At 45.1% G+C, this 68315-nt stretch overlaps 9 protein-coding genes, 2 non-coding genes and 1 pseudogene across 14 annotated transcripts; 9 read left to right on the forward strand and 3 right to left on the reverse strand.

The window, feature by feature from the left end:
- Window positions 1-392: 392 nt before the first annotated feature.
- On the forward strand, window positions 393-3189 carry LOC120657256 (shikimate kinase 1, chloroplastic-like). The gene is made up of 10 exons (XM_039935544.1): window positions 393-768; window positions 1321-1367; window positions 1472-1526; window positions 1621-1693; window positions 1799-1886; window positions 2005-2087; window positions 2174-2303; window positions 2527-2605; window positions 2725-2789; window positions 2911-3189. Exons 1-10 carry the CDS (start codon window positions 579-581, stop codon window positions 3010-3012), a joined length of 912 nt encoding a protein of 303 aa, XP_039791478.1. The 5' UTR covers window positions 393-578; the 3' UTR covers window positions 3013-3189.
- Window positions 3190-3578: 389 nt separating this feature from the next.
- On the reverse strand, window positions 3579-19787 carry LOC120657255 (exocyst complex component SEC6-like). Its single transcript, XM_039935542.1, has 25 exons — window positions 19301-19787; window positions 17942-17980; window positions 17719-17807; window positions 17500-17590; window positions 17258-17347; window positions 17069-17148; window positions 16403-16495; window positions 15765-15791; window positions 15319-15426; window positions 14486-14624; window positions 14359-14406; window positions 11017-11072; window positions 10443-10551; window positions 10162-10302; window positions 9904-10083; window positions 9708-9791; window positions 9523-9609; window positions 7502-7546; window positions 7332-7410; window positions 6349-6418; window positions 5730-5817; window positions 5314-5403; window positions 4343-4459; window positions 4188-4250; window positions 3579-3985 (listed from the first exon to the last, which is right to left on the reverse strand). Exons 1-25 carry the CDS (start codon window positions 19421-19423, stop codon window positions 3854-3856), a joined length of 2268 nt encoding a protein of 755 aa, XP_039791476.1. The 5' UTR covers window positions 19424-19787; the 3' UTR covers window positions 3579-3853.
- A 2135-nt stretch (window positions 19788-21922) lies between these two features.
- On the reverse strand, window positions 21923-24892 carry LOC120657257 (laccase-21-like). Its single transcript, XM_039935545.1, has 4 exons — window positions 24545-24892; window positions 23679-24075; window positions 22464-23558; window positions 21923-22354 (listed from the first exon to the last, which is right to left on the reverse strand). The coding sequence occupies exons 1-4, from the start codon at window positions 24665-24667 to the stop codon at window positions 22224-22226; spliced, it is 1746 nt and encodes a 581-aa protein (XP_039791479.1). The 5' UTR covers window positions 24668-24892; the 3' UTR covers window positions 21923-22223.
- Window positions 24893-31038: 6146 nt separating this feature from the next.
- On the forward strand, window positions 31039-31199 carry LOC120657862. The gene has a single exon (XR_005668396.1). It is a non-coding gene; the product is annotated as a U1 spliceosomal RNA (small nuclear RNA).
- On the forward strand, window positions 31048-32882 carry LOC120657261. The gene is made up of 2 exons (XM_039935548.1): window positions 31048-31559; window positions 31592-32882. Exons 1-2 carry the CDS (start codon window positions 31454-31456, stop codon window positions 32623-32625), a joined length of 1140 nt encoding a protein of 379 aa, XP_039791482.1. The 5' UTR covers window positions 31048-31453; the 3' UTR covers window positions 32626-32882.
- Window positions 32883-33375: 493 nt separating this feature from the next.
- On the forward strand, window positions 33376-35758 carry LOC120657259 (transcription termination factor MTEF1, chloroplastic-like). Its single transcript, XM_039935546.1, has 2 exons — window positions 33376-34709; window positions 35215-35758. The coding sequence occupies exon 1, from the start codon at window positions 33513-33515 to the stop codon at window positions 34683-34685; it is 1173 nt and encodes a 390-aa protein (XP_039791480.1). The 5' UTR covers window positions 33376-33512; the 3' UTR covers window positions 34686-34709; window positions 35215-35758.
- Window positions 35759-36862: 1104 nt separating this feature from the next.
- Window positions 36863-40300, forward strand: LOC120657260. The gene has a single exon (XM_039935547.1). It carries the CDS (start codon window positions 36927-36929, stop codon window positions 37635-37637), a length of 711 nt encoding a protein of 236 aa, XP_039791481.1. The 5' UTR covers window positions 36863-36926; the 3' UTR covers window positions 37638-40300.
- A 691-nt stretch (window positions 40301-40991) lies between these two features.
- Window positions 40992-42678, forward strand: LOC120657258 (annotated as a pseudogene).
- Window positions 42679-45809: 3131 nt separating this feature from the next.
- LOC120657265 (ATP synthase delta chain, chloroplastic-like) lies at window positions 45810-47442 on the forward strand. Its single transcript, XM_039935555.1, has 2 exons — window positions 45810-46668; window positions 47219-47442. Exon 1 carries the CDS (start codon window positions 45893-45895, stop codon window positions 46628-46630), a length of 738 nt encoding a protein of 245 aa, XP_039791489.1. The 5' UTR covers window positions 45810-45892; the 3' UTR covers window positions 46631-46668; window positions 47219-47442.
- A 502-nt stretch (window positions 47443-47944) lies between these two features.
- TRNAW-CCA lies at window positions 47945-48016 on the forward strand. Its single transcript has one exon. It is a non-coding gene; the product is annotated as a tRNA-Trp (tRNA).
- Window positions 48017-48143: 127 nt separating this feature from the next.
- LOC120657262 (pentatricopeptide repeat-containing protein PPR5, chloroplastic-like) lies at window positions 48144-50544 on the forward strand. The gene is made up of 2 exons (XM_039935549.1): window positions 48144-48625; window positions 49087-50544. Exons 1-2 carry the CDS (start codon window positions 48305-48307, stop codon window positions 50263-50265), a joined length of 1500 nt encoding a protein of 499 aa, XP_039791483.1. The 5' UTR covers window positions 48144-48304; the 3' UTR covers window positions 50266-50544.
- A 126-nt stretch (window positions 50545-50670) lies between these two features.
- Window positions 50671-53831, reverse strand: LOC120657264 (tRNA (carboxymethyluridine(34)-5-O)-methyltransferase-like). Of its 4 annotated transcripts, XM_039935552.1 has the most exons (4): window positions 53489-53831; window positions 52921-53156; window positions 51644-52710; window positions 50671-51084 (listed from the first exon to the last, which is right to left on the reverse strand). In XM_039935552.1, exons 3-4 carry the CDS (start codon window positions 52699-52701, stop codon window positions 51000-51002), a joined length of 1143 nt encoding a protein of 380 aa, XP_039791486.1. In that variant the 5' UTR covers window positions 52702-52710; window positions 52921-53156; window positions 53489-53831; the 3' UTR covers window positions 50671-50999. The 4 variants fall into 4 exon arrangements, with proteins under 4 accessions (XP_039791486.1, XP_039791484.1, XP_039791487.1 ...); XM_039935550.1 differs by having other exon boundaries at window positions 51644-53156; window positions 53489-53826; XM_039935553.1 differs by lacking the exon at window positions 52921-53156 and having other exon boundaries at window positions 53489-53822.
- Between the last annotated feature and the right edge of the window lie 14484 nt (window positions 53832-68315).

Raw genomic sequence — 68315 nt, forward strand, 5'->3', positions numbered from 1 at the left:
CGCAGGAGGGTGCGGCCCCCGCTGATGTTGATCGCTGCGGCAGCAACTTGAGCCAATAGCAGCGCGGCACAGCGCGGGAGAGCACGTCTCAGCCGGCTTGAGCGGGCGTCTGGCGAGACGCCCGTCTCTTTCTCTCTCTTCGTTTCTCTCTCCGCCACGGCGATTCCAGCCTTCTTACCGCCGACTATAATACTTGCTCTCAAAAAGACTCATTTTTAAAATAGTAAATTAGTCAGTAAAACAGAACCAAATGCTTTTCACCAAAGAGACGTGCGGCCCCCAGCACACCTACCGCAAGGTAAGCGTGCCAGGTCAAATGCCAAGGGCAAAACGGTAACTTCCCCTCGAATTTACGCAACTACTCGGCAGCGTCTGGGAGTCTGAGACTCTGGAGGCCGCCTGCTCGATGCACTATTTCAGCGTGCCCACATTTCCACCACTGCATCGCCGCCACCAGATGCCGCCTGCGCCCTCCCCTCCTCTTCATTAGAGCTCCGAATCGCAGCAGAGGTAGCTGACTGGTCGCCGCGTCCGCCCTCTCCCTGCGTAGCAGAAGAGCACCCCCGATCGAGCTAGCAATGGAGGCGGGGGGCGTGGGCCTGGCGCGGCAGACGCGGGCGGCGGGCTTCGGCACCGGCCGGCGCCGGGGCGGGCTGCAGTCGCCGATCGGGAGCTTGAGGGTCGCGGACCCGGCGGGAGCAGCGGTCGCCGTGCGGGCTCGCGGGTCCAAGCCCGTCGCCCCGCTCCGCGCGAAGAAATCGTCCGGAGGTACACGGTCTTCGCCTCTCTGTTTTTCTTTTCCCTTTATGTGTGGTCATATTGGCGTGATTCGACATTTTTCTTCTTCTATTCTGTCGATTTAAGCGCGCTTGTTTTGTTCCATTTTATGCGGATTCGCCCCGTTCTAATCCAATCAATTCGAATCGGTCATATCATGATTGTTCGAGTAATCAAGTTGCATGGAATTAGCGTATGATCTGGCTGTAGGATTTTCTGAACGAGTTTGTCTCCAAGGGTTCGAGTGCTTTCTGGGGGGATTTTAATTTGAGGGGTTCGCCGGAAAAGATCTATGCTCTTTGAGTGGTTTGCTTCGTCCTCGGGTGTTTGAAATGGATAAATCGGTTCGGTTTGGGATTATTGGAAAAATGGAAAATAGGATGATGGAGCTCCATGCTTATATCCCTATGGTTGGCCCATTTCTTAGGAATCTAGTTTTATCAGAAATTCATGACATGCGGTGTGATTATTCATACTCCAGATTCAATCAGAACTCAGAATATCAGACTGACATTTTCTCCATGACATGCGGTGCTTCTGCAGGTCATGAAAACTTGCATAACTCCGTCGACGAAGCACTTCTGTTGAAGGTATGCACCAATATCTTGGATTCCAAATATAATTAGACCAATAATTATTCTGGAGAGTGCACGTGCTATGGCATCAACCTAATACTGTTGTGTTGTGATTTCAGAGAAAATCAGAAGAAGTTTTGTTCTACTTGAACGGGAGGTGTATTTACTTAGTAGGTAAGTTTTCATTCACTGTTGCTAAAGAATGTCAACTTTTAGATGAAACTACCATATATGAATTTGTGATTGAGGAGTTATTGTCTATGTGCAGGAATGATGGGTTCTGGAAAAAGTACCGTGGGGAAGATTATGTCTGAAGTTTTGGGTTATTCATTCTTTGATAGGTTTGTCTTTTTTATGATCGTGAAGTGCTAGCAATTTATGAAGGTTTTCTTCAGATGCTCATGCTGATGTGGAGGTAGACTTACTGCTCTGGACTATGTTTTCAGTGACAAATTGGTGGAGCAAGCTGTGGGAATGCCTTCAGTTGCCCAAATATTCAAGGTTCATAGTGAAGCCTTCTTCAGGGACAATGAGGTAACGGTTGCTGAGCTTATCTGCTATTCTAATGCTCTCTTTGGTGTATAGTTTTTGTTTATCTGTGTTGGGTGCTTTGAGTATTGATTGCCCTTTCAATTTGCTTGATGCCTTGCAGAGTAGTGTCTTGAGGGATTTGTCCTCAATGCGGAGATTAGTTGTTGCCACTGGAGGTGGTGCTGTTATCCGACCAGTTAACTGGTATCTAGAGTTAATTCTTCCGCTTTAAATAGGATGCCTTCTTGGCTTCTAATTAATAATGTTGTGATCTGTTATTGCATTATCAGGAAATATATGAAGAAGGGCCTATCTGTTTGGTTAGATGTGCCCTTGGACGCTCTTGCTAGGCGTATTGCTAAAGTGGGAACTGCCTCTCGTCCTCTTCTGGATCAACCATCTGGCGATCCATACACAATGGTAGCTACTTGTTCCTTCAACTTCTTCCATGCTGGAATCTGACATGAAATTAGATATTCTGTTTCTTCCAATTGTCATGGGCAAAAACTGCTACATAGATCCACTTTAAGCCTTGAAGCCCTACCCTGGGATTCTGGGCCTTTATTTGTGGTATCTGTAGGCTTGCTCACACTTTTTTTGTTAATTCTAATATGAATGTCTCATTGAGTTCCTTTTGTGTTAGGCCTTTTCTAAGCTCAGCATGCTCGCGGAGCAAAGGGGTGATGCTTATGCAAATGCGGATGTAAGAGTTTCTCTAGAAGGTAAGGTTACCATCTGGATAATATGGCTAGCTATATGATCAAATGGTCGTTTTGGCACTTGATTAAAGTTTTTGTTCCATGTTCTCATGGATTAACACGTCTGTGTGTGGCATTTACAGAGATTGCGTCTAAACAGGGTCATGATGATGTCTGTAAGTTGACACCAACTGATATCGCTATTGAGGTATGCATAAATTCTTAATGCCTATCAGGCTATCACTTGGCACAACGTGAATTTCATTTGTACCTCCCACATCATCGGTAGACTCCTTTAGACCTAACATATCACTCTTGGTTACTTGCAGTCACTTCATAAGATCGAGAGCTTCGTCATTGAGCACACCGCTGACAACGCAGCTGGTGACTCTCAAGCTGAGTCGCAGGTCCAAAGGATACAGACCTTGTAGAATGTTGGCCCTTTTTTTGTACCCCGTAGTGTACCACCACCTAGAGCATCGTTGAGCTATTTGTTCATTGCAGTGCCATCAAGAGGCCAAGAAAGAGACCTGGAGCCTCTTTCTGTTGTAAGTTTGTAAAGGAATGGAATAAGGAAGCTAATCCGAAGTGTGCCGTTGGCCGAGACATCACTATCTTCACTCATGTGGTTGCTTTTGTTTGCCGAATGCGGTTTTCGCCTCAGTTCGGTGAACACCTGCGTTGGACGTCTCAACAAGCATCGTGGGACTTCATCTGTCGACCGTCGTGAATCAAATTTATGCGTTGGCGCCCAGTCAGCATTTGCTGTTTGCTACGCTGATGCTTCACGGGTGTCATTGTGTCAACGTTGTGGCCTTGTGGGGAAGTCACCGTCGGCGGGGTGGGCTCGGCTGACCGGAGGCAGGACCTCGACCACATGTCCGGACGGCTCGATGGACCGACCCACAATCGCGGCACGCAGCATGGCCCCCCGTTTTATAGGCGCCTCATTTCCAAAAACTGCACACCCTAGCAGCAATACATGACGAGGAACAACTTCTAGCGGTTAACGAACCATTTTATTGGATAAATATAATTAGGCTTTAGAAACGTTACGTGTTTGTTACACCAAAATTCTCTGTAGCTAGGCAAAGCGGAATATACATTTTTGCTTCTCATGCTGCTTACACAGTTACACACTGATACGGTATAAACGTGAAGCCAATAGTAGCCTTGGTAAAAGAACAAAAGAATGATCACAAAAAGAAGTAAAATATACAGTCTTTTGCCCTGATGGTGCGCGAATCCACTCTGCACCAAATCACCATGTCCTCATTGCCCAAGCTTGCTCCAAATGCCTTTCTTTGCTGCCAGGCACTTCAATTTGCCAAACACAAATCCGGACTTCTGAGGGTTGCCATCCACGAGCGAGTTCTCATATATCTCCTTGCATTCTTGTACAACCTAAGAAATGATTAGGAAGTAAGAATCTACGAGCAATTACTAGTACGTTTACAACCACTGGTTACAACTAACAACCATAATAATCAAATGTTCCCCTGACAATAAGCACGAGTTGGTAGTTTTGTTGGACCACCGTCCACAGGTTCATGAAAACAAAGCAGTACAACAGATGCATATGATGTGGTAAATCTTGTGTCCTTACCTCCTTGGCTTCCTTTCTTGGAATGCCTTCTCGCATCGCCACAAGCTTCTCAACGACATCAGGCTACAAAACACAGATTTCAAGTTGCAGAAAATAAAAGGAATGAACATGCCCGTTTGATATTTGAATATATTTTTTTAGGCAGAAAAAATTACCAGGCAATCAGGTTGATGTTCCAGTATGTTTGTGTAAATGAGAGTAAAGCTATCCAAACTCTCCGCTGAAGCTAGCTCCCTCATATCAGCCAGAATCCGCACTCTGCTTTCTACTTTCTGGAGCAGTAAAAAAAAAAGTTTTCAGCAAAACCTGGTTTAACTTAATATAGAAGCATCAAACCCTCATAAATGTCTTTTTAGGACAATGGATGGTGCGAAAGGGTCTCTAGCCTAGCAGTTAGAGCATCTAATATGCTTGAGTTTGACTCCCCATGGGAGCGAATTAAATGGGGCTGGATGAAAAAAGGTCCCTCATCGAATGTTCCGTGTTATACATGTAACCACTGTTGTTGCCTTCAGCGAAATGCACGTGGCCCGCGTGGCTTGTCCGGAAGCCAGCCTTTAGGGCCTTTTCTCGACTGACCCAGTAAGAACTTTTTAGTGCAAAGCTGTGGGGGCGGTCTTCCCCTCACCGGTCGAGTTTTTTTTGTTGGTCCAGTGATAAAGCCCCCTCTCTCCCCCACTCTAACACCTGGGTTTTAGGGTCGGAGTGGCTAGAGGGGGTGGTCTAAGTTGGTACCAGAGCCAGGTCCCGGGTTCGAAACCCACCGGCCACGCATTTCTTCCGCTGCGTGATTTCCCCTGCGCTGAGACCAGCAGCCAGCAACCAGCAGCCAGCGGCGCGGCGCGGCTCGCTCGCCGTAGGGGGAATCTTGGTCCAGTGATAAAGCCCCCTCTCCCCCCCCCCACTCTAACACCTAGGTTTTAGGGTCGGAGTGGCTAGAGGGGGTGGTCTAAGTTTTTTAATGACAAAAGGTTACAGCATCCAATTTGATTTCCTTGAAATGCATATACTCAAACTTTGACGATTCTGTAGTTATCCCCACAATAAAATGCATGCACTTAAACTTTGAATTAAGACAATTCTGTAGTTGTCACCACAACAAACTCCCAGCAGAAACTATACTTACTGTCACATTGATATGCTCCCTGAAGAAATCCATAAGCACCTCTTCATCTAACCTCATCCTCTCAATTGTTTCTTCTTTTATGTAGTTTTTCTACAGGAACAAAGGAAACACATTAGCTATTTTGTCAGGCAGCAGTTGTGAGAATAGTTCTGAAAGGTTTTCTCAGACAATTCTCGGAGATAATACGGCATATTGTATGAATTTTCTTTTTGGGCAGGCAAGTAATCTGGTAAGGAAAGACCAAACTGAACACAATGTTTGTGGAAACCCGTACAAATCTTCCTTTTAGGATTTCAATACACCTTATGTGTTCCTAAAGATCCCTCCAGATATCAATAGTCATTTAGGGTACAGTAAGACATGATTTAACTTACATGGACACTATTTCAGATAGTATTAAGGGTGGTTCTGCAAACCTGAGAGAGAAGATGATCAACATACACAACAATTGTTTCCTCTATGCAAGCCTCAACGAATCTTCGAAATGATCTTTCCTCAATATACCTAAAAGAATACATGAGTATATTAAATTAAAGCATATAAAGTTACACGACTAACTATTATCAGCAAAACTCTGAACTGTTAATGTTTAACTTCAATAAACTAAATTGATAGGAGCAGAAATTTGAAGTGTTACAATCAACCAACACTCCGTAGCTTATGAGGAATGCTACTGATGTGATGAAAATATAGAACATTAAATGTTGTAGATAAAATTCATTGCACTGGAGGTAACAATTCTAATGTTTGCAAATCCATACCAGCATTTAGAACTTATTAACTTGCACATGAGTTTCCATATTTGGCAACACATTTTTATTCTTGATATGTTGGGATCCAACGGTAAACTTAGCTTGATGCGCAGAATGGTGTGGTTCTTTTTTTTTTTCTCAAACTATGCCACAAAGCACTTCACAAACGCATGAAAGTGTAGGTAACCAAAATATGCATAAGAAACAGGATTTTCCAGGGAATATACATTCATACATAGTTTCATGCCACTTATTACGATTTTATTAGGAAAATAATACTTACATTTTGACATCCGCAAAATAATCAGCAAATGTTGCGACAAGATATTCCGTGACCATGCCCTCCATCCAGTCTAAACAGAAAGAATTGGTGAGAAAACAAATTGCAACTAGACATTCCATGGACAAGAAAAGACATTACAAGAAGTTTGCCACACAAAAAAAGGCAAAAAAGAGTTCATATGATTGTTAACACCTTCGTGTCAAACAATACATCAACTTACCTTGCTTACCGGGAGGGGTATTAACAGAATCATGTTGGACTCTACCGAATCATACATCATTGATATACCTATACTTGGGATCCAGCACATAGTTTAATACATTCAAACTAGTAGCAAATTCGAAGGAATTTGAGTGTGTGCTTGGAAGATTAGAATTGCTCGACAACTTTTCAGTGTTTAGTTTAATCTAAATCCTAAGGATATGGATCACAATGCTTCCTATCTACCCAGGCCTTGAATCCTCTTAGACTGATAAACAGACTCTGAATATGGCAAGTAGCTGTTGAAAATAATAGGCGACATCTATAGAAAATCCATCAATACCATTGAAATGTAGTAAGATGATTGAGAGAATCGTTGTGATAGCGTAAGCATGCAGCATTGTAAATCTCCAAGCGCATCTGGCCGATAAGCCACTTATGGAATACAAGGAGCCGCAGGTGGTATTAGTTCAAAATCGACCAAGAACTGACATAAATGAGTGTTTAGTTTGAGTAGTTGGATGGTGATGAATCACTTTATCCTAACTCAGAAGTCAAAACCTAACATTCTTGTTTTTGTTTGAGGAATTGAATGGGTAGATCCATCACCAACTTATCCCACATGAACACAATCTAGTGTAATCAAGAGGAATGAGGCCATCCTATCAAAGTTCATGGAATTATCCCATGATGGACCATTCCATCTAAGGATCAATTTGAGTTCTCAAACCACACACCCCAAAAAAAGAGAACGAAGGACAATGCTGCTATGAAAGAATTACCTTTCTGGTAAAGCTTCACAAGTAGATCCTGCACACCTGGGTCTTCAAAAATAACACTGACAGTTTGAAGAACAGCTTCCTGTGAAATAACAAATAACAAAACTTCAAATGACAGTTTGATGGACGATTTAAATAGATGAATAGCTATATCATATGCATGCAGCACAAACCTTGGCAACATCGAGAAATCCTTTGCATGTGTCTTCAAAATTAACCTACAACAGAATATTTTGCTTATAGTTCAAAAGGCTCAATGTGAGTGAAGAGAGATAGAAACATTGTACAACCCAAACAATTAGTATCAAGCTCCAGATATGGTTAATGTTTACAGTTTTACAAAGATTAAAAAAATACAGCCAAGCAAAAGAAGGAATCAACAGGGACCAGATTCCAGTTTATTCTCCCTGTTCGAATTTCAAACATCCAATTCGGAGGCAAAGATTAGCTTCTAGTGGAATTTCACTAACACAAACAACATTTACTTACACATAGCGGTCTATTCAGTTACAAATAAGTGATGTTGGACACCAACACGATTAACCAAATAAAACTTTGACTAGTACTTTTTGTTAAAAAATATTTATAGAACATAGCAAAAATACTTCAGTGGAACTACATTTTGAGAAAAAAAAATCTACTACTATCATTTGCAAAGGTCCAAAACGGGGCACATAGAAAGTAATTTGCAACTGAACTTCAAACAGTTGACTTAAGACAACCCCAAAACATCACATACTTGAGACTGGGTTGAGTATTTGTGAAGCATGCTCCGACCCAAAGCATATACATCTGATGCTTCGAGCTACTTAGACAAGTACAAGGTATGGTGATATTTAAGAATTTACTATTTAGACCACACACAAGAATGGTTCCATGTTGGCCATGTCAATGTTGAAAATTACACCTATATGACAACAACAACAACAACAACAACAAAGCCTTATAATCCCAAGCAAGTTGGGGTAGGCTAGAGTTGAAACCCAACAAAGACCATTATTCATGGTCCTGGCACGTGAATCGCGGTTTTCCAAGCACTCCTATCCAAGGACAAATCTCTAGGTATACTCCAGTCTTTCAAGTCTCTTCTAATTGTTTCTTCCCATGTCAACTTCGGCCGGCCCCTGCCTCTCCTCATATTACCGTCGTGCTTTAGGATACCACTATGCACTGGTGCCTCTGGCGGTCTTCGTTGGACATGTCCAAACCATCTCAGCCGGTGTTGGATAAGCTTTTCTTCAATTGGTGCTATCCCTAGCCTATCCCGTATATCATCATTTCGAACTCGATCCATCCTTGTATGCCCACAAATCCAACGCAACATGCGCATTTCTGCAACACTTAATTGTTGGACGTGCTGCCTTTTTGTAGGCCAACATTCCGCACCATACAACATTGCCGGTCTAATCGCCGTTCTATAAAACTTGCCTTTTAACTTCTGAGGTACCTTCTTGTCACAAAGGACGCCAGATGCTTGGCGCCACTTCATCCATCCCGCTTTGATTCTATGACTAACATCCTCATCAATATCTCCATCTCTCTGTAGCATCGATCCCAAATATCGAAAGGTATCCCTCTTGGGTAATACTTGGCCTTCCAAACTAACATCTCCCTCCTCATGAGTGGCGCCGAAGTCACACCTCATATACTCAGTTTTAGTCCTGCTAAGTCTAAAACCTTTGGACTCTAGCGTTTGCCGCCACAACTCTAGCTTCCTATTCACTCCCGCACGGCTTTCATCAACTAACACGACATCATCAGCGAAAATTCACCTATATGACTGATACATATATAAAGTATGCATCCTGATATTTGCCAGGAATCTCTATCTTCCCACCAGACAAAAGTAAGAAAATTGGCCACTACAGGAAACTTGAACCATATGGCTAATGCATATGGTCTAGTCGCTCTCTGTGCCCTTTTTTCAATTTGTATTTTTCCCTCTCTGGACCCTTGACAGAATGACGGGAGGCTTTATTCTTTTCTTCAGAAACAAGTCAGAAACTGACTCCTATTGGGAAATAGAACCCTAATTCTGATACAAGGAAGAGTATTTCAAGTTCAAAAAGAAGAAACTTCAAGAGTCGTGAGACACGAAACTCAAAAAACACAAAGCCGTCTCCAGACAAGTTAAAACAAGCTTTGAATGAATGTCATCTAAGAAAGATCAAAAGCTTTTGTCGCACATTCGCACCTGTTCAGCGTAGTTTGGTGGAAGTGCCTCCAATGTACTGCTACTTAGCTCTGATGAAAGTTCATAGCAACGCAGGTTATTGTTAATCTGCGCACACAAAAACACACAATATAAGGATCAAATGATAAGAAACAGAGAAAAGAAGACAATTCACATCTCATTGAGTTCTAAATGCAGAAAGCTACCAATGCACATAGTGATTCCAGACCAACATCAGAAGCTGGCTCCTCAAGTCTCTGTCTCTCAGCTGCTTGAAAATCAAGCATTACCTGCAGAGACCCAAAATAGAAGATTGAAAATAACATATTAACAAATTCTAACAGCGTGAAGCATAGCACAAAAACCAGGTAGACTTACATAATCTCAAAATGAAAGACATACCTGAATAACTGCAAGAGCAATACGATATAGCATGACGTCTGTACTGTTGTCTCTAACTATCTGAACTTGCTCAGTCAATATTCTGAATAGATCCACTGCTGCAGGTGTATATAATTTTCCATCCTCCGTACTTTTTGGTGGTTGTGTTTTGTCTGCCTCTAAAATGTTGCTGTACCATTTCTACAAAAGAAAACAAGAAATGATACATGATTACCACGATCGAGTTCATTTACAATTAACAGATCTAGAAAGGATTACCTTAGTTGTTGCCTGCATACGCTCGACATACATATTCATGAGGGGATCCAATGCACCACTTTCAGAACAAACTTGGGCAAGTGATTCATCCACACCAAGACCAATCAGATTTTCTTGATATTGTACAACCCAGCCAGTTACCTATAGTGATCAGTCATTAACGCTCTTGCTAAAAAAAAGTCAAACATTTTTACTCATGATTCAAGAATCAAAGGAACAAGTGTGTGGTTTCCACAATTCATCTTGGGGAACATGAAACTATGATATTTGAAATAAGGTACCTTCAGGATATTTATATTTTGAATATCATTTGCCCTATCGCTGAGAAGTCTTAGCATCTGAATGAACCTTTCGGTATACAGGTTTACCATGAGCTGGAAAATTTCATATCTGTGCAGAAGTAAGAAACATGATAATTTAAGACGTCAGCAACAATAAGGAAACAATTATGTTTTTTTTAAAAAAAAACATTTTTTCTAAGGGTAACCCTCCTCTCAGATCATCAATACTCTATACAAGCAAAAATATCTTCCCTTTACCCCCTGTCATGCTACTTTTCGGCAATAACATAACTTCTGTATGAACTGACTCATTGAGAAATTAAAAGGAACGTGTATTTGGATGCAGTCCCAAAATCTGATTATTGAGATAAAGTTGGCCCATTATACGAGCTGTTAACATGCCTTTGTGTTGCTATACTTTTTTAAAAAAAAATTCCAGCAAGAACAAATTGCATTATGTCAAGGTGTGCACACTTGTCTAGTTATAGTAAACTGGTTACCTACTTCCTATATATATGGAACAGATATTCTAAATCTAGCAGCTAGTTAAATTTTAGTCTATTTTTCAACATACCTAGGAGGAAAGCATGGTGCAACGTAGTCATATATATCGCCAAGCTCATCTCCAATCTGTATTTACATAGAAGCAAAGTAGCGAGCTATAAATCAAAAAGATCCACTAGGTAAATGAAGGCAAGTATGTTTTGTAAAGATAAATTGCTAGATCTCATATTGCAGGTCTAGTAGGATGGTAAGACCCCCCCCCCCCCAACACACACACACACAAAGGAGAAGAAATTTTAAAATTGCAATCAACCTGTTCTGTTTACTCGCAATTTGGTATCTCCATGTGTTTGAATTTGTCATATGGAAATAGGATGCACAGATTCTACTTGACTTGAGAGGTACATAATATCATAATTAATTTGGTTTTCAACAGATATTTTGGTAGAAATAAATGCTCAAAACTGTTTTAAGCAGTGGCGGATCTAGCGGTGGGGCGGGCGGGGCTCGAGCCCCCCCCCCCCCCCCTACCGCCGTGATTTCTATGGAGCCCCTCCTAAGCCATCCTACAAATTTGAGAAGGAAGAAGAAGAAAAGAAGGGGTGAGAGGAGGAAGAGAAAGCAGCCCATCCTGCTGATCATTCCTGCGTTCGCCACTGGTTTTAAGGAAATGTGTGTTGAAAATGCTACTGTTTTTTGTCACAACAACAACATAGCCTTTTTTCCCCAACCAAGTTGGGGTAGTCTAGAGATGAAACCCAAAAGAAACAAAGGTCGCAGTTCAAGCACGTTGATAGCTAGTCCCCAAGCACTCCTATCCAAAGGTACCTCTTTAGAGATATTCCAATCTTTAATGTCTCTCTTAACCGACTCATCCCGAGTCAATTTAGGTCTACTTCTACCCCTCTTTACATTATCGTCCAGCTCTAGAACCCAACTATGCACTGGCGCCTCAGGAGGCCTCCGTTGGACATGTCCAAACCATCCCAATCGATGTTGGATAAGTTTTTCCTCAATTGGTGCCACCCCGACCCTATCCCGAATAGCTTCGTTCCGGACTCTCCCCCTCCTTATGTGCCCGCAAAACCACTGCAACATCAGAATCTCTGTTACACTCAGTTGCTCGACATGTCGCCTTTTTGTAAGCCAACATTCAGCACCGTATAACATCGCCGGGCGAATCGTTGTCCTATAGAACTTGGCTTTTAGCTTTTGTGGCACCCTGTCACAGAGGACGCTAGAAGCTTGACGCCATTTCAACCAGCCAGCTGAAATCCTACGCCTAACATCTTCACCAATTTCGAGGAATATTTTTAAATAAGGCCAACAATTACAATTTCATTCATGCATGTCACAAAAGTTTTAAAAGCTGACAATACTGCATAGTCAGGCATGAAATGTGATCCTTTTTTGTTTCTTAACCAACAGACAGCTCTTGAGCTCATTAGACAATACCAGGTTAGCAATGTTAGAGTATATTAGGCAACTCCGAATATGGTTAGTTTAGGATTGATTGTAATCCCGGGATAACCTTCCTTATCTCTAGGAGAGGCTACTTGCTCTCCAAGTCATGTACTCCTATATAATCAGCCCAAGGGGCTCAAGCAATATGTCGACCACATTATATGCATCCTACTTTCCTACAGGGTATCACGAGACTAGGTTCTAACCCTAGGCCTCCGACTTCCGTTGCCCAAGCGCCGCCCCCGGGGAGATCGATCTCCGCCGAGGGCAGCGCGCCCTCGTAGGATCAGCGCACTGATCCCTCTGATCCGCCGCACCGTCAAGCAGCAGGGGACCTACTTCTTCCCGTCGCCCATTAGATACATGGCTGCGCCGCCCATCATCCTCGTCGGGCACTGCGTCGACATGGGCCCGCCGCCGGGCCTGCCCTGCCTCTGCGTCGTCGCTCCCTTGGCACCGCATAGGGACCCGCCGCCCCTTCCGCACAATGTCCAGGTGCCCCCCCCTCCCACTATCGCCGCCGCACCGCTTCCCCTGAGCGCGAGTGCGTGGCTGCGGAGGAAGTCGTGGGGCCGCCAGGCCACCGCGTCGTCGGGGCCATCGGGCCACCGCACCGCTGACTGACGTCGCCAACGGGCCGCAGCGCCCCTTCATCGCCGACTCTCTCCACGCCGTCGAGCCTGCATCCCCTTCGTCCTCAGCGCCGCTTCCACCGCTGCCTTGCGCGCGAGGACGCGGATGCGGAGGCGGTTCGGGGGGGGCTAGCCCACTGCGCAGCTGGAGCTCGGGACGCACCTCGCCCCCTCTGCTATGCCTCTCTCCCTCTCTGTCTTTTTGACCGACGGTGGGAAGAGATGAGGATAAGGTGGGGGCATCCAGCTAGGTGCACCCGAGATTGTGCCCGGAGGTCTACCCTATTGCTGCTGTTTTTCTTTTCCGATCTAAGATCGGTTTGCGTCGCCCTGCCATTCGTCGCCGCTTCATCGTCGACACCCCCGAAGGACGAGGTTATTGCTGCGCCCTTCCAGGCTGCAGCGACAATGCTCGTGATCAAGCCATTACCGCCGGTGTCGCCGCCTTCCAGCGACGGCGGCTCCAGCACCGACTCACGGCCCCTCGGCGCCACCGGTCGACTACTCGACGCCTCCGGCTGACCACTCGGCGCTTCCGTACGGCCCCTCAGCGCCCCCCGGCGTCGCCGTTCGGTGACTCAGCACCACCTACAGTACTCGGTGCCTCTGTTTGGCCACTCGGCGCCCCCGGCGCTGCCGCTCGGTGACTCAGCGCCACCTGCAGCTACCCGAAGCCTCCGACCAGCCACTCGGCGCCTCCGACCACCGGTCGGCGGCTCAACGCCACTCTCGGTCACTCGGCTCTCCGGTCAACCAATCGGCATCTTCGTTCGCCTACTCGGTACCACCCGGGCTGCCGCGCGCTCCTCCACGGCTTCGACCACGTTCACCTCGACTTCGGCTACTTCGGCACTAAGGGGCTACCATCTGCTTGACAAGCCACTTCGGCTCCCATTCCAGCCACAAAATCTGCTGCGCATCGACGGTTGCGACTGTGGGGGGATGCCATCTGTTCGACTTATTCTCCAGTCTCATCGTTTGCGCGCTCCCGTTGTGATTGCGGGGGGATGTTAGAGTATACTAGACAACTCTGGATATGGTTAGTTTAGGATTGATTGTAATCCCGGGATAACCTTCCTTATCTCTAGGAGATTCTACTTGCCCTCCAAGCCATGTACTCCTATATAATCAGCCCAAGGGGCTCAAGCAATACATCGACCACATTATATGCATCCTACTTTCCTACAAGCAACACTAATATATGTAGCAGATATGTTTTGACCATGCAAGCTTCATCATGAATTCTTAAGAGGTATAGAACTCACAGATGGGAAAATAGTCAGTCAATAACCAAAGCTAAGAAATAGAGTACTTACTGCTTTGGCTTCCTCCAAAGCTTCCATCAAATCCTCCGAAAAAACAAGCTGTGTGATCAAAACATTAGCTTCGAACTGTGAAAATCATAAAGTAGATCTTAACATCCTGGACCGATTGAAGCAGTACCTCCGTAAGCAGCTTGTTGAAGCGGGATTCAACAGCCATCCTAATACTCTCATAGCATTTGTCCTTGTAGCCCTTTCCCTGAACCTTTGATTTTTCTTGAGTACCCTTTCTTGGGGTAGCTGCTGCCCCTGCACCTTTTCTGCCAACATTGAGGAAGGGCAACTCAAAATCATCAGAGTAAGTTAGAGATAACCTGGTAAAATTATATTAATATTATTTATGCTTTCTCACATGTGGTATGGATGTCGGTTGGTATCGATACCTTAAGATGATAGATTAAACTAGCGCTCCTCTAAAGGGTCGAATTGTGTGGAATACTAGAAAAGGCAATATAATCAATAGTACAATCAAGTCTTTAAGCAAACATGTCATGCAGGTTAAACATTTACACAGTGGTACAGAAGGCAACACTATAGGGGGGGAGGGGGGGATGAGGGTAGTGTTGGGTATAGAATGTACCATACAGTTCATGGTAGATTTATGTAACATGCAATTGCAGTTCCATATATATGTACACGTGAAAGATTACATCCTATATCATGCCATGATCATTAATATCAATATGCAAAAAGGGCTGAAAGGTACCCTGTCACCTTTATTGCTTGTAAATTCATTTACTTTTTTTAGGGTTGTAAATTCATTTACTGAACTCAGGCACAACTGTAAGGTGCACATGCTGATATAAACACAAAACACTAATACATACTTCATCAATAATATCATAAAAATAAAGGGTAACAGCAAAAGAATTTACGAATGTGCTCCTGTAAGGCATGAACTATATCATACTGGAAGAACAGAAATTTATCTGAAGAAGAAAAGGAAAAGTGTACTTTGCAGTTCTACGTTGGTTGGTTATTGTCGCTATAGCGCCTGCACCCTCGGCCTCAGCTGCTTCTTCTGCAACTTGTTGATCTATGATTTCTTGCATTTCAACAACCCTGAAGTATTCCAAAACCAAAAATGATGTAGGAATGTAAATCTTCGGGTGCTATACTCCTATGATATATATATATCTACTACAAAACAAAAAGGAAATATGTACAATAAAATCTACAACTCTACAAACTGTATTATTGAAAACCTATCGACTGACAAAATTATTTTAAAAGCGGAAGGAAGCCAGGGATGGAGGAAAATATCTTTACATGAGAACACACAGCTATTTCTACAGGGCACATAGCCATAAAACAGGGTGTAACTACTAGCCTTTCAACTATTCACCTCCAAGATTGGCACTTGAAAATATCAAAGCAAAGATTGAAGAATGAAGATGTACCTCAAAGCTCTAACCAATGTCTGAGGGCTGCAAAAAGAAAAGGTGGAAGTATAAGTACTAGCATACATAGGACATGAGACACCTTTGTATGTAATCAAAGCATGTTTATCAGAGTTTACTATTGCCATATTGATCAACCCAATTCTTTGGATAAACAAATAGAAAGTATAAAATTAGCAAATATATGTGCCATTTAGATCATACAATGTTTAGTTAGGGCAGTTTAATTAACTAATGAAAATAAGATGGAAAAATGCCTAGAGCTGACTACCTATCATATTTACAGATATCCTCCAGAAAAAGCCACTGGCTGAACAGGAAAAGGTAACAGCAATGGCAACAGGGTGCTTTAAAGTTTAAATATGAGACAGCCAATAGTTGTCTCTGTTTGGTTCAAGAATTTGAATTTCCCTTGCTCAAAGGGAAAACATTTTCTTTCAATTTTGAAAAGTAATTACTTCATCAGTCTTTAATAGTAAGGAAACCTGCTTCCTGCAACACCTATTGTTTAGTACTTTGCATAAGACCAAAATATAGGGATCCGAAACTGTGCCTCGATTTTAAAAGTATGCATAAAGCTATAAAATCATTTGTCATATCACTTAGTATAGAGTGCGCGTAGCAAAAAAAAAATGTACCTCTCTTTTGCAAGTTTGAAAAAGTTAGTGATATGGCCCCATAATGTCTTCTCAAACGTTTCCCATGTTCGATCAACATCCTCGAAGTATTCTCTGTGGAGTAAAGAAGAATCAATCAAGAAAGTTATACTTAATTGCAATACAGACGACAAGAAAGATTTAGCATTTTAATATTATAAAATAGACTAGTTCTGAAGATGAAAAATTCAGTATCAGCTAGGTAAACTTTTACTCTAAATACAATATCTAATATCCTCATGTGGATCGATGAAGGATAAATTTTATTTTCTTCAACTCGTTTTTATTGTGCTATTAGCAATAGTTATATCACCTGTACATTAGACACAAAACATGATTGATAAAAAAACTAAATGTTCCACAGATGAACAAGGCTTTAGAAAGTAGAGCGAGGCTGGCTGGTTCTGTAGGGTTGCATATGCAGTGCTGTAGAAACTTCTTTGTAACAAAAGTACATGCTATACGTAGTTAGTTAATTACTGATTTATTTGACCTTAGAATGAAGTCATGAGCCAAAATCTATTAGAAATGCTTAGCTTATTCGAACAACTAACTAGGAAGGTGAAAGAAAAAAAATAAGGATGGTGTGTTACATGACAAGTAATATTAGCTATAAACTAGTTCAGCCTTTGAAGTTTAAAAAAGAACCTTAGCCTGCCGACTTCTTCCTTATGAGATGCAGCAGCAGCTAGAGCAAAACGCCTCTTTCCATCAAGAGCTGTTAATCTCTAATTTCAACACAAGAAAGATGACGCAGAAAAGTCAGATAAATAGGGTATTACCATTAGGGCATCCAATTAGGGTGTTAATTGATAAGTCAAAGAAGAAAAAATCAACCTCATAAGTGTGAATTAACTCTTTGTCGTTGCTCAATGAGTCACGTGCTGCAGCCGCCTCCACAGAAATGGACATCATACCTCCCATATCCTACCAGCAGGCAAACAAACATATAATTAAGTTTCCGTAGTCCTGTAACGTTGTTAGCTTGATCTTTTCAGTATTAAGAAAATGTAAATAGCATAATGCAAAAGAGTGTGAATATAGTGGTAATGTGGTATCGCTAACTCCAGTCACCAAACCTTTAAAGTTGTGTTCAGATTGTTTCTTGCATTGCTAAGGAGCTTGATCTTGTCATGGTTCTCAATTAAAGTTTGACACTCCTGACACAACCTGCAATTGATTAATGGTAACAGGACTGAGAAATGAAGAAAAAAGCATATAGATTTTTGGAGTATGCTAGTCTAGCATATCAGTCACGTAAGAGCGTGGAGGATGTAGGATCAAGATAAGTAGCTTACTTGTCTATATCTATGAAGTTCTCACGTAGTTTGTTTATTGTTTCCTGAGATAACGCTAGAGCATTGATGCCAGCATGGGCTTGCTCGACCTGTTGATTTTCAAGCATACCCAAAAATAACTCATCATCCAGCAGAAACACATGAAGATGGGAGCAGCAATAATAACTCAAAATAAGTCAGGATGATAATAATAGTTCAGTTAATAAGTTTGGCACGCCAATACCTGTTCTGCCACCATTGTACTGAGTTGTGCATCATTTGTCTGAAAAATTTGTAAAAGATAGTCAGACAAAGACAATAAAGAGGTACATGAGGTGATTGAAACAGTGGACGAAATGATGAGATCTAAAGAAGACATTGCATAAATCCAAACCATTTTCTGCAGATCATTTCATATTCTAGCGTGCTTTCTTTTGTTCTAATTTTATATATACAATTAACACTTGCCAAGAAATGCCCATGCAACCTTGCCAAAACCCAAGAGTAGATAAAGCTTGCTCCACAGCCCAAGCTGTTTTATGAGATGGTAATCTGATTTAATACATTTTCTGCACATATCTTCATAAATATGATTTTGCATATTAAAGCACTGAAACAGAAAAACATACAGCGACATTACAATCAAATAATGAAATATAAAGAAATAAAGCAGGCATAAGAATGGTGTGATTATAAAGAGAAGATAATCTTTGCGATGATCAACTTTGGACAGTTCAAATATTCTCCTAAAAATGAAATCACACAAGTTGGTTAAATGGCAAAGAAGTAAACAAACGAAAACGAGAGAAAGGTCTAAACATGGAATATCAGCATTTTGTTCTGGTTTATATCTCCACTATTTCATTATCAGACTTAAAGATATAATTTTCTGAACAAAGTGTGAGTACATATTTGTTTATCTAAATTTTCTGAATGAAATGTGAGTGGAAATTCAACCACTGAAAGCATGGGTTTCAAACGTTATTAGCAGTATCAGATAGCTAGCGCCATTATCTGCCACTCTGAAAAAGAAGCACACACTTATATCGAAGCTGCAGATAGCTCATCAAGTGTTGAACAGCCCATGCTTTTAAACTTAGCAATTCTGGCTTAACTGCAGATAAATGTTTTGGAGAAATTGTGCATGACTTCACCAAACTGCGTGAACATCAGCTAAATAGCAGATACAGACCAGAATATCGCGGCACATAATTTCAACCCATAACACCATTTCTCATGGACAAATTGCCTATACATACTCCAGGCGAAATTGAACCTAATCACTCACTTCCCGGACGTGACACAATAATAAGCTAACTCGCACACACGTAAATACGTAACTAGTCCTTGGTCGCAAGTTCCCGAATCTAATAAGCTGGGAATAGATTCCGGCCGAGTCCCGCTATGATTGACGCCACGAACTCAATTGCAGCCAAAATTGAAGCAGCGTATCAGGTCTCAGAGCGGAGGGGGGAAACTAAATGGAGAGGTGACTCGCAACCAGACTGAGAATGCCAATCAGGGTTTACCCGACCCATTCGCCAACTGCCTGAGATTCACCACCGCGAGTGAAATTGCGAGGTTTCGGGGTGGATCACGTCACCTGCTGCCGCGCGAGGTAGTCAGATTTGATGGATGCGATGGAGGAGAGGAGCTCCGGGAGCGGGAGCAGCTTCGCCACCTCGCGCACCGCGGCCTCCTTCGCCTCGATGCCCAGATCCTCCATGGCCGCCGGCCGCCGCGGACGCCGACGCCAGCAGCCTCCGCGCCGCCGGGCCCGCACTGCCTCGGGAGTCGCCTCCGAATCCGGTGGGAAGGCGGTCGGAGAAGGACGCGGTGGTGATGCGACACGGAGAGATCGTGCGGAAGGCTGGTGACCTGGTGTGGTGTGGTTTCGGTCCCGGTGGTTGAAGGTGACCAACGGGGGAGAAGGAGAACAGCCGAACAGGTTAAGGTGTGAGGTCTCACTTTCTAGAGCATCTCCAGCAATAGTTCTTAAATCAGATCCTCTAAATATTAAATAAGATTATTTTTATTTTTTTAGGGTTTTTAAATTTATTTCAACTCCAACAATAACCCTCAATTCTAATATATAATAGAGGGCTCCCTAGAGATACCCTAGGAATGGAGGGTGGAGGAGGGATTTTGGAGGCCTCCCCAAAATAGAGGGTGAAGTAGAGGGTCTACTGGAGTGTATTTTTTAGCTTAGCCCTCTAAATTTGTCCCCAAAATAGAGGGTGAAGTAGAGGGTCTACTGGAGTGTATTTTTTAGCTTAGCCCTCTAAATTTGGGATAGAGTGCTGTTTAGAGAGTCTGCTGGAGTTGCTCTCAGAACTCAAACACTCCACTCTAAGAAAAAAGAAAATACCACGCGGGAGAAATGCGCTACGCGGTTTTCATACCGTATTTCAAACAAAATATTTTTTAGAATTCTATGAGTCAAGTAACTTTTATTTGTCAAAATGCTCTAATATTCTTGCATGGTTTCTATTGTTCTCTAGAAAACGGGAAAGTCTCTCAAGAATTTTATGGATATCATCGCAAAAAATATAATATGCAGTTTAAGTAGGCTTAGTGATATGACGACTATATTTTCGTTTTATCCTTCACTTTTTTTTTGTTTGACTCGTGTTTTTCTTAGAAGAAGGTTATGAAAGAGGAATAGTTGTAGCGGTAGGCCGCGTTTGGTTGGCGTAAATGCCTCAACTAAGCTCATTTGATGTGAGTTGATGGCGTTTGGATGGTTGTGCAAGTTCCAGAGTCTGGTACCACAGATGCATAAAAAGTTATAAACGTCCTGCAGCTTGGCTCCATAGAAACAGAAACAGGACTAATTTCTCGCGGGATGCGAGTGATTAGCTAGTTAATGATATTGTTAATGTATAATTAGTATGTACTTCAAATGATATGAAAATTAATAAGTGGGATTAAATGTTGAATGAAAATAGGTGCACATAATAAAGATCGTGGTAGTACTTTTTATCTATATTTATTTCACATAACAATCGCTCTGTTAAGCTAGTTTGTCAGCCAGCAGTATTTTTTTCTCACACCAAATCATCATCAGCCAGCAGCCAGCCAGTAATATTTTTTTCTTACAACAAATCAGCACCAGCTACCAGCCTCCTCGAACAGAGTGAATGTAATATGTTCTCATATGAGGAACCAAACGACTTCTCATATTTAACTTACTCTATGCAAACCGACAACAAGACGCCACCATCTTGCATATTAGAGCCAAGCTGGCCTTGTCAACAAACCAATCACGCTCTAATGAATTATATGACAATTTATTAAAAAAACACATTGAAGACGCTTTTTGACCCTTCCCATTTTATTTTCGGCTCTAATAGTCCTTGCCGATCTTCATGTTGCCTTGGGTGAATGGGATTTAGTTAGAATATTAGACTATCAACTGTTTATTCAATAATCCTTGTATTCAAAACTTTGTTAGAATGTCTCATGTGATTAGAGATATTAAGATAATCGCCTACTAAACTAGGATGCAAGTTTTTATTTTTTTAGGCCAGTCTCAGTGGGAGTGTCATCGACACAGTTACCAAGACTGGAAACTTGAGAACTGTGTCAGTGGAGTGTCATGGTGATGACACTCTTCTCACATTTCATGACACTCCTCTCTCCTCATACTATTAGTACATGTTAGCAAATTTAATGTCCATGACACTCCTATAACACTCCCACTGAGATTGGCCTTATGTTATTGGGACACTCTAAAATTATCAAAATGAACTAATCTGAGTTTTAATGGAAGAGAATTAAGAAAAATAAACTAATGGAGTGACCTGGAACTACTTTCTAGGTACACATTTACATATCTGCTAGTGAGGCGTAATGGAGTGCTTCCACTAAAACTAGAACAAGCACTAATTTATTTGATGTTCAAATTTGATATGGTAAGATTCATTTACCTGGCAATATACATGTTAACAATGTTGAGGGTTGGGAGCACCTAGGGGGCTCCTTCCTCTTCCTCTCTCTTTTTCTTCCTCCTTTCCCCTCTCTCCTCCTCCTTCTTTATTGCCTCCAATGGAGTTCCTGGGTAGGGAGCTTGATCCCTCCTGCCATGCTGGCTCCGTCCCTAACCAGCATAACTATGGATCATATTTTCCTTTAATTAGTCATGGTTCTATTAGAGCTCTTATTGCTCTTTATAAAATCAGGTAGCATGCTAAATTGTTCATGATTTGATCATGACAGAAGAATATATATAAAATGAACACTTATATTAGTCTTAATGAGATAGAGACCATAGCTCCATAGGATACATTTGTGTAATTACATTTGAAGATGGAAATTCAAAGAAACCAAACAATTAATCAATACAATGAATATACTCTTTTCTTTTCTCTTCCAACCAACCAAATTACACGGGTCCTCAACTGAGCCTTATTTGAAGAATAACTCTGCTTAAATCTGTACCCCAAATAATAAAATCAATTAATTACAATTAGCTATCTTGCTCGATCATGTTGCGGACCGCGGTTATAGCTCACGCCATAGTTTCCTTAGCACTTTGGCATGGTACTAGGACGCGGCATCATTTGAGCGTCAGGGGTCTTGCCATTTTTCACAATGAAAACGGTATCCATGCCCCACACCGTGTGGCGATCAAAATGACAATGCATATACCACACACCTAAACAAGAAATTAAAAATGGCGCAAAGTTAGTAAAAAAATCGCATAAACAACGTAGATTATTACTACATCATTTGAAAGTTTGTGACCAAAATTTGCAAATTCTCACCAGGATTTGCCGCGCGGAAGCGGATTGCGGCCCACCCGGCCTTGGGCACGGAGACCGTGTTTTGGTACGGCGGGTCCACCAGGTTGTACGTGGCCGGGTCCGTGTTCTTGTCGAAGTTACCAAACCCTCGGCCCACCACGTAGAAGCTGAACCCGTGGAGGTGCATGGGGTGGTTCTCGGCGCCGAGGATGCCCGTGTCCTGGAACACCACCTCCACGACGGCGCCGTACTCCACCACCTTTACCTTGGTGCCCCGCTTCGTGAACGAGAGGTTCAGCGGCAGGGTCTCGGTGAAGTTGAAGAAGAACGGCGGCTTGTTGGGGAAGTCCGGCTCGTACACGCCGCGGATCGAGTAGTAGTAGGCGTCGAGGACATCGACGGGCGGGAGCACGAAGCTGACGTTGTTCAGGCTCGCCGCGAGGCGGGTGGTGCCGTCGATGGGGCCCGCGCACGTCTCGTTGGCCCCGCAGGGTAGCAGGTTGACGGCGATGGTCACGAGCATGTGCTCGTCGACGTGCGTTGGCACGTCGACCGGGTGGTCCTTGGTGACCAGGGACCGGAGCTGCGCCGTGTACGCCGTCGCGGCGGCGATGTCGCCGACGGCCGGCAGGCGGGGGAGGTCCGGCGGCCCCGCGGAGGGCGGCGCATCCGTGTACTCCAGGATGGCCGTGGCGGTGCTGTTGTTGACGCTGAGCTGCGAGTTGGTCGCGAACGTCCTCGCGGCCATGTAGTAGCGGCTGTTGCCTGAGCCGTCCGTGGGGCGGTCGGCCTCGAGGAGCGCGTTCATGGTCTGCCCCGGCGAGATCATGATGTGATCGACGGTGAACGGCTTGAGGTAGCGGCCGTCGGTGCCGACCACCGTGAGGCGGTGCCCGGCGACGCCGAAGAACATCTCGTTGGTGAGCCCCGCGTTGATGATCCGGAGCAGGTACGTCTTGCCGTGCTCCACGGGCATCCTGAAGGTGCCGTTCTTGGAGCACGGGAACAGGTCGCCGGGCTGGCCGTTGATGGTGTTGGCGTCGGAAATGTTGACGTCACTGCCGGTCCGCATGGTCTCCTCGAGCAACTGCTGCACATCTACATTCCACCACTCGCCTGCAGAATTTTAAGCCATGCATTCAGATCAAAACTCTGAAGAATTTCACTACCAGTTCGTATATATAGCAGTCCATAGCAGTAGTACTGAAAATAAATCCAAATGATCCATGCATGTACCGAGGATGATGGGCATCTCCTTGTGCGGCTTGGTGTAAGGGTAGGCGGAGCCGCGCTTGGGGTGGACGACGATGGCGCCGTGCACGGTGGCGCGGTCGAAGTCGCTGTGCGCGTGCCACCAGACCGTGCCCTCCTCCTCGGAGAAGATGATCCTGTAGGTGAAGTTGGCGCCGGGCTGGATGGGGCACTGCGTGATGTACTCGGGCCCGTCGAACCACGGGTTCCGCGGCTGGTCCACGCCATGCCAGTGGAGGGTGATGTTCTTGTTGCCCTGGTTGTAGACGTTGACGACGACGACGTCGCCCGCGCGCGCGTAGATGGTCGGCCCGGGGAACTGGCCGTTCACGGCCAGGATGGTCTTCTCGTGGCAGAGACGGGTGACCTTCGTCTCCTTTATCTGCAAAATTTATGTCACACTCCGTTAATTAAACTGTACCTGCTTCGTCAAGCTAATAATAAGAGCTTTGCTAGCTGGTGGACCCTCTGGTAAAGTCATGGCTTCCACGAACCACGAATTAGCAAGACGGTAAGGGTTTCTAGATGAGTAAAAAGTCACAGTCTGCACCTATATATCATCTGCACCAACCATACAAAGTTTATTCCCACAAATCAGACAAGTCACAAAGACACTGCACCTGACGAATGCAAATCAAGGAATGCAATGATCACGTTACTTAACCTATATATATATTTCAAAACCAAAACGTGCCTGTTGATTTATTTGTGAGCAGTGCAGATAGATGCATGCTGCTCGGGTAATAAATTCATGCACCTCTGAATTGAAGCTCATGAGTTCAGATGATATAGATCGCGCTCCCTTCGAAAAAGAAAAGAATATTGACATAGTAGTAGATCGATGGACTTACAAAGAAATCGTAGTGATTAGCCCTGGATGCCTGAGCCGGGCTAGCTGCAACACCGAATGTTAACACCACACCTAGCAGTAATAACCAACAAAGCCCTGCAGGCATCTTAGCTACACCACCCATCGCCGATAGATCGGTCGTCGCCGGCGGCCGGCCGGACACTCGACGCCGAAGGGATCGGACAGGAAAGCTAGCTCTCTGATGAGTATGCCTGATGTGCTCTCGCTGAGCAAACTTGGAACGTGTTTTATTAGTAACGAGCAGAGCTAGTAGCTAGCTACACTGCAATGTGCTCTGCGTTGCTGCGATGCAATGGTCGATGCTCATCCGAAGCGGATGCTGCTCAGGTATTTATAGAGAGACCCCTATGCTTATGCATGCTTCGCCATGTCAGCAAACCTTGAGAAAACGAACTAGTCGCTTCATGATGATAGTCTTGTCTAGCTTAGCCACTTGTCCACGTTTTAGTTTTGGTTTTGTTTTCGATCGCCGGCGCGGCACAATGGTATGTATGGTGGCTCCTCCAGAAGCCGAGCGCCTGCCTTGTGAAACGCATCGCGCCCTCCGTTAGCGTGAGTTGATTGGTGGCCTGCCGGCGCCTTCGCGCGCCGCCGGGCCGGCACGAGCGCGTGACGACGACGTCAAGTGCAGCTCTAGACGAGGCTTGAATATCTTCCCCGGGAACTGGCACGACGGCGACATTTCCGTCAGCTTGCATTGGGTTAAGCAAGCAAAGCTGGCATGCATCGTTCTTGTTCATCAACTTACCGGAACGGGTCAGAGGTCAAGGAACGAACTCAATGCAAGTTTTCAACGATTATTCGTATGCGTGGAGGAGTTACGTTCCGGGAGATGTTAGCTAGTAGCACACAGCATTGGATCGAAACTGTTTACCCTGTTGGGAGCTACAGCCAACAGCAGTGGTTAACGTCAGTGCTAGAAGTTTAGATTCTTTGGTAAACCTGATTTTTGAAGTTGTGATCAATTTGACTACTACCACTACATACTAAGCGTGCGTGGGTTACGTAATTACGTTATAAGAGCGACTCCAACAGATTGATTTTCCCCTTTCTCCTTTCTCATCTTATAGGGGAATCCCCCATCACAATTTTAGTTTATTGAAGAGATGTGCTCCAGCAGATTGATTTTTCCCTTTCCTTTTTAATTCATGAGTGGCCAGGATCTTCTCATACATGTGGATCTTGTGGCTAGGAAAGAATGGATAGAAAGGGAGAAGGAAAGGGAGAATGTGGAATTCCTCTTTAAAAAGGGGAGAGGAGAGGGAAATAAAAGAGAAAGGGGAAAAGAAAAAATCAATCTGTTGGAGCTAAATTTTTCCCCCTAAATCCCTTTTATGACTAAAAAGTGGAAAGAGAAAAGGGAAAAATTAATCTGTTGGAGTTGCTCAAGAAGCTATGCTGGCTGTGCGATCAAGAAGATAATATCTACATCTGCAGCTCTCTTTTTATTCTCCGAGCACTGGCTGTGTGACAGCCGCGTGTGGCTGTGTGCACTGCACATTAGTAGAGAAACCCATAGCCATCTCTTCTATTTGTCTCAGCTTGAGTTTAGACCCGGGACTAATGCTCTTATTAGTTCCGAATCTAAATTTTATGAATGTCAAAGGACTTTTAATCCCGGCCTTGTTGATAACAACAACCCGGATTAAAGGGAGATTTTTTTAGTCCCGGTTGGAGTCATCAACCGGGACCAAAGATTCCTTTAGTCTCAGTTGGAGTCATTATCGGGACTAAAGGACTCTTCATGGATTAGTTCAAAACTAGTCTATCAACCCGTGCTCCCGCACAAGCTAATTAGAATTAATATAAGAAAGATGTTAATAATTATAATCATCTATGTTACGCTCTTTTTCATCTATTAAATATTCTAACACATACTCTAAAATCTATATTTTTCATTGTCTAGTTACAATAGATTTCATTTTGCATCACACCTCCATATATATTTGATATATATTTAGTTGAACTATTTGTTTGTAAATTGATATTTTTATCTCTTCCATCACACGAATATATGGTGACATAAATCGTGGGTAATATTTTTATATAAACAATAATATAAATAATATATTAATAATGATATAAATAGTAATTTAGAATTTTATATTGATGCACTTTAATATTTCATTATAATTATATAATTTAGATTTAGATTTAGAAGTAATTTAAACTGTGATAATAATGAAATAATTGGATAATTTATATGCAAATTTAGAGGGGTATTTGTATTATTTTTTCTAATGGCATATGTGGGTAATTTACACAAAGATTAGGAGGTTATTTTAGATTGTTTTTATAATGGCAGATGTGAGTAATTTAGATACATATTTAGGGGGTTACTTTAGTCTATTTTCATAATAGCAGAGGTGGATAATTTATTAGAAAATATAATATATCCGATGGTTATTATAATTATAGATGTTGGATTGATGGTTGGATGTTTCTGATTTTTGTGAGAATTTATAGGATTTCTCCATTTTTTTAGAGTGTCCACCTAAGATCCTAGGTGGCTTCATGTGAAGGCTACAAAGAAGTATACAATTAGTAATAGTAAGATGAAAGTATCTTGTCTAGAGTCACAAGTGATATGTAGGTGAAATAGTAAGAAAGTTATGTACGTACAAGGCAAGCGGTCTTGGATTTGAATCCCACGGAACGTAGTGATGCTCTAAATGATACAACCGGGACTAAAGGTCCGAATTAGTTGTCCCGGTTGGAAAACCGGAACTAAAGGGGCTTTCCAACCAGAACAAAAGAATTTCTCTACTAGTGGTGGTGTGTGGGGTGGAGCCAAGAATTCCAAATGAGGGGGCCCAAGCAGGGGGGCTAATTAAAAGAATAATATAAGATTATCTGTTATTTTATTATTTGGCCAACAAATAGAGGCTCCATGTTCGCTCTCAAGGTCTAGAAATTCTCATGTTAATTGGAGAAAAATAGAAAAATAAAAACTATCCATCACTGTCATTATAATAAAAATTAACCTAAAATACTCATGTGCCTAATTAAAAATCACCCACCAATGCTATTATGAAAAATTAAATATAAAATATCATTTAGCTATGTATCAGTTACAACATATACTATTAATAAAAACTAAAGCTAACAACAGTCAATCAACATAAAACGAAAATAAAAATAATTATGTGCATAATATTATTAAAGCTCCCTAAATCAAATTGTTATTATAGGTAGATTATATTTGAATTGTTTTAACCAACAATAAAGCATAATTTATAATAATAAATAGGGTGATGTATGGTAAAAAATAGTATAATTTTTTTTGAATTTTCAATACTAACCGCGCAAATGTGCGGGTTATACACGTATTTTTGTATTTGATTAGAGATTTTAAGTGGAATTACGAGAGCGTTGGAGGGGGGGGGGGGGCAGACTCCTGCCCGCCCTGTATGTCAAAAATTTCAACCCTACATGGTTTTAAATTTGACGCAATCACCAGATGCGACGCAAACAAACAAACAAACGCATGGTGTTTTCATATGCATTTAATTTGGATCACATCCATTGGGATGGAGGGCATCTCGATCAGAGCATATGCATGGTGGCGACCTACTGATGCATCTCAATCAGAGCATGAGCATGCATCAATGCATGCTGGCTACCTACGGCGCGCACACAGATACGACACCTGTTCAATAACCAGCTGGCTGGAGATTCTCGGCGAGCTAGTAGTTAGGTAGCCTAGCTTCGCGAGGCTTGCATTCTTTGCACGGCGAGTACGTACGTCTGCGACACTGTGACACCAACAGCGATGACGGGAAATCTATTCATCACATATGCGATTTCCGACGAGCCATCGCAGAAGGAACTGTTGCTACTGCCGGCGAGCTAGGGGAGGAGGTGGAGCGACTGCCGGCGATCTGGAGGAGGGGGGAGGGGGAGAAGGGTGGTTGGTGGGTGGAGCAGCCGTCGGCGAGGTCGCCGGCGGCCGGGGTGGTAGAGAGAGGCGGCGGCCTTTAGGATTTGGGTTACGGGGGTAGGTGGCTCCATGACCTCCGGCTATAGAAGGGAGGCCGGGGGTGGCAGTTGGGCCGGCGGAGGGCGAGGCGGCGCGGGAGCGCCGCCGGCCGGGCAGGATCTCCGGTGGGCGGCGGCGGGGCGAGAAGAAGCCAGCGGCGCGGTGGCGACGAGCTGGGTTAGGGTTGGCGGCAGTGGAGGCGTCGGAGGCGGCGCCGGAGCCAGGGGATGGCGGAGGAACGGCGGCGGAAGCTTCTGCGATGGATTGCTCCCCCGTCGCATATGCGGAGAATAGACTCCCCGGATGTCCTCTACTTGCTTTGCGAGTCCTCGCCTGATCTACCGGCCGCGCAGTTCGGTAACTTGTCCCTGTCATCCGAATGTCTCAACTCTCAAGCAACTGCTTGAACGCCGCGTGACGCAAACAAAAAGCAGACCAATTTCCAGGTTCCGTTTTGACTTTTTTTTCCAAAAAGAAGGAAATGGTTCCGTTCTGGCTACTTGAACCAGCGAAATTCGTGAACTTTTTCACTGGTTGAATTGCATGGTGTGGCTTGGTGCATGCATGCATGTCTTACGAAGCAAGCAGGTACTGTATGGATGAGCTAGTAGGCAATAGCCAGGAACGAGCGAACTGCGGGCGTGGAGGCTGGATTAGGAGAGGCCCAACAAGGTCCACACAAAAGGTTGAACACGATGTTGCCACTTGGTTGGGCTTGGGCATCACCTCGTGTTCAAAATGACATAGAGTCATAGACGGTTTAGATACTTTTGCGTCATGTTTTTAAACTTTGGCTACCACATCATACTACGTATCAGTAGTCATTGGCTAGTATTCAGGTCCTTAGATATATTAAAGTGACATGATGCATAAACTTGGCTTGAAAGCTTATGTCCCTATTAGATATGCAAAAGTGACTATGCGTAGGTTTTTCTCGAAACTTATCCCTTTAGGTTAGATATAAGAAAGTGACATACTGCTAGCTTTATCTCAAAACTTACTTTTGTGTATTCGCAGAATTTGTACATAAAAGACCGCGCGTGTTTGTCCCAAGACGTCTCTTACATGAGAATGAAGCTCTAGAATGTCTGCATGGGTCCAAGTTTTGACCAGGGTTACAAAGAGGTACAACCCTGTACCTGATGGCAATATGGCAACGATTCAATTTCTGCGTTGACAAATTGCTAGTCTGAAGATTTCAGTAAAATTGAGTAGCCTGTGGGCAGAAGTTTTCAAAGTTTTTCTTGTCTCATCCCTCGGAAAGAACATTTCAATCCATGCTGTCCTGGAGACATATAAAAATGTTCAGGTCAAACTGTCACTCGCTATTCCTGGAGAAAAAACAAAGTTGCTTAGGTCAAATTTTCATTCACAGATTCACTCAGCTAATAAGTATGCGGGAAACAGAACACTGCACAGATGGTTCGTCTCTGAATTAATCCTGCCATATATTCCGTTCGATCTCACTCGCACCCGGTACGTGGGTCTATTCAAGACGTGCCGCCGTGACCTCCAGGCTTCAACCACTTGGTGAATCATGGATTGAATTGAAGGAAATTTCGTCACAGATGGAGCTGAGTTTCAACATAGAATGCTGTCTGTTTGGAAGACGAAGCAGTAAAATACAAAGCCCTGGAACAACTCAAAACGAACATGATGAGCTCCTCAAGAGATGCACATGCACTGTTCTAATAAAACGTGCTAAACACGCATAGGAGAAAGTTCTTTTTCCAACGAATCGGAAGCTGCGTTCTTCTTATCCTACTCAAGGTGTTTTCTGTAGGCCAGGGGGTTCATCCAGTCCTGGAAGATACGCGAGAATGCATATGAGGATGTCCTAATGCTAATCCGTCACAATCAGCGCTAAGGCCGGGAGATGTCAGATTTTGGCTTTGTGCATAAGTTTTTTTTTTTGATCTTGTGCATATGGTTTTGACACATCGTGACTTAGTTGTATAATGCATCGCTGAAACAAAAGGATGGCAAGACCCTCCGATGCATGGGGTCATAGCATTCTGTTCCTTCTGCTTCACACACGAATTGTAGTAGCATATTTAGAAATCTATATTTATTTATATAAAAAAGATTAAACACGAATGATCATTCCCAAGATCAGGTTTAGGCTGGCTTGTATTTTGCATTGAAGTCGATTGGGTGGGTAGGAGAGCTTACTCTCGTTCGTGAGATAAATCCGTGTCCAACCAAAATCCGTCTGGACAACACAGAAAATCTGATGACCCCAAGTTGGCACAGCAAAAAACTTACCAGGCCTGGCCCATCTACTGGCAACATCGTCGGCCCATCACAGCACCACGGTCTTGATTTGCTCTACTCAGCACCGTCCTGCCGAACCCACTACGGATCCAAGGGAAACGCGATGCTGTGGCTTCCCTCTCAGGAGTCAGGAGCGCACCGTTTAGTACCACCTCGACGCCGCAATCCGACGCGGGCGGGCGAGCTGCCTACATAAGAAAGCCCGTGGCCACCGTTGCTCCATACTTACCTGGACGGGGTCGATGGGCGATCATGAAGGCCCATGGCCTAGATCAGTGGCTCACATTGCACTTGGTGGGTGCGCTGGTCTACCATCTCCCCAAGTGGGAGAGTGGACGTCATAATTTGTGCGAGAGGGGGTACGCGTTCGCGCGGCCCCTGCCAATTGTAAGAAATTAAATTTTGGTCCTTCGGCAGCATTATTATCATCTAGTAGGTCGTTCTGTAGAAATCGTGGATTTGAATCGTTCCTGGGCCTGAAGCTTTCGCGGCCCAATAATTTTTACTTTTCGGCCTCCGTAGGTTGTTTTTCTGTTACCGGCGAGGTCTTGCGGCGCGTCGCTCTTCCACTGAGCCATCTCCTATCCGATTACATTCGCCGGGTCATCTCGAGGCCGTCACGCCGGTGTTGCTGCGATGCTCCTCCTCCCGAGGAATCCAGTCCTCACCGCCCCGGCGCTGCCATCCTCCCCCTCCCCCTCGCTCTCTCCATCCCGCCTCCGCCCCTCCCCTGCACCGACTCGCGCACCTGTGCTTCCACCACGGCATCAGCAGACGCCACATCTGCTTCCCCCGCCGCATCAGCTGGCGCTTTCTCGGTGGAGGACTACCTCGTGAGCAGGTGCAATCTCTACCCCAACGTTGCCGCCCGCGTGGCGCCGGAGCTCTCGGCCATCAGGTCGCCCTCCAAGCCCGACGCCGTGCTGGCCTTCCTCGCCTCCGCGCTGGAGTTCTCCACTCCGCTCATCGCCTGCAGCGTGCTGAGGACGCTCGCGCCGCGCGCGGACGAGCTCCGCGCGCTCGGGTTCACCACGTTCCAGATGGGTCTCCTCGTCGCGCGCTGCGGCGCGGCCGTGTTCCGCTCACGCGAGCTCATCTCGACGGTCCAGTTCTGGCTCCCGTATCTCCGTGGCCGCGTCGACAAGCTCGTCGCCGCGCTCAAGGGCAACCCGGGCCTTCTCAGCGCGGACCTCCGGACGGTCAGGTCCACCATCGCGCTGCTCCTGGAGGAGGGCACCCTCTCCGACGATGACGTCGGCTGGTTTGCCATATCCTACTGCTCCAAGCTGCTCATCGCGAGCCCGGAAGAGGTCGACGACGTCCTGGCACGCGCCGACGAGTTCGGCGTGCCGCGCAAGACGCGGGCGTTCAAGGACGCCATCATCGCGGCGTTCAGCGCGAAGCCGGAGCGGCTCGCCTGGAAAGCCGCATTCTTCAGGGACGAGCTCGGGTGGACGGAGGCGCAGGTGAAGACGGCGGCGGCGAAGATGCCGACGCTGCTGACGGTCTCCGCGGAGCGGCTGCGGAGGAACTGGGAGTTCCTGACCACGGAGGTTGGCATGGACGCGGAGCGTGTCGCCAACTTCCCGGCGCTGCTCAGGTACGACCTGGAAGGGCGGCTTGTGCCGCGGTTCCAGGTGATGAGGGTCCTGCAGGCGCGGCGGCTGTGGCGCGGCAGGGATTTCAACAACATCGCCGCCATCACGGAGGAGGATTTCGTGGCCAAGTTCATCAGGCCGTTCCTGGTCAAAGTCCCAAACTTGGCCAAAGTTTACGAGGCCGCCATTGTCAAGAAGGAAGCACAGTAGCTGGCCAAAGTTTACAAGATGCTCGACAATTGAAGAGCTCCTAGTTCCTGTAGATTTTCGCAAGATTGTGCGGCGAGTGCATGTAGAGTACAATTCGTATGAAACATTTCAAATGCAGGCTTTTATGTAAAGAGTAGATAGTAGCATGAAACTGCTGATCCGTGTAAACTGACGAGCAACTCTTGGACAATGGCAGTGCTATTGGAATTTTTTTTTGAGGGGGTATTGCTATTGGAATTGGTGTAGTACAGTTGTTATTTTGCGGAGCCTTCCCTCTTGAGCAAATGCAGTTGAATAGGGAGCTAAATAAGAAAAGCAGTTTGAAATGATATAGCGTTCGCTTTGCACCCTGTAACGTGAGAAAAATAAATAAAATCAGTGACATAAAAGCATTTCAATCTTGAACGCTCTGTTGTCTCTTGTGCGATGCAAGAAGTAGTAGTTGAAAAAAAAGAGAGTGAAATCCTTGCAACCATATCCAATCTCTGAGCCAAACTCCAACAGCAGATAAAGGAGGTGTCAGCCATATCGGCATATCCTAACTTGTTCGGTTACTACTGCAATCTGGGACCAAGAAAATTAGGCCCGGAATTAGTAGTGGGTCATCTCAGCCGAGGAGCCAAATCTGAACAACCCAGCAAATTTCGCTATGCATCTGCAACCAAATTCTGATCGAGCTTGTCAGTTCCACCAAATTCGGAACGCATTTGGCCTATGTTTGCGAGAGGACGGCCAGGCGCACCGGGCACCCCGCCCGGCACAGCCTGCAGCTTGCGGCTGCGGCCCGCGCCACCGTCCACCGAGCTGCGGATTACACAACCCAAGTCAAAAAGCCACCACCTGCTCGCTGGACGGGACCCTGCCACGCCTCGTCCCCGTCCCCGGCCATGCCTCTCCTCTTCCTCCCCGGCGCCGCCGCCCTCGCCGCCGTGTCCCTGCTTCCGCCTCGCTGCCGCCTCTGCCTCACCCTCACCCGCGCGGCCGCCACGAGCACAACCGCCACCCCGACCCCAGCTCCCGCGAGCACCTTCGCCGTCGAGGACTACCTCGTCGCCAGCTGCAACCTCACCCCGCCGCAGGCGCTCAAGGCGTCCAAGAGCCTCGCGCACCTCAAGACTGCCTCCAACGCGGACGCCGTGCTCGCCTTCCTCGCGGGCCTCGGGCTCTCCCCAAAGGAGGTCGCCGCCGTCGTGGCCTCCAACCCGCGCGTCCTCTGCGCGCGCATCGACCGGTCCCTGGCGCCCATCTCCGCGGAGCTCCGCGCGCTGGGGCTCTCCCCGTCCCAGATCGCGCGCCTCGCGCAGATCACCGGCCGGTACTTCCTCTGCCGCAGCTTCGTCTCCAAGGTGCGGTTCTGGCTCCCGATCTTCGGCTCCCCGGAGCGGCTGCTCCAGGCCAGCGACTGGAACTACTGGCTCCTCACCTCCGACCTCGAGAAGGTGGTCGAGCCCAACGTCGCGTACCTCAAACAGTGCGGGCTCAGCGCTGCCGACATCGCCAAGCTGCTCGTTGCCGCGCCACGGCTCGTCACCATGCACCCGGAGTACGTTCAGGACGCCGTGCGACGCGCCACGCAGCTCGGCGTGGCGCCCGGCTCCCAGATGTTCCGCCACGCACTCTCTACCGCGGGATGCATCGGCCAGGAGAAGGTCGATGCCAAGGTCGCCGTCCTGAAAGAAACGCTCGGCTGGTCGCAGGAGGAGGTGAACCTGGCCGTCAGCAAGGCACCGCGGATCCTGGTCGCGTCCGAGGAGAGGCTGCGCCGGAACGCTGAGTTCCTGCTCAACGAGGTCGGGCTGCCGCCGCAGTACATCGCGCGCCGGTCGGTGCTCCTCATGTACAGCCTCGAGAGGCGGGTAGTGCCCCGGCACCTTGTGCTGAAGGCTCTCAAGGAGAAGGGGCTGGTTGAACAAGATCGGTGCTTCTTCAACGTGGTCGCGCCGACCGAAGATAAGTTCTTGGAGAAATTCGTTGCTCCCTACGAGGAATCCATCCCCGGCCTTGCAGATGCTTATGAGTCTGCCTGTGCGGGGAAGGTGCCAGAGGCATTTCAACATTGACTGCAATGGAAGGAGAATTTGGAGGTGTGTGTTCCGCCCCCAACCTCATTCCACTGATCCTGTTTCAAAAGAAAACTCATTGTACTGATGAACTATAGGAGATGGAGTAGCTTCATGGTCATTTAGATGAGGTCTGTTACAGCCCTACAGGCGACAACATAAACTGATGCTAATAACCAAAAAAAGTTTCATTTCTAAATTCTAACCGAGTGATGGTGTTCATATAAAAGTACAAGCCGTGTTTTCCTTTTGCTATCAAATTTTAGTTAACATAAGATGGGCACCATCACCCTATAGAATGTGTCATATAGTTGTGTCCTTACTGAAGTTAACATTGCGCTTCATCTTGTATTGCGCCGCCTGTTTATGTGGCAAATATGTTCTGATATATACATTCTAGCACAAGGGATTGTAGAAGAAAGCCTTCGGAGTGCTTTAAAAGCTACGCTGATTAAAAAAATGTAACCATGCTGCTTAATGTAGATCACTCTTCAGTAACCAGTACTGTTACCTTCATTCTTAATGGCAGGAATATCTTTGGTCACAGTGCTTGGTTCAACTTGGAAATACAAATTAACTATGAAGGAAGGTCTGCATTTGTTTCATTGTCATTGGGCTACGGGAGTACAAAATTAGTGTTTTCCTTGAAGAAGTGAACCATCTCAGCCAAGCTATATATGCACAATGCTGAGGTGTTACCTAGGCATCCGTTGACAAAAATTTCATCAGAACACAAGCAATACAACGACGTTTGGATTTTGGATGGAAGGAATGCTCCTCTTGTAGAATTCTTCGTGGCTGGAGAGGCGACTTCAGTTGGACAGGCTAATAGACTTTGATTCTGTTGTATGTAATATGTAACCCCAGGCTTGATTTGAGAAAAATTCCTTTTTGAGAGTTTTCTCATGGAGATGATTCTGTAAAGAGAGGTAGAAGCTGTGCAGGGTAGCTGCCGGAGGGATTTGAACATTGACTAGAACCACAGGGAGAGTTTGGACTTTGGAGGTGTGTTTGTGTGTCTCCAGTCTCCACCAATTGGCAACCTCGTCGTTCTACTTGTGGAGTTGTCTCAACCAATTGTTTTTCGGCCCAGTCACTGGACCAAATCCCTCCTACTTGGGCCAAGCAAATCTCCGGTTGAGTTTTGACTCGGGTCGGGTCGAAGTCGGACGCGGTTTTTTTATTTTTATATTTTTAATTTCCGTTTTTTACAAAAATATATTTTCGATTTGGAAAATTACAGAAATATACCCGGCCGCCCCGCAGCCGAGCGGCCGGGACCTGGCCGCCCGGCAGCCGGGCGGCAGGGGCTTATCTACAAAAGAAAGACCAAAAAAATTGCAGACAGGTCCCCGGGGACCCGCCGCCCGACAGCGGGGCGGCCGGCCACCCAGGGCGCCCGGCTGCGGGGCGGCCGGCCCCCCTATATAAGGTGTTGACTGCTCCTCACCCCCTCATTTGCCTTACTAAAAATCCAGAAAAAAGAAAAGGGAGGGAGAGGAGGGGTGAGGGAGAGGCAAAGCGGCGAAGCCCTGTCGAATTTTCAAGCCGGCGACTTTAGGTAACTAAAATTTTCTACATTTTATAAATATATTATGTTGTAATTATTTTGTTGAAACAGTAGATTAGCAATCTATTTAATTATTATTAGGACTGATTAATGGTATATTTAGGTGTAGTTGCTTGTAGTGATTAGCGTTGATATAGTACATTTAGTGTTAGATTTAGCTTTTCAGGTCCATTTACACTCCACACTCCGGGTATCCTGAAAATGTCCGAAAATATTAAAGGCAAGTTCGAAAATTCACTATATTGCTTGTGCGTGCGTGGCACCTCGGCGTCGTGACGTGTTATCTCGGCGCCACATATTACAGCGCCGACCCTCAGGGTCTATTTCTGCAAAAAGTTACAAAAATGGATCAAATGTGAAATTATTTCACGAAAATGGCTAAATTGAAAAAAAAGGCCGGCCGCCCCGCTGCCGGGAGGCGGGTCCCCAGGGACGTGTCTACAATTTTTTTCGTCTTTCTTTTGCAAATAAGCTCCTGCTGCCGGGTGGCCAGGTCCCGGCCGCCCAGCAGCGGGGCGGCCGGGTATATTTCTATAATTTTACAAATTGAAAATATATTTTTGTAAAAAACGGAAATTAAAAATATAAAAATAAAAAACCGCGAAGTCGGACTTCGTCGTGGCCGCACCAAAATCCCCAGCCCTCCCCACTCCCCGCCGGCCGCCGCCACCATGCTCCGCCTCCAAAAACATGTCCTTCCCCCCCACCGCTCCACCTCCCCCATACACCTCTCCCTCCAGCGCGCCCTCCTGTCCATCGCCGCAGCCGCGGCCTCCTCCTCCCCGAGCCACTTCGCCGCGGAGAACTACCTCGTCACCTCCTGCGGCCTCACCCGGGAGGAAGCCGCAAAGGCCGCCAAATGCTTCTCCCACCGGAAATCCCCCGCCAACGCCGACGCCGTGGTCGCCTTCCTCACCGGCCCGGCGCTCGGCCTCTCCAAGGCTGACATCGCGCTCCTTGTGACCAAAGACCCGCGCATCCTCAACAGCAGCGTCGACAACAACCTGCGGGCCCGCTTGGACGGCTTCCGCAGTCACGGCTTCTCCACCGCGCAGATCCGCAGCTTCGTCCGCGTCTCCCCCTACGCCTTCCGCGCCTTCAACGTCGACGAGAAGCTCGGCTTCTGGATGTCTTTCCTTGGCTCGCCCGACAGGCTCCTCCGCATCATCAAGCGTAACAACCGCCTCGTCTTCTCCGACCTCGACAAGGTGGTCAAGACTAACATCCGGCTCCTTCAGGAGCGCGGGTTTTCTGTTCAGGACATCAACAATATGTGCGTGACCAACCCGAGGCTGCTCACCTGCAAGCCGGACGTCACCAGGGCCGTCCTCGTGCGCGCCGACGAGCTCAGCGTGCCGCCCAACTTGCCTATGTTCAGGTAGGCGGTGAGCACCGCAGCGGGCCTCGGCCCCGAGACGATGGCCTCAAAGCTCAAGATGATACGCAAGACGCTCGGGTGCTCCGATGCTGAGGTTGAAACAATGGTGCAAAAGAACCCGATGGTGCTGATGACCCCCAGCGAGAAGCTTCAGCGTGTGTACGAGTTCTTGACCAAGGTGGTTGGAGTTGATGCCAAGTACATCCAGGGCAGGCCCACCATTCTGATGTACAGCCTGGAGCGCCGCCTGGCACCCCGGAATTACGTGATGAAGGTGCTCCAGGAGAAAGGATTGATCCGGAAAGATTTGAGCTTCTACTCGATTGTTACAGTTGGTGAGAAGACGTTCTGCTCCAGGTATATAGATCCTTATAAGGATGTTCTTCCTGGCCTTGGCAATGCATATGCATCGGCTTGCAAAGGGAGAATACCCACCTGATGCTTGCTATGAAGGATTATGTTCGTTTGTTCCAATCCTTTGAATCTTCGCTGACAAACTGTCTATCCTGGCAGCAATTGTGGTTAATTCTTGGCACATCCAGATACCCTGATGTGCACTCTGCAACTCTGTACTTGGCCAGTAGCATTCAGATACCCTGGGTAGAGACCTTTTTTTGTTTGCTTTTGGCTTCTGTTTGTGTTTGGCTGAACCCGAACCTTACGTTGTAATTTTGTTGCTTTCTAAGCAACGAAATTTGGGTGTGACCCTTTGTGGAAAAAAACCAAGACCTCGAGGGTGCGGTCAAGGCCAACATAACGTTCCTGCAGCAGTGCGGCCTATCTGTTTCTGACATTGCCAGGCTCATGTTGCGCGCCCCAAGGATGTTCCTATTGGAAACAGAGCGAGTCAAGGAAATTGTGTTGTGTGCCGACAAGCTTGGCGTGACCGGCTTGCCACAGATCAGGGATGCTCAGGCAAGCCCTGGAGCCCATCTACAACATTAGCCCTTGGAGGATCAGTGCAAAGTTGGATTTCTTGAAGAAAACTCTTGGATGCTCTGAGTCCGAGGTGCGCACTGCAGTTGGCAAGTTGCCATCCATTCTGGCTTTATCAGAGGACAACCTTGGTGACACTGGAATTCCTTAGGATGGTGGTTGGTCTGGACACTGAATATATTGTGCGCAGGCCAACATTGTTAGGTTTTAGCATGAAGTTCTGGTACCCCAGAATTATATCCTAAAAGTTCTGAAGACAAAGGGGTTTGTTAATAAAAATATTGACGTCTATGGTGTGGTTAAGATGTCCGAGAAGAGATTCACAATGAGTTTTATAGAATGTTACTCGGTGACTATTTCAAGGCTGGAAGGTGCTTATGCTGTGCTTGTGCAGGGCAAGTTCCTCCCGAAATCCAGTAGTGAGAGCTTGGAATGGAGATGTTGAGTGCCCATTCTGCCTCCAGAAATTTAAACTATTCTTGCTCCAGTTCGGAATTTGTGTGAACTGATTACTCATGTTGTGATTAAGCATGTACTTTGTTTGGAAGATCTTCATTTGTTCTTGGTTGCAGTTTTCTTGCTTCATGCAGCTTACTGGCTTGTGTCCAGCCTACCTGTATAAAGATAAAGGATGTTTTTCTCCTAGTCTAGCTATAGTGCAGCTAACTTATTTGATAGCAAATGAATCTTTTAGATTTGACTGATGTGTTGCTGTTATGTATTATGGATTCCTTATTATATATTCTCAACTTCGGCAACAGTAATGGTATCATTTTTTTGTCTGAGCCTAAGGTTTCACTATAACTCGAATTATAAGTGCCATTCTGTTGATGCTTTTTTTAACAATATTAGTTGCACCCCCAGGAGTTACAGAAGGGGATTGTTTTGCCACTTGTACAGCATGATGCAATATGAATTGCATGGTATGCATATTTGTTTCAAAATGTAATTCTTTTATGTAGAAGCTTCTCCACTTCTGTTTGAACAACTGTATGAATCTATATGGAGTACTTTTTTCATGACATATGGTTTGTTTAGCTTCAGCAGAAAATGAGAACTTGGCACAACTCATGTTCTCTTGGAGAATCTTATGCTTGCACTGATAGTCTTCGGATCATTAGGCGCCTGACACCAAAATGTTTAAGCCAAAGGAAGAAATACAGTCTTTTCCCAGGGCGCCAGTGGTTGATATATTAATCTTGTATTCTTGTTACATGAATTTCCAGTAAAATCTGGTTTCAGCCTTTCAGGTCATGTGTTTTGACCTGATCGGTTGTCTACCGTTCCTCTCTTTGCTTGGTGAACCTTAGTACCTTACTAACCTGAACCTCATAGCTGATGGATCTAATTACAAAATTCATTAATATATTATCAAATATAGGTTTTACTACTGTTATGGTTTAATTACTACCTATTATAAACTTATATTGTTTTACAATAATTCTTCATTTTAGGACTTTGTTACCTTTTTGCTGCTTTAGTTGACGCCATACTTCCCATTCCAAGGATCTAGAATTCTAGAGAAGAATGCCTTTTCATAAACTTCAAGTGCATTTGCTTTTCAATCGCAACATGGCATATATTAACTCGAGTGTGCTAGCATTTCAGGGCTGTAGTTAGGCATGGTATGTCGACTGAGTATTCCATTGAATTTTTTCAATATGTACTGGCACACTTGTGTTATATACTTGCTACTTTTTTTTTCTTTCTGAGCAGTTGCTTGAATTTTCATGTATGGTCTCTGTCTTGGAGAATGCTATGCTCATGCTAAGGGTTCATGATGAACTTCAACTGCTTATTATTCAGATCTGATAAGGGTTGGGTGCAATTGAAAAAAAAAACTCAGATGTTTATCGGTTGCTTCACAAGTAGGATAGTCACTTAGTCAGAAAGCAAGGTAACCATGGTTATTAACTTACCTGCAGTCCTGAATGTTTTCACACTTGATGGACAGATGCTTGCTTCTGCAAGATTGAAGAGTCAAATAGTGCAGGTCCGTGCTGCAGCTGTGGCAAACTATGCTAGTTTTTTTTTCCTGGATAATGCAAAATGTGCAAGTTTGAAAGGTTTGCAGCTGATGCTCCTGCTCTGAGGCGCTGACTCTGTTGTATATATGCAGGAACAGGAAGTTCAAATATCTGCTGCATATAGGTATAACCTTTCATATCTATGTTCTTTTGTAGCAGGGCTAGCAGCAGTTGCAAACTAGTTCGGTTCAAAAGGACAACTTTTCTTTTACGTGGCTACTAACTATGATTAACATCCCTTGTTTTGGTTTAGAGTTGGCATACATGTTGTTCTGGATTTGTTTACCGTGCTTCTCAAGCTTCACCGTGTGCATACTGAAGAGGGGAGAAAGCCGGGCGTTTCTGAATTTTGGTACGGCATACTACGGTACCTACCCTGCCGCTTCCGCCGAAACAGTCCGGCCCAAACGAGCTGGCAAATATCGGGGCCGGGCACACGCGAGCGGCGCCGCCGTGGAAATGCTCACCCTCAAACAGCGCCTCCTCTCCGCCCTCCGCGCGGCCGCCCCACTCCCAGCCGCCTCCCTCCGCCGCCTCTCCCTATCCACCGCCGCCGCCGCCACACCGCCCGCCGGATTCCTCGCCGAGGACTACCTCGTCTCCAGCTGCGGCCTCACGCCAGCGCAAGCCCGGGATGTCTCGAAATACCTCCCCCACCTCAAGTCCCCCGTCAAGCCAGACGCCGTGCGCGCCTTCCTTGCCGGCATCGGCCTCGCCGAAGCTGACGTCGCCACGGCGGTCGTCAGCTGCCCGGGGCTCCTCTGCTCCAAGGTGGACGGAACACTGACCCCCCGCATCGCCCAGCTCAGCGAAATCGGCCTCTCCCCTCCCCCCAGATCTCCCGTCTGATCACCGTCAAGGCGTCAACCCTGAAGTCTTATTTAGCCCTGTCAAGATCTCCCGGCTCTCGTTCCACCTCTCGTTTTTGGGATCCTACGACAGGGTGCACTCCGCCCTAATCAGGACCCGCTACCTCCTCCGTTCAGACGTTGAGACTGTTGTCAGGCCCAACATAGCATTCCTGCACCAGTGTGGCCTAACTGACGATGATATTGGCAAGCACTTTTTGATCAAGTCGAGGATGCTCCTAGCGCAGCCACAGCGTGTGAAGGAAATTGCAGCGCGTGCTGAGGAGCTCGGCGTTCCACGCAATTCTGTGAATTTCAAGCACGTCATGCCCATCCTCTACAGCTTAAATGCTGGGAGGCTCAATGCGAAGCTCAGTTTCCTGAAGAAGGTTATGGGATGCTCTGAGGCCGATCTGGGCAATCTGGTGCGCAAGATGCCAGCAGTTCTATCACGTTCAGAGAGTAAGATAGGGCGCGCAGTTGAGTTTCTGAAGGCGGAGGTTGGATTGGAACCTTCGTACATCTTTCACAGACCAGCACTGCTCGGTTATAGCATTGAGGGGCGGCTAATGCCCCGGCATTGTGTCTTAAGGATTCTGAAGGCAAAGGGGTTTCTGAGCAAAGAGATTAGCTTTTACTATGCAGTTAATATAACAGAGGAGAGTTTTCTGGAAAAGTTCCTTCTCCCTTATAACAAAAGTGTTCCAGGGCTCATTGAAGCTTACGCTGCTGCTTGCAGAGACCAAGTAGCCACTGAACTATAACTGTGAGATGCTAAACTAGAACTGTTGGATATCAATTCGGCCTTGCAAGTTGATACCTGTAACCTGTTGATGCGGTAAGATGTTACAGCCTTTTCGCTTTAGATAGGATATCTGGTTATCAGACTACTCATTCTGTTATCATGCTTGTGTGCTGATATCTCTGAGGCATTTCAAAGAACTAAGTTTGGCTCCCTGCTAAGTTAGTATATGGCTGCCGATTCATAGATGTGAACTTTCTGCTATGTAGACTGTAGTATGCAGTCAACACGCCTTATGAATTTCGATTTTCGAAATGTAACACTGCTCATCGCTATCAGTTCTGTAGAAATATCCTTCTTGTTTTCCTTTTCCCCCCTTCTTATTTGTAATGGCTATTGCTTTTGTTTATTTATTTATATATAACCAGTAGGGGCTTGCCCCTTCTGTGTGTCTCTCTCAAAAAAATTAAAAGAAATATCCTTCTTTGTGAAGCGACTTGCTTTATTGCTTTCTTGGAACTTTAGTTTAACATTTAGACTGCAACAATAGCTACTGACATGCACCAGCTTTCCAGCTCAATGCTTGTTCTTGTTGCCACTGTTGTTCTTGAGTTAGAATTGCTGTTGTTATAGCTCAAAGGGCTGTTTCGACTCCTGTTTCCATCCTTTTTCTGGGACTACTTTCCATAGTTGTAATTCTTTCATTCTATAATGCAAGGCAGAGCTCCTGGCATTATTTGGAAAAACTTAAACCTGGGCTAAGATAACCTGGGATGAATGATGAGTACTTGGGTTAGTTAAATTTCCATTTCAGTGAAACATTGATCCCATTTTGCTTGTTTGGAAACGTCATCAACCAGGAACATCATTTAATGAGATATGGTTTGGTTGGGTGCATAAGGGATTTAAAATTTTGAAAGGATGCAAAGGATTAGAGGAGCTGTGAAAGGTAGTTGCCTTTTTTTTCCTGTTCCGTTAGGTTAAGGATAAGAGGGGATATGGTTTGAAAAAGAACAGAAAATAATTTATGTGGAAACTTTAGTTAAAGTAACCTAGAATGAATGATGAAAACATGGGGTGAGGGTGCTGTGTAGCAGCGTGAGTGCTCGTTGTGGACTTGTGGGCGAACTCCGGGTGTGGTCTGCTGAAGTGCTAAGCGCTGCCCGAGCTTCTCGTTTCGTCATGTAACAGAAACGCAAAGCCACTCGCGCTGTGGCTCATGTTGTCAGCTAAGCGGTATGCACTCTTGCGGTGTTGCCATGTTTTCCATTTAACAGAACTGCTTGTATCTCTCCTGGATAACGACCCTGAAATTATTTATCTTCTTCGTTCTTGTTGGAGCCTTGGAGGAATGCAAAGGAGTTGAGACCGTGTGTGGTTAGTACTCGTTGCTCTTTTGGATTATTTGTCGAAACAATGAGGATTTATGGCCTGAAAGGAAACAGGAAGCAGCCTGTTCTAGTCAGTTAAAATATTTCAGGCAACCCAACTTCTTATGCACAAACTTGCCTCGACTGATTTGTACCGTACTACAGAAATGATCAGCATAATTAGGCGTCTGGAGTCGGGTCTTCGGGACCAATTCACACCCTCCTTTTGTTCAGTTGCGCCCCTCCAGACCTCCACACCTCCGGCCACCGCGAAAGACACAATCCGGCAGTCCGCCGCCGCAACTCTCCCACCCGCCGATCACTTTCCGTCGAAACAATCGACTACCCCACCCCAATCCTCTGTCGACCTGACGTGGACGCACCCACTCGCGGCATGGTGGAGCTCCTGAAGGTTGAGGTTGGATGGGATCCATCCTTGGTTCATCGTGCGCAGACCGGCGATGCTCTTCAATAATAGCACACAGAACCGCCTCGGCAATATTTCATAAAGGTTCTGAAGGCGAAGGGGCTTGTGAAACAAACATTGGCATGCACAATGTAGTTTCTGCCTCGACAATATATTCATAGAGTGGTTCCTAGACCTCGGGTAACAAACTGTGTTGATACATTGACATGTTAAAACATGCTCACTTCAGTTTGGCTTTCTGGTGTCTTGATTACAAATCATGTGTTCAAATCAAGCCTACACCTTAATGGCCTTGTTTGTTTTGCGCTACAGCTCCTAGCGCTATAAGAGAATCTTGCATGTATAAAGTATTAAATGACGTCTATTTGCAAAACCTCTTCACGGATGAATGTAAATTTACGCGACGAATCTAATAATGGTAATTAATTCATGATTAGATACAGCAGTGCTACAGTAATCATCATCTACTCGTACGATCAAAGGCCTCATTAGATTCATCTCGTGAAGTAGCGCAGGGGTTGTGGAGTCAGTTTTATAAACTGACTTTATTTAATCTTTAATTAGCTGTCAAAGTTGTGCCAATGACTAGCGTAGCACAAACCAAATAGGGCCAATGTCTCTAAAGTACGAAATATTTGGATTGCCTGATTCTGCTTCCCAATGCTCTTTCCTTCCTGCTTTACAAACCCTACTAAATTTGCCTGCTTCTTGTTTGGATAAAGGACTTTCACAATAGCTGCTTAATCTATGAATGTAACTGAAGTCTTCATGGTACTTAGTATGGATTCAGAATTCCTGTTAACATATTATCAATCTCACTTAGTAGGCAGGAGTGTTGGCAACATATTATCAATCTTAGTATGAACTTGGCAACATATTATCAATCTTAGTATGAACTTGGCAACATATTATCAATCTTAGTATGAATTCAGAATTCCTGTTAACTTATCACCAATCTTGACATATCATATCTGTATGGTTAATCTTTTTTAAGTTACAGTTTTATTATTTTTTTGGTGAATTCTGGAATTTGTTGAATATCCAATGAAATGCAAGTGCGGTGAGTTCACTCAGAAATGGGCAAGGACTGAGCTACGCTAAGTTGTCTTGGAACAAGGGGTTATTGGTACAACTAACTTTTGCCCTTTACCAACTGTAGCCTGAAAAACAAACAGAACTACAGAGGAGTATGTTGTTAGGATGCACTCGAGCCAAGTAAAGTGAGTTAACCTTATGGTGATTATTGCTGATTGGTAAGACTGTCCTAGTTAGGTTGGAATGCGGGCAAGCTGGGCATACTGTCCGATAAGAGTGTTAATTGATGATTCTTAGGTGTAGCTCCAATCATCATTAGTTTAAAATTTTATATTATTTTTAAAATAAAATCTAATTTTAAAAAACATAGTATAAAATTTTGAACTTATGATGATTGAAGGTGCATCTAAAGGACACCGGTTGACACCTCTGCTATCTGACATCATTGTTATGCTCGGTCCTAAGACAGCATATCAACAAAATGAAAGGACTAATCCTTGAGCTCAATTCAGCTTTGTGCACGCTGTCTCATGGACTTAGTTTTTTGTTTGTGTTCGCTGATCGAGGCGTTGAAACGGTGACCGCTAGTCCGCAACCATTCCCCCTGCGGCCGCTATCTTGGCGCACACGACCGTCCATCCGTTTCTTATCCACCTCATCCCACCACCGGCCACATGTCTCCGGCCACGCCACGCCCTCGAGTCCCACCGCCGTTGGATCCGGCGACCGCCGAATCCCGCCCGTCCGCTCCCCACCCCCAAACCCCTCTTCCTCCCCCACCTCGCCCTTCCCAAACCAAAGCCAGGCCAGGCCAGCCAGCCAAGCCGCACTCCCTCCCCGAGTCCACCACTGCCACCGCACGCTCCGCGACGCGATGGCCGCGCTACGCCTCGCCTCCTTCACCCTCCGCCCGGCCGCCGCCGCGGCATCCCCCTCCTCCGGCGCGGCGCCGCGGTCCGCCTCCTTCGCCCGCGCCGCGCGGGGGCTCCCCTCGCTCCGCCTGGCCCCGCCCCGCCGCCGCGGGGACCTCGCCAGGCCCCGCGCCGCGGCCGACGCCGCGGCGGAGGGCTACGCGACCGCGCTGTCCGAGGTGGCCGCCGAGAACGGAACCCTCGAGCAGACCGTGTCCGACTTGGAGAAGCTGGAGAAGATCTTCGCCGACGAGGCCGTCGCCGAGTTCTTCGACAACCCCACCGTGCCGCGCGATGTGAAGTCCCAGCTCATCGACGAGATCGCCAAGTCGTCCGAGCTGCAGCCGCACGTCGTCAACTTCCTCAACGTCGTCGTCGACAACTTCCGCGCGGGGATCGTGCCGCAGATCGTCGCCGAGTTCGAGAACGTCTACAACGCGCTCAGCGGCACCGAGGTCGCCACCGTCACCTCCGTCGTGCAGCTCGAGTCCAAGGACCTCGCGCAGATCGCGCAGCACGTCCAGAAGATGACCGGCGCCCAGAACGTCCGCCTCAAGACGCAGCTCGACCCGGACCTCATCGCCGGCTTCACCGTGCAGTACGGCCGCGACGGATCCAACTTCATCGACATGAGCGTCCGGAAGCAGATTGAGGAGATCGCCTCAGAGTTCGAGTTGCCCTCCGTCGCCCTCGAAGTCTGATCCGGCTTTAGGCGTCAACCCTCGCCCTTGAAGCCTAGGTCCATCCTGTTGCCTCTGCCCCTGCTCTTTTTCTGTATCATTCTCTGATTGAATGAGTGATGAATGAGTTGTCTTGGCTTCCTAGCATTGTGCATAATTTGAAGACAAAGTGTATAGCTTGGTTCTGTGTCATATCCGCAATGTTGATAGATGTTCTTTCATATTTCAGACTTCAGTTGAGACATCCAAGGAAGAAACTACCTAAAATTGGTTCTAAAGTAGAGAAAGTGGTGGAAATGATGAAAATGTCATGATTTTGTGCAGAGCCTTGACATAATCATGGTGTTGATTTGTAAACATAAGTAGCTTTTAGCTTCAATGAACGCTAGGTGTGATGTGATTACACACGTTAGGTGGGAAGGAAGATTAAGGTTCAGAAATCAGAATGCCTAAACGAGTAGAGTAATTCAGATCATACAAACACAAATGCCCCAATTGCCTAACTCGGATCTTCCAGACTTGCACCCAACTGTTCTTGAGCTGCAGAACTGTAAATTTAATTTTTGCCGATTGCCAATCTAAATTTGAAGTGGTTATTCATCTTTGCAGCCGCTACTCTCTGGGATGTTGCCATGTTGGTCTTCTTCCCCGTCGAACCTGCAGATCAATGGTGGTGGCTCAAATACATACGGACGGACAGTTTTTTTCTGGATTTCTCTTTCCATTTTTTTGACTGGGAACGTATGTAATTCTTTTCCTCCTATTTTTGCGGTTGACACTGTAATATGTTTAAAACACTCAAATATAGCTGAGTTTTCTCTTCCCCTCTCAAATACATACCCGATGATAGTGCTGCGGATTGGGGAATAGTATAGCTCAAAGTGACAGGTAGCAACCTGAATGCCATACAAGAGTGGCGGGATTCATGTCGCCTCTGCTTGCTGCCTTGCGCTCCGTGACTTTGCCCAAAAAAATGCATCAGGTGCTCACTGTGGTGCTTATATGTTTGTTTGAAACTACCCAGTTTTGCACAGCGGGCGCGGCGGCAATTCGGTCACTCGTGTTCCCCTCGCACCGTGGTTGGTGACTTCGTTTGCTGCAACACTGACCTAACGACGAAGGCGTGCACGAAACTTGCCAGTGAATAGAGTCACAGTGAGACTTGGGACACATTCGGATGTTCCCTTGCACGCTGTGAAGTACATACATGCCTAACGCAGCAATTCCACAAACAATCGCGAGTTTGAACGCGGGGACGCTACTGCTACAGTAACGGTTCGTTGGCCTACAGTATAGTACTCAATTAATAAGTTGATTATGGACACCTGACACCAAGGATCCGTGGCGCAATGGTAGCGCGTCTGACTCCAGATCAGAAGGTTGCGTGTTCGATTCACGTCGGGTTCAAACCCCCGGTCCAAACGGATCTTCATTTTTTGCCTAATTTTCCCATAATTCCTCTAATCTCGGCCGTCCATCCATCGATCTCAACCGTTCGCATTCCACTGAAAACCCGCCTCCTCCGCTATCTGGCTATACCCTTTTCTCCCCGCTCAGCCCAACCGGCCAACCCAGAGCCCCCTCCCCTCCCGGCGCTGCGAGCTATCGCAATTTGCCATTACCCGCCAGCGCAGTTGTGCAACCACAGCGCAATCCAATGCGAGATTAGTCCTACCCTTCCTTCGATCCAACCCGATGCTCGCCTACTCGAGCACATCGAGACCATGGCCGCAGCGCCACCCGTCGTCACCGAGCCAAGGCGCGGGCGCCGCCGCGCGCCTTGTGGCGCTGGCGGCCAGGAGCAAGCGGCGGGGCGCGGGCGCCGCGGCGGCGGAGGGGGTGGACGAGGCGGCTGAGGCGTCAGAGCTGGTGCGCTCGCTTCTGCGGAGGACGGGCGGCGGCAAGGAGCGGCTGGTCCCGGTACTGGACCGGCACGTGCGGGTGGTCCGCACCGAGCACTGCTTCCTCCTCTTCGAGGAGCTCGGCCGCCGCGACGCATGGCTCCAGTGTCTCGAGGTCAGCACATGAGTCATGTACTCATGTATATTACTCCTGGAGTTATTGTGGAAACTTGAGCATTGCAAATCTTGAGTTAGAAAGTTAGGATTGGTCTGTGGGTCATGAACTCATGATGATACATGAACCACTGTTTCCCCCTGTATGTGGGTGGTATACTTGTTCTAATTTATCTATGAAGATGATTCCAGTACCCATCAGATCCTCCCAGAGAACGAAGGACTGCACTTCTCCATGCTATTTAGCTGCTGAATCTTACCACGGGTGGCATTCTTTTCTATGCCCTTCACTGATTCTCTGTGAACACCAATATAATCACAGAATCATTTAGCCATATTTTAGTTTAACTACTGATTCCATATTGTCGTATTTTGCTAGGTTTTCAGATGGATGCAGAAACAAAGGTGGTATGTTGCTAACTTTTTTTTTACTACTGATTCCATATTGTCGTATTTTGCTAGGTTTTCAGATGGATGCAGAAACAAAGGTGGTATGTTGCTGACAATGGCATCTACTCCAAGTTAATATCAGTAATGGGAAGGAAAGGCCAGATACGTATGGCAATGTGGCTGTTCTCTCAGATGCGGAACAGCGGGTGCAAGCCAGACACTTCTGTGTATAACTCTCTTATCGGTGCGCATCTGCATTCCCGAGATAAGAGTAAAGCTTTGGCGAAAGCTCTTGGGTATTTTGAGAAGATGAAGTGTATAGAGAGATGCCAACCATCGATTGTGACATACAACATTCTTTTAAGAGCTTTTGCTCAGGCTGGTGATACAAAGCAGGTAGACATCTTGTTCAAGGATCTGGATGAAAGTATAGTCTCTCCTGATATATACACTTATAATGGAGTGATTGACGCATATGGGAAGAATGGCATGATCAAAGAGATGGAATCTGTGCTGCTGCGGATGAAGAGCAAGCAATGCCGTCCAGATGTGATCACGTTCAATATACTCATAGATTCATATGGACGAAAGCAGACATTCGATAAAATGGAGCAGGTGTTCAAGAGCCTACTGCGGTCAAACGAGAGGCCTACCCACCCAACGTTTAATTCCATGATAACAAATTATGGGAAAGCAAGGCTCCAGGAGAAAGCAGAATCTGTGCTTGGGAAGATGGAGGAACTGGGATTCAAACCAAACTATGTGACGCAGGAATGCCTCATCATGATGTATGCACATTGCGATTGTGTCTCAAGGGCCCGGCAGATATTTGATGAGCTTGTCAACTCACAAAACAAAGTACACCTGTCTTCATTGAACGCGATGCTTGATGCCTACTGCGTGAACGGCTTGCACACAGAAGCAGATCGGCTGCTGGATACTGCACTTCAGAAAGGTGTTGTGCCCAGTGGTTCCACATACAAGCTGCTCTACAAGGCCTACACCAAGGTAAATGATAAGGTACTTGTGCAGAAGTTGCTCAAGAGAATGAATAAGCAGGGGATCGTTCCGAATAAAAAGTTCTTCCTGGACGCTTTGGAAGCATTTGGCACCTCTGACTCTGAGAGGAAACCCAGGACATCATCAGCCGCAAACAATGCAAGCAAGCCAAGTGCAAATTCTGCAGGTGATTCAGAAACAGCTGCTTCTATCAAGCCAAATGTAAGCGTTTGGCAAGTAGCTGCTACATAGGCGGTCGGTTTGAAGAAGCTCGTCAAACTGTCTGACATCAGAAAAGAACAAATTCGATCTACACCAGAAACTGTTAATAGTGTACTTTGAGCTATGCGGGCAGTTGCTCTGATGTTCCTCTTCCCTATCCATGCATGCTTACATCTTTCGTGCTTCGGCAAAATCTGCTTGTACACTAATTCCGTGGTTATATCAGCTTAGAAATTTTTGCTTCGAGTTGGTCATTGGACATCAATAGAATTCATGTTGTCTGTATTCTACTACCCTTCGTTTATTACAGGTCTGTCATTGCTGACATAAAACTGGGAACTGGAATGGCATGCATGCGCCGCACATTACTTCAGAGAATGTTCGCTTATGTGAAACACAGGTACCAAAACTGATGCGTAACATGTCCACCATGCGAGAGTTCAAACGCCAGGCTGCATTTTACGTGAAAGAACCGAAATTCATATAGAAAAACAGTAGCAATCATTCACAACGTCATTAAGAACGACAGAAAAAATTCTACAAGCTCAGATGGCCCTCAAAATATTGGGCAATCTGACGTAACATAAGACTTAAAAATTGCGATGCTGAACAGGCAAACACTCGTTAAGTATCGAACAAAAGGTTGTTTGCATCAGCGGCCAGCCTCAGACATTTCGAGCTTAAAACAGTGAGCTCGCCTACCACTGAGGTTCCCATAAATACCAGCATCAGATGACTTCTTCTGCCAGCCCTTTCCCTGCAGCTCAAAGCTTCTCGACAACAATGCACCAGTTGGATTTGTCATAGAACTGGTCAACAATAGCAGCACTCTTTATTCCAGAGACTAATCTGAAATTAAGAAGTTAATGATATGAGATATTCCAAATGAAAAGAACTGAGATACAGGCATACAGCAAAATGAAAGTAATACATGCTTATGAAGTGCAAGCGGCATATTCTGTTTCTGCAATGACATTTGCGTTTACAACCCTGATAAGACAATCAACGTGACAGGTAGCGATCTGAATGCCATAGAAGTATAAAGGTAGCCTTTACGGATTACCTCTAATCAACAAAGGTTCAATAAAAGAGTACAAGACAGCCAGCCAAAATGTCAATGTCATCAAACTGCTTTTAACAGGTGGTGTCACTCTTTTTAGCCATTCCTTTTTTTTCCGGCCTTTTGCAACTAACAAACATATTGATATTGATCAAGACAATAGAATCGCAAATAAAACAGCAGAATAACTCAAATCAAAACCACGAGGCGGAAAGCTTCTATGAGGCATCACTACTATGGTGTATTGGTGACACAAATGTTGGGTGTGACTTTATGCAGGTACTTAAAAACAAAAGGCGGGACAGTAAGTAAACTTCTTCGTGTGAATGAAGAGTAAGAATACTCTACCTTTGAAGTTCCCCTTCAACAAAGACATGATAATAACGATTGTAGACCACCGTGCCCTTCTTCTCATCTTTCTTTGCAAATCCCTTCTCAAGAGCAGCAGCAGATGCACCACCAATTTCAGCTCGGTGAAATGGTAGATGCCACGGGACAAAGTATTCCTGCTGGTTTTTCTCATTCTTATCAGCATTTGAATTACTACAGGCTGTAATGGTCTTATCCTCAACGCCATCATGACATTTTTTCAATCTATCATCTGCTTGCTTCATTAAACCAGCATCTTCATCAGTTTCTGCAATGCTTTCCAGAAGACTTGCAGATTGACTACGTACTGGAGGACTGCTCTGATCAACCCACTCTTCAGTGTACTTCTCACAGAGGGGAGTCCACTTGTTGAGCAGTGACTTGTCTTCCTGCTCCCTAGCCCAGACTGTGATGAGAACCAGACCACCTCTCCGGACTACACGGATTAGCTCTTCTATGGCCTTCCTCCGCCTATCATCAGTACTTAGATGATGCAACACAGCAATTGAAATCGCCGCGTCACCAAAATTATCCCTGTACGGGAGGTTGACAGCATCAGCGACCAACACCTCATGTCCTCTCCCAGCACATATCTCAATAAGCGGAGGGCTTATATCACATCCTATGAAGAAACAATCGGGGTTGAAGCCCAAATACTTGCCATTACCGCAGCCAGCATCCAGTACAACCGACCCTGACCCCAGGGAATTCAAGAATTCTGCCACCTTGGGCCATTTAGCAAATCTTGTTGCGCTAAAATGAGGAGCTATGGCATCATAGACATTGTGCACATACTTCTTCTCAATTTCTGGAGTGGACTGAACACTTGAGGAGCAATTGCGATTTCCTTCAGCAGACACCCTGTCCTGAGCCCCAATCAAATCATTTGGCCTCATTGAATTGTTGGTGGTAATATGTTGATACATCGGCTTCCAGCAAAAACAAATTTTGTGCCGAAAGCTTATAGTATACAGATTAGAAGCATGTATAGTTCTATGAAAGTTTCTTGCTGTTATCCCCGAAAATATCTGTATCATACAAGCCCTCTGTGAAAAGATATACGAATTAGCCTAACCAGTTTGCTGGTGCATCCAATTTGATTAAAAGATAAAATTATTAATAAAAAGCAGTTTAGCTTTGGTTCAACAATGGCGGTCAACTGATAAGACAGTCGGGGAGAAGAGTACCATCATGCGGCAATAGTAACAAATTTTTTTTTGAAGGAATTGTAACAATAGAGTTGCTATGGTTCAGACCTTCAGATAAACTAGCTTTACAAAAAATAAGGATTAACCCCATCTAGAGTGGACTGGACCATGTATTCACTGGGATTGGATCAGTAAGCCATCACAAGAAGTTGGAAGATTTAGATTCAAACTGATCCGACACAGCTCACAGCACAGCGGCCAGTGAAGGGAAGGTACTGCAAGCAGCCACCCGACAGGGGCGGACCCAGCATAGGACATGGGTTACACATGTACACCCGATAATTCTTGCAAAAAAAAATCGAAGTTAGTCAGGGGCGGGTCCAGGATCTGGGAGATGGGTATTCAAAATTTCATATGGTGTAAAAAATTTACAACCTAAAGTACATATTTATTGCACATAATTGAGTACCGACAACATAAATTGTTCATTACTTGAAATTGTTCAACACATAGATAATAGATGCACTAAAAGACCAAATACCAAAGTGGTAACATCTGAAATAAATAGAGCATAAAATTCTAACAGGTATTCAAGTTTCAGAAAAAAAATCCTCTAATTTTTTCACAAAGTAATCTGTAATAACAAATTGCAATGACATATTTTCACGTAAATCACCTTGGTTCACTTCTCAGGCTGGCTTCCTGCTCTGCCCTGGCGCGAGTGCAAGTGCGCGGCGGCCCTGTGCAGCACGGCAGCCCTGCCCCCTGCGGCCCTGTGCGGCTGCGCCTGCTCGGCGCGCGCGGCAGGCGGCCGAAGCCTGGCCCTTGCGTGTGCTCGAGCCGCGAGCGCGGCGCGTCCTGCGCGCGGGGGCGCAGGCGACGAACGCCGAGCGGCCGGGCGCTGGCCGCTGGCAGCTGGGTGCGCAAGGCGGCGCCCGGCGGGGGCGACGGCAGCCTACGGCAAGCTAGGGCAGACGGCGACTCGGCGAGGCACTGTGCAATCGGGAGACGGGAGGCCAGGAGGGTGGCGCCGGTCTGGAAGATGGATTTTGGGCCGTGTGTGCCTATGTGGCCCGGAGGTGGGGCATGGGAGGTGGGCTGCAGCAAGTTTTGGGGCTAAATGAGAGATTGCGACTATAGGAGCCCGTTTGGTTGTATCATTTTTGTTTTTTTAATTATGTACATAGAGTATATATAGATAGATTCTTTTGATAAAAATAATGGATATTCAGTTGAATGCTGCCTTTTACTTCTTGATATAAAAAGGATTTTATACACCGTCCACCAAAAATATCCATACATATGTACATCTTGATTAAGGTTTATGATATGTTTGTCTTTGGAATCCTATCTTTGACGCTAATACTAGAAGCTGGAGATTAGAATCCAAAGCGTCGCAGAAAGACAGTACCTCCACACACTCGCGTTTTTAGCTTTTAAATTAACTCCTAGGCCCTAGCCCATGATTAGTTGAATGGCCCACATACAATACTGTGCAACTGATGTAGTTCATGGGCAAAACTGCAAAAGAGAAAAATATCATTCTGTTTGCTTGGCTATGGCTGGTGGCTGGTGGTTGATGCTGATTTGGTATGCGAGACAAACACTGCTGGCTGGCTGGCTGACAAGCCAACTAACAGAGTGATGGGCATTCGCTTCCGTGCAAAACGAAGCTACAGTGGAAAAGAATGAAGTTTTCAAATGAAGTATTTGAATTAAATTTTGATTGCGCCATTGTATTTTTTACAATGAGATCTTCAAAACTATAGTAAACTTGACTATGTTGGATAAAATGGTAAAATATTTCTTTTATATAGCTGGAATAATTTATTGCAAATCAAAAACAATTGTTCCTTCAAATCAAATTTTATTTACACCATTATATTCTATTTCTTCCTCATATTTTATTTTCTAGTTCTTCACAGTCCTATTTTTTGTGTTCCATGCTCTCTTTTATCTCTTCCACTTCTAATCTTCATGTATTCTTTTCTTTTCTTTTTAGTTAGTGTCTTTTATATTTTTTATACATTATATTCCTTTTTTAATCCTTAACCTATCTAACGTTTAAATTCTTATTCTCTTTTTTCTATTATTCTTACCCATTCTTTTTTCATCTATGCTCTTATTTTACTATCCTAGTTTCATTCTTTCCTTATATTCACACACTAAATCTATAGATTTAATTTACTTTTTTTCATAGGTTATATATATTATATGTTCATGTGAAAGCTTCATGTGTTTTCTCATATCTAGCAGACACATTAAACATTTTTTCCAGTGGTAAAATTGGATCCAATTGAAGAAATTTCAATAATTGTTCCGATGGAACAATTTGTTCCATTTGTTACCATGTAACAATTTATTTCAATGGTGCTGTCGGATCCAATTGAATAAATTCTAATTTTTATTCCAATGGAACAATTCGATCCGATAGTCCAACTGGATGCAACAAATTTTAAAATTTGTTCCATTGTAAAAAATGGAAAGAATTTTGTTCTCATCTGCGATGCAACAAAAAAATCAGTTCTAATTATATTTCTTATAAATCTAATTATATTATGTTCCCAGATTAATAATATTTGTTTAGGCTATTCATTTGGTTAGATAGTACATTTTACTTTCTTTTAATAATTTTGTATTATGTACTAATTCATTTAAAAGAAATTTGACCGTGCTCATATTTTGTATAAAATAAAATCTGAGCTTTTAATTAAAAATCCACCGGTGTAATAGGATTTCAATTTGAATCTTCAATTTAGAAGATATAAACTTTCATTTGTGCGAACCTTTATTTTCTCTCGATAGAAGTGCTCTGCCACCTCTCTGGTATGATCTTGTAGTGGAGAAATACGGGCTACTTTCAACACACTGGTCCAAAAACTAAAAAAGTTGGAGTGTCAGGCTTTTGTGATAAATTTACACGAAGTTACGTGAGTTTGAAAGTGCATCTAGGCCCCTAATGAGTTTTGGTAAATTGAATGACAAATATGATTAAAGGACTAACACTTTATTTGAGATATCATGAGCAGGGACTTATTTGTATATCATTTATGCATTGACTCATGTGAAAAAGAATCAAATAAAAGAGAAGCTTATTGTTGAAAGTCAAGCATATTATGAAGGAAAGCAAAAGACAAGTATTCATGAAATATTATCAAATGGTCTCTATTCATGGTTTGGCACATTTGAAATACAAATTGTTGAAAGCATTATTGCAAGACTTCATAGGTTAATAAAAATAAAAGGAGACATACACTTGTGAGCTAGAAATATTGGTCTTATTTATGGAAGCTTGCAATGCGTGAAATATGGTTATCATTCATGATTACAACGCAAGACAAAGAAATAAAGATATGAGAGTGGAATATGGAACTCATTGTTGGTGTGCAAAGCTTAACTCAACATGGCAAGGGTAAGTGATGAAGAAACCAATCGAGATGACTAATGCGAGGGACTAAGCCAGCTTTGGTGGAGCGTCGGCTCACCATGTGTGCGAAATGTTAAGGTGAAGTACTAGTATCCGTGGGGTGTTCGAAGAATCATATCCAACCTTTATTGTGAGAAGCGATGCAATGCATCAAATATCTTATTGGAGTGACTTGAGGATCCAAGGATAGATTTGCAAAGGTATTGGGACTCTAAGTCACTAGCTCAAGTATAGATTTGCTCAAAAGAGAAGATTATGCAATGTTGGAATCCCAAATTCGAGAAAATCAAAGTATAGCAAAGATGAAGTGATTCAAGACTCAAGTGGATGAAATATGTTTTAGATTTAATCTTGAGTATAGGTATACCGTACTATCAAGAGGGATGCAACATTGATTATTTCACACGGTCAAAAGTGCTCATAGGTCACCCAAGTGAGAATCCTGAGAGAAAACCCTTGAGAACTAACTTTGTGCTACCTGGATGATCAAGTGTCAACTTGGTGGACCAAGTGGAGCACCTAAACCTAGGTTTGGGCTTCTCTGGCCCGGACCGGTTTGACTGGTCTGGGGGACCGGTCTGACCGGTCCAGGGTGTAACGGCTAGTTTTTGAACAGACCGGTCTGACCGGTCTGTACTGACAGGGCAACGGCTAATTTTTGGAAGTGGGGGTATTTATACCCCTCAGCCCTCTCCTTCGAGGGCTGCTGGTTCCCTGGCATTCCTGAGCTTCCCAAAGCTATCTTCTTGACTAGCAAGCTCTCCCCAACACTCTTTATGAGTTGAGCCAACTAGATTTCATATTCTTTGGTTGGGTTGAGAGATTGAGCGTGTGTGAGATTGTTGAGCATTGTGAGAGCTCCATTTCATGCTGCAGAGAGAAACCATAGCTTGAGCACTCTTGGTTCGTCAAAGCTTTCAAGTTTGCATTTGTTACTCTTGTAGGTTTGCCTCCTAGACGGCTAGGCGTCGCCGGCTAGCTCCCGATGGTGTGGTGAGCAGCGGCAAGTCTGTGCAGGCGTGATCTTTCCCCCTTGGTGGAGAGGAGTGGTTGAAAGAGACCCAACTCACGGGATCGAGTTGAAAGAGACTCACGCCCAATGAGTTCCTCAATGGAGACGTAGGATTCACTTGGGTGAATCTGAACTTCAGAAACAAATCCTTGTGTCTCCTTTGTGGTTTGCCTCATTACTTTGATTTCTAGCATTGTTTTTGTAATTCCGCATCGATCTACTTTGGTGTGCTGTTTCTGTGTGTGCAGGGACTTGCAACATATTTATAATCACCTGCAGGAACACTACACCAGGTTGTATTTGTGCTAGAGCTCGAGGAGGGGAGAAACTCTGATATTTGTGCAAGTTCTGCGTGTGACCGATCTGACCGGTCACTCCAATCGGTCTGATCGGTTTGTGGTTTTGTTCAGTATTCTAAGTGTTGGACCGGTCTGACCGGTCAGTGTGCTGACAGTGTGTTTAAGTGTTGAAATTTGCAGAATTTGTCGAACGCCTATTCACCCCCCCTCTAGGCGACATCCGAGGTCCTTTCAGAGTTTTCTATAGCAACATCCGTCTTTTACTTAGCAACATACGAGAAATAAGTATGCCTTGAATCTTTTCTTATTCTGTGCTCCACGTACTCCTGATTAGAGGTAGATAAAAAAGAAGGCATGACTTTGCCTTGGTGAGAATAATTCACAAATAAAGAGTGATCCAAGGAAATTTGAGGAGCAAATTAGAATTTCTTTTGAATAAAATAAAATAAATAAAATTCAAATTTCTAAGCAAGGAAGGTTTATGACCTAAAGTTTAAGTCGTTCCAAACTTCAATTATTAAGATTGGCATTCCTACTCTATTTTCTTGTGCACGATCCTAGACACATAGTAAGTTCACAACTGGTATGCATATTACATTAAGGGAGTTGCATCTACCTTAATCCTTCAACATTTACTCGATGATGGGAGAAAAACTAAGTGTGAGAGTGTTGTTGGCGGTCCTTAAGTTGAAAATCCAACCACCAACATTTGGATCAACTAACACTGGATAAACTACCAATACTAATTATTTCCACGAGTTTTGGTGAACATGATATGTAGTCAACTATGAATAAATACTAACAAAGACATACGTGAAACGCAGAAAAATGCATAACCTTTATTTCAGATTAAGCAACCTTATATATATATGTATATATATATGTCTATTCTTGTGCATTAAAGTCATAGGAGTTGAATGGAACCGTAGATGCATAACTCTTACTCTAGGTACTATGAGTCCTATACTAGTATATGTCAGACGATAGATGTGCTATGCTAACTAGGGTTCGGTAGAAGTCGAGTAATTTTCAGTTACTCGCGAGATATAGGACATTTTTAGTTTCTATATATGAGATACTAATCTTGGAATGAAAAGAAAATAGAACTTGAGACCGGATGGAAAAAGTGTAGCTCCGTCTGTGTCGGTTAAGGATCGTACCATTTTGGCCCTGCTGATCATGTTCGAATTGTACTAACCACATGCCGGGAGTAGGAGGTAGTCGAAACCGGTAAGCCTAGTACTGCCTCGCATCGAAAGTATGGAACTTCATCACCACCCCTTAGGGCGAGTCGGGTAGTCGCGGAGAATTGGATTGCATGTATTTACTTTTGGTGGTCTCTCGTTGAGCCCGGCTGACTATATGTAGGTGGGGCGGTTCTGTAGTTCGAGGCGGGGAGGGGAATGGTTGGCTCGTATCGTCCGACGGGACAAATGCGTGCCGTGTTGGTTAGGTCCACCTTGCAAGGTTAAATCGAATCGATTCGCCGTCAGTCGCTCTCGGACATGGGCACCTTGATCACCGAGCCACATCGTAGTAATATGAGATGGAATATGGAATATATTATATATGTTGATTTTATTTTGAATTGTGATTAATGTTCTACCGTGTTTGTTCTAGATGGTCTATGCAAATATTAGGTCATGGTTAATCTACATAGAACCTGGAGCAAAAATATTGAAATTAAGGATCCACTTTTAGACGCTTTTCTGCAAAATAAACCACCAGCCAAAAGCTTTGCATGTCTAGATACGTGGGCTATGTATACCCATAGTCGGGTAAGTCTTGTTGAGTATTAGTTGCTCAGGGGTTTTGTTGAAATATTATTTCAGGGCACACAGACGTAGACTTCTGTCCCTGCTGCGTTAAGTTCATCCGTCGGGACGCAGAGGGATGGGAGGTTGTGGAGCCAGACACTTAGTTAGGGGACTCCTCGGAGACCACTTGTGGTAGTTGTAGGTCTTTTTCCTCTATGCGAACCTTAGTTTCGACAATGTAAAGTTATAAATTATGTATGTATTCAAATTTGGTTTGTAAAACTTATTGTAGAGTCATGTGTATATCGTTGTATTTTCAAGTATTTGTCGTGCTTGTACCATCTGCGCTAACCTTTGCGTGAGACTATTGGTGTTGTTTCGATCGAGACGTGGGCTGAGAAAGGACTGTCAAATTAAACCATTAAGCTAATACGCCTGATGTGTTCAAATGACGGCCATTACGCTTAGTTGAGAGTTTTAATTTGGCAGTTCCGTCACAGCTGGTATCAGAGCCAATTCTCGCAGTTTCACGGGCACGTATGGACGTAAGTGCACGGGCATGTGGACGGGCGCGTGGGGGGACAGATGCTACCGGCATGTGGACGGGCGCGTGGAGGGTCAGTGCGCAGGCATCTGGGATGCGCCGTTGCACTGGACGCATGGACGTGGCACAGGGACCGTTGACACTAGACCCACGGACGTCGCACATGGGCCATTGGCACTGGACGTACGGGACGTGGCCAAGAGAGGGACGTTCCTTGGCTTGGGATTGACCGACGAGGACGTCGGTCTCTTAAGGGGGTGAGTATGTGACACCCCAGCCCAAGAGCTTAATAGGATTGATAGAATACTCATGTTAACAAGTTGTAACTTCTTTTCGGAAGCTGATCTCGAAAGAACTCCAAAGTTAAGCGTGCTTGACCTGGAGCAATTTCGGGATGGGTGACCGACCGGGAACTTCTTCCCGGGTGCGCATGAGTGAGGACAAAGTACGCAGAAAAGACTTGTATTGGTCTGTGAGGATAGTCTATGTCCTATAAAGCAACTATTCTATTTATGGCCACTTGACATAACCTACTTTATATAGGGCTTACGAAATAATCTCTCATAATCCCTTAAGCGCCAAGAAATGTACTTTTCTGAAACTCATTTTTAATTAATTTTTTTTGAAAACTCGAAAACTAAACCTGCTGGTACCCCCTGGTGCATTTCAGCTCTGATGATACCCCTCTGTGTGTCCGTACAGAAGATCACATCATACGTAACACTTATCATAAAGACTCACATGGTAGGGCAAATCGACATTTCAAGGCAGCAACACCCAAAGTACAAGGCAATGATCCATCTGTTAGCCAGCCACGCGAAGGTGGTGGCCAAGGGACCCATCAAGAGGTCGGCCAACCTTCTGGGTCGGCCGAACCTAGCTAGGCTCCGGCCAGATGCACATTGGCGGGAAGCCTCCCACTGCCTACTGGAAGTCGGTGTCCGAGTGTTTCCGTGTATATCGTAGCCAGCACCGCCCTTGAAGTAGCATTTAAGGCGGAGAGGAGCCTCATATTATAAAAATATAATACATTTTGGAAGAGAAGAGGAGGAGGACTCCACCTTCTAGAGCTACTTGTAGAATAGGTTAGGAACTCTGTGTGAGGAGAAGTTTAAGAAGAGAGTCAGAGTTATCGGTCTCACTCTACTTATTTTATCTATTTGGTGAGTTCTTATCAAAGTTAAACTTCTGTTATATCATTTGCTTGTGGCATCATCGTCCGTTCTTGTGATGGATGTTCTAGCTTAAGGACTTGAATCTTGAGACGGAGTCTGGTCGGGGCTAGAGCAGTAATTGATAGCGTAGCTGTGGTGTCTAAATTTGAGATTACGTACTTTTGCTTACTACCCTTCTCAACGGTCTATCATGTAGGCAACAGGTGATAACAACTCTGTCCGTCTCTTATAGTCCCCACGCTCAATTTAGACGTATAAATAATAGCTGGATATATTTAGCAGATCAGGTGTAAACTAGTGTCCGAATCAGACGAGTAATAGCTAAAAAGGTATTACACCTGTTTTCCCTGAGAAAAAACTACCGAATACTCTTCGGATGAAGTAGTATCTCCGTGCGGTTATGGAAGTCAAGAAATACCAACCGTTGCTGTGTGATCGATCGTTGCGGGCGGGCGGACGGGCGCCGCCGGCGTGTGCGGCGTCGGCGCGATGCAGTGTGTGTTTGCATGTTTGGGCCTTTGGGTCAGGGGAATAGTAACAGCCATAACAGGGCATCTTTTTTATTTTTATATTTTTGAAAAAAAAAAAATTTACTGAAATATATTTTCAATTTCACAATTTACAGTTTTATACCCCTACCGCCCGGCAGGGGGCGGCAGGGACTTATATGTAAATAAAAAAAATTTATTTGCGCGGAGGCCCTTGGCGGTAGCCTGCCGCCCGGCAGGGGGGCGGCAGTGTAACACCCTAGGTGTCTGCACAGTAGTTGTGTATATTTTATATGCGTCATGTGCTTGAATTGCTTGAAAAAGGACCTTTTGTAAATATAAAGGTCATATGTGTAATTATGATTTTATGCAAGGTTCTTTCTATAGTTATATTTGAATAGGTTGTGAAATTATAGCTTTTGTGGAGGGTGTTTTTGCAAAATTCAGTGCATTTATTACATGGCAGCAAATTTTGCTTTTAAGTTTAAGTTTAAAGTGAATTTGCATTGAAAAATACAAAATTCCTTGGAATTCAAAATCCCTCCTACGTTTCTAAAAATAGCTCTTGAATCTTTGATCAAATAAATTTTTGCACAACATCAAAGTTGTAGATCTTGAAAAGTTGAACAACTTTCATGTTGGGCACTTTTTCATTTGAGCCATATTTTAAAAGTTATCTCTGCTTTACAGTTTGATCTCTGGAAATTTCAGAAATTTCGTTTAAGCCCTTTTCCCCTTCCTCCAGCACCCTGCTCTGTTCTCGCCGCCGCTGTGCAGAGCGCCACCGCCAGCGCCGTGGAGAGCCTTCCCGGCCACCTCCTGCTTCGCGCTGGCGCCCACGCGTCGCGCTACTCCTCCTCCCCCGCCTGTTGCCTCACGCTGGAGCCTCCCCGACCCCCCGCCGAGCCCAGAACCATCCGCACGGCCGCCACCTCGCCGCCGCGGTAGAGAGCTCGCTGCAGAGGCCACCGCCCTCTCCTCGCGCGCAACGAGCAATAAAAGGACCCCAGAAACCCATTCCCAACTTTCTTCCGCTCATTCCTCGCTCCCACGCCCCAGAACGCCGCCGCCGCTCCACCCCGAACGCCGGCAAGCTTGACGCCACCACGGAGCCGCCTCACCGCAGCTCCACCGCCCGCACTGACCCCCTAGCAAGCTCCGCCGTGAGCCCGCGCAGCTCCTCGACCACCTCCCCTCGCCCAACCCCCACCGGAGAACCCTAGCCGCCGTCGAACTCCGCCGCCGACCCGCCTGCTCCGTCGAGCCGCCGCCTCCGAGCCCCTTCCCCGCACCCCAAGACCACCCTGAGGTGCGCCTTGAACCCATGAAGCTCCCACACCCCTCCACCCTCGCCGCCGGTGAGCCCCTCGCCGGGATTCGGCCGGTCAAACCCCGCGCCCCCTCTCTGACCCGGCCGAGGACCTCGGGTTTGAAATTCCAGAAAGCCCAGGGGGTTATTTGAGTAGGCTGTGACTCAGTTGAATAGTGCTCTAAGGACTTCTTTGTAATTTCTAGCAGTGAACTTTGAAATTCAGTAGAAATTCGTAGGAAATTCGTAAAATAGTAAATCTTGATGTTTTGGAATCCTTGTGTAAAGATCTTTGCAGTGGAATCATAATATGTTAGGCTTTTATTGAAGGTTTTGCTGTACAAGTTGATTTGTGTCACTAGGTACATAAAGACTAGATGTTTTATCTTTTTCTTAACTAATGTTTGATACCTTGTACTGTAGTGAAATTTTTATGGTAGTTTTTTCTTGTAACACTAGTGTTGCTATAAATATTTCGTGGTCAGTTCTCATATGTAGCTATTTATTTGATTTAATCATTGTTTAGTAGACTTTAATTATGATAAATAGTTTATAATGATGATAAATCATGAAAATATTCTTGAGTGTTCTTTTGGAGTATTTTAGCTTGTACATGAAGTTTGAGCCCTAGCTCATGACTAGAACAGGAGCTAAAAATGAATCTTTCTAATCTGTGTTCTGTTTTGTTTATTTTGTCATAATTATTTATGTGTAGATAAAATCATGAAAGCTTCACAGTAGCTAAATCATCCCTGTGTCAACCTCATGTTAAATTTTGAGCTTCTTCTTTGCTCTAGTTAGGCCTGTATAATTCAAACTTTTTCTCGGTGTTGTCTGAATGAATGATTTGTTGTGAATAAATGGATACATTTTTTGGCATGATTTTTACAGGATAGCTTAATATATTCATGTTCTATTTAGGGTAATTTTTTCTAAATTTATTTATGTTTGTAATTTGAGTTGTTTATTTATTAGCAAACCATGAATTACTTGTTATAGGAAATCACCCCCACTTGTTTTTGAAGTTAGTAAACTTCATTTGTGCTATTGTTCGTGATGCCTTGTATAGTTAGATTTGTTATTTAACTACTCTATAAACGATTGCCCATGTGTGTTTATAATGTTGTTCTTGCATTACATATAGATACGACTACTTTGTCGGACGGGACGTACGAGCTGATCCCGTAGTCTGACGGAGGTGATCTCGAAGCTCAAGTGAACACTGTTGAACTAACTGAAGCCCCGGACCAAAGTTCGGAAGAGCCTAGAGCTGAAATAGTTAGCGACTACCGAGAAGGCAAGCCCCGGACATAACCTATATTTCAAATTATTATCATTTATTGTTATTATTTACTTGTGCATTTAGTTCTTAGGATTTGAATTGAAACCCTAGATGCATGATCCTAGGAACCTATGTACTGAACACTAGACCTGAGTTCGACTACTTGCTAAGCTTGTAGGACCGGTAAAAGTCGAGTGATTGCCTGTCACTCGCGAGCTTTATAGGAACTGTTTGTTTACTTTCTGTTATCAATATAAGGACGACGGACGGGGTCGTGTTCGATATCATGACCTTTGGTGAGACCCCGTCTGTGTTGATGAACTTGCTAAGGTCGCGGTGTGTGGTAGTGCTGGTTAAGTTTTTGAACGTACTAGCCACATGCCGTAAATATGGTACGCGGTAAGCCTAGTAACCGATTGGACCGGGGAGTGGATATACCTGACACTCTCTCTTAGGGATAGGTTTTATTTTATGTTGCGCAACACTACGACTTCAAGGGACAAGGTTCGGCCTTGGAGCCCTGTAGTCGGGGAGAGTGTTCCTATCCACAAGCCGGAAAGAAAGGCAAACGGTTGTTTGGAAACGACCCGACGGTGTTCCAAACGTGTGTGTTAGGTTTGTCTGGCCAGGTTGAATTTCGATTCAGAATCGTCCGCCTCTCACGATGAAATGAGACTTGCTTGATCTCTTTGCCACACAGAGTAATAAGAGCAATAATATTATTTATCAATCTTGATGTTTGCTTATTTTTCTACCATTATTGGATAGTAGTTGCTTACATAGAATAGTTAATCAACTAGAATCTTGAAAGTTAAAACTTGAAAGTAAGGACCTACTCTTTATTGCTTTTCAGCAAAAGGAAAACCAGAGCCTCACAGAACCTTGCATAGTCTAGCTAAAGTGGGCTACTTATACCCGTTGACGGTTAAGTCTTGCTGAGTATTAGAATACTCAGCCTTGCTGTTGAAACCCCTTTTCCAGGTATGAGTTTTGAGGATCAAATCGCTAGCTTGACCTATCCTTGCTCGTTGCCTCCTGGCTGGTCCGTAGAGTGGGATACGTCTTCGACCGGCAATGACCCTGACGAGTAATACCATGCTTGGGCTAGCCTGGTATTCTTTTGCGACGTGTGGTAGCCGTCGTGTTTTATCTTCCGCTGTTTAAACTCTGAAGTTTTACCCTTATGTTTTGTATAACTGAGGTACTAAGTTGGTTTTGTAATAAGTACTTTGAAACATGTTGTAATCACTACTTTGCCTATGTTGTAAACTTGTGGTTGTAATATCTCTGGACTCGCCTTCGTGCGGGGTATGCTTGTTCGATCCGAGAACCGGTGGTTGTATCGGGACGTTACCCGACAGACCAAGAATTGTTCCATTTGAAGTGCGTTTGAGCTAGTGTTGCCTTTATGGTGATGCCCTGCGCACTTGAGCCGGGATAATTCAGGTGGTTCTGCCGCAGGCAGGCTCCCCAATACTGTATAAAAGGCTTCTCTCCCACCTCATTTGCTTCCCACGACATCCAGAGAGCGGGAGGGAGAGAGGAGTGGTGAGGGAGGGAGTTGTAACGGCGAAGCCCTGCCGGATTTTGGATCCGAACCGCAAGTAATAAATATTTCTCAACTTTCTCGATCAAAATTTTTTGTATGTTTAATTCTATAATTAGTGTATGCAACAGTAATGATATTTTAGCGATTTAGGCAATGTTTTTAATATAATTTAGGTAGAATTAAGATTAGTTTTTAGAAAAACCAATTAGGTTTACCAATAAATTTTGTGGTATTGATTAGTTGTTTAATACGAGAAAAAAATTGGAGAAATAGTCAGAAATTGTAGAAAATGTTAGAAAAGTATATGAAACAATCAGATAAATTGTAGAAAATGCAGAAAAATTTAGAAAATGTTAGAAAAATATATTTATTAAAATATATTGTAAAAAATTATAGGAAATGCACGAAAATGTTAGAAAAGTTTATGAAAATTTAAGATAAATTGTAGAAAATGCAGAAAAAATTAGAAAATGTTAGAAAAATATATTTATAAAAATATATTGTACAAAAATTGTAGGAAATGCAAGAAAATGTTAGAAAAGTTTATGAAAATTTAAGATAAATTGTAGAAAAATGCAGAAAAATTGTAGAAAATGCAGAAAACTTATATTTTTTCTGTTAGGTATGGCCGAAGATACGCCAGCTCTACTTGGCGGAGTCATAGACTCGTCGCACCAGGTACTTCCTTGCAGTGGTTCAGCGCGTGAAACTTAACGTGCTGCGTCCACGTCCACCAGCGGAGTTTATTCCTGGTGACCCACGATGGGTGCCCAGGTGATATGTCGTCGGATTATGTTTCTAAGAATACGCTTGTTTCGTATACGTTTCGTACATAATGTACTTACCTTTGATCGTTCTATTTTTCAGGTTGAGTGAGGCTGGTCTTCTTACTATAGGTTCGTCTTGCTGAGAGTGGTTCAGTAAAGCTGGACAGGTCCCTTACTGACGGCTCTGGTTGATAGATGGAGGCCTCAGACAAACACCTTCCACCTGCCTTGTGGGGAGATGACACCGACCCTACAGGACGTTGCGATGTTGCTGGGTCTTCCTATCAGTGGGGATGCTGTAGGGCCTCGTGTCGTCCCGCCTACATGGTTGGACGATCTAGAAGAGCGTTTTGCAAATATTGACATCGCGATTGATGTAGAAGAGCACCCAAAAGCAACAGGGCCTGCCAAGGCATGGATCCTGCAGTTCCAGGTACATATCTTGTTTTGTTACGATTAATGTTAGAGTTATGCTTTTGACTAGTGCAGGTTATGGTTTTATTTTATAATTGATCTCGTACTCATAAATGTTCATCTTTTCTATGCAGCCCGACAATTTGGCACATGATGCTGATGAGGATAGCGTCACTCGATCCCTTGAGGCATACCTGTTGTGGTTGTTTGGATACATAATGTTCAACAACTCACACGGGGCCTATGTGGATAGGGTGCTTGTGCCTTACGCACTGGAGATCGCAGAGGCAGCTGTGGAGGAAATGCCTCAATACAGTTGGGGTGCAGCGGTACTTGCAGCCACGTACCTGTGGCCTCTGCAAGGCATCGGTGCAAAATAAGCACAATGCAATTCTTACATGATGTCCGATTCTGCTACAGCTTTGGTCGTACGAGAGGATAGCAATTGGTCGCCCGCTTGTCGACCACTCACCGTATGAGCTGGATATGTACGGTGACACCGAGGACGATAGGCCCACCATGGGGACTCTCTGGTACGCTCGTCAGGTACGGAAATGACTGCTACTCGTACTATTCTGTTGGCAATTCTGTTGCTTTGTTTCACCCTCTTTGTATTTCTTATTTATACATATTATTATTAATTTTGTGCAGAAGAGGTGGGCCCACGTACAGTCTCGTCGGGCCTATCCTGAATTTGTGGCTGAGTTTGATCGGTTGACACCTGAAGACGTCATGTGGGAGCCCTACTCCGAGTTGGCTATAAACACTCGTGCACCGATCGGGATATCTTCGGTTTGCTTTCAGGACCAGGCCTTTTGGATGACAACTTCAGCGTTGGTGTACGACGTTTACATTGAGGCTCACTGCCCGGACAGAGTCAGGAGACAGTTCGGTCAAAGGCAGTTGTATCCTGTGCCGTCAGCATTGGATTGAGTCGAACGCCATGACCACAGGTAATAATTCATATACTATTTCAGTGACTATGCATTGTATAGTTAACTAATCATATTTGACTAAATTGTTTTCAATATTTAGTTTATCGAGGACTGGGCAACCCTTCTCCAACATGTGGGTGACAAGGGTGCAGCCTTGGGTCGATGGCTGGGACCAGGCAGAGGAGAACGTGGCGCTTGCGACCCCTTGCACACACGGAGGCTTCGTACAGGGCGTACCTGAGCTGGTACCAGCCTCAGACTCGTTGCCGCTTGATATATGCTGACATGCAACCACAGTCCGCATGTTGCGACAGCACAGGATGGCTACGCACGACATAGGGATGAGGCATTAGCTAGGGGTGGTGAGTCAAAGTTATCATCACTTTTCAAATACTTTGGATTACAGTGTTAATGTCTTTCTTTTTCTTGCTTGCAGTTTGAAATGTGCAGGTTGATGGACATAGATGCCAAGGCGAATTTGATGAGGATTCGAGTGTGATCTATGATGGATAGGAATGAGCAAGAGTCGGCCTAGACCCGAGTTT

Source organism: Panicum virgatum, chromosome 1N (genome assembly GCF_016808335.1).
Source record: "Panicum virgatum strain AP13 chromosome 1N, P.virgatum_v5, whole genome shotgun sequence".
NCBI classification, from domain to species: Eukaryota; Viridiplantae; Streptophyta; class Magnoliopsida; order Poales; family Poaceae; genus Panicum; species Panicum virgatum.

Excerpts from the sequence above, each read along its gene's own strand:
- LOC120657256 (XM_039935544.1), top strand. The coding sequence starts at position 579 with ATGGAGGCGGGGGGCGTGGGCCTGGCGCGGCAGACGCGGGCGGCGGGC. Across the intron at positions 769-1,320 it reads CGCGAAGAAATCGTCCGGAG|GTCATGAAAACTTGCATAAC; the intron begins GTACACGGTCTT and ends GTGCTTCTGCAG. Across the intron at positions 1,368-1,471 it reads ACGAAGCACTTCTGTTGAAG|AGAAAATCAGAAGAAGTTTT; the intron begins GTATGCACCAAT and ends TTGTGATTTCAG.
- LOC120657255 (XM_039935542.1), bottom strand. The coding sequence starts at position 19,423 with ATGGAGGATCTGGGCATCGAGGCGAAGGAGGCCGCGGTGCGCGAGGTG. Across the intron at positions 17,348-17,499 it reads ATCTGAACACAACTTTAAAG|GATATGGGAGGTATGATGTC; the intron begins GTTTGGTGACTG and ends GCCTGCTGGTAG. Across the intron at positions 16,496-17,068 it reads GAAGAAGTCGGCAGGCTAAG|AGAATACTTCGAGGATGTTG; the intron begins GTTCTTTTTTAA and ends TTTACTCCACAG.
- LOC120657257 (XM_039935545.1), bottom strand. The coding sequence starts at position 24,667 with ATGGGTGGTGTAGCTAAGATGCCTGCAGGGCTTTGTTGGTTATTACTG. Across the intron at positions 24,076-24,544 it reads CTAATCACTACGATTTCTTT|ATAAAGGAGACGAAGGTCAC; the intron begins GTAAGTCCATCG and ends TAAATTTTGCAG. Across the intron at positions 23,559-23,678 it reads GGAGATGCCCATCATCCTCG|GCGAGTGGTGGAATGTAGAT; the intron begins GTACATGCATGG and ends AAAATTCTGCAG.
- LOC120657261 (XM_039935548.1), top strand. The coding sequence starts at position 31,454 with ATGCTCCTCCTCCCGAGGAATCCAGTCCTCACCGCCCCGGCGCTGCCA. Across the intron at positions 31,560-31,591 it reads CCCCTCCCCTGCACCGACTC|ACGCCACATCTGCTTCCCCC; the intron begins GCGCACCTGTGC and ends CGGCATCAGCAG.
- LOC120657259 (XM_039935546.1), top strand. The coding sequence starts at position 33,513 with ATGCCTCTCCTCTTCCTCCCCGGCGCCGCCGCCCTCGCCGCCGTGTCC.
- LOC120657260 (XM_039935547.1), top strand. The coding sequence starts at position 36,927 with ATGCTCCGCCTCCAAAAACATGTCCTTCCCCCCCACCGCTCCACCTCC.
- LOC120657265 (XM_039935555.1), top strand. The coding sequence starts at position 45,893 with ATGGCCGCGCTACGCCTCGCCTCCTTCACCCTCCGCCCGGCCGCCGCC.
- LOC120657262 (XM_039935549.1), top strand. The coding sequence starts at position 48,305 with ATGCTCGCCTACTCGAGCACATCGAGACCATGGCCGCAGCGCCACCCG. Across the intron at positions 48,626-49,086 it reads CATGGCTCCAGTGTCTCGAG|GTTTTCAGATGGATGCAGAA; the intron begins GTCAGCACATGA and ends GTATTTTGCTAG.
- LOC120657264 (XM_039935552.1), bottom strand. The coding sequence starts at position 52,701 with ATGATACAGATATTTTCGGGGATAACAGCAAGAAACTTTCATAGAACT. Across the intron at positions 51,085-51,643 it reads GTTGAAGGGGAACTTCAAAG|ATTAGTCTCTGGAATAAAGA; the intron begins GTAGAGTATTCT and ends TCTTAATTTCAG.